At 46.7% G+C, this 64118-nt stretch overlaps 1 protein-coding gene and 1 non-coding gene across 3 annotated transcripts; both read left to right on the top strand.

Moving 5' to 3' along the window:
• The first annotated feature begins 28588 nt into the window (after positions 1 to 28588).
• On the top strand, positions 28589 to 28660 carry Trnar-ucu (transfer RNA arginine (anticodon UCU)). Its single transcript has one exon. It is a non-coding gene; the product is annotated as a tRNA-Arg (tRNA).
• A 6667-nt stretch (positions 28661 to 35327) lies between these two features.
• On the top strand, positions 35328 to 60651 carry LOC144165225 (sulfotransferase 1C2-like). Of its 2 annotated transcripts, none has more exons than XM_077695343.1 (3): positions 35328 to 35483; positions 47151 to 47582; positions 59533 to 60651. In XM_077695343.1, exons 2-3 carry the CDS (start codon positions 47160 to 47162, stop codon positions 60115 to 60117), a joined length of 1008 nt encoding a protein of 335 aa, XP_077551469.1. In that variant the 5' UTR covers positions 35328 to 35483; positions 47151 to 47159; the 3' UTR covers positions 60118 to 60651. The 2 variants fall into 2 exon arrangements, with proteins under 2 accessions (XP_077551469.1, XP_077551467.1); XM_077695341.1 differs by having other exon boundaries at positions 35329 to 35483; positions 47147 to 47582.
• The last annotated feature ends 3467 nt before the right edge of the window (positions 60652 to 64118 follow it).

Consider the following 64118-nt stretch of genomic DNA (forward strand, 5'->3'; position numbering starts at 1 on the left):
TGAAATATTTTTAGCAGTGTTGTTGAAAACCTGCAGCATACATTCATCTGAAAACCTCCCAGTCATGATTTTTAGATGAAACTTGCCCACAGGTTGTAAACCATGTTGAAGAGAATGTATTTTTAATCCCTGCCCGCATGCAAAGGGAACCACTTCCCTTTACGAGGAACCATTTACCACATCCGCATAAATATTTTGTGTCCTCCAACACCGCTAGGTTAGTTTTGTGTTTTCCATACTCCTCAACGCTTCCCGTACTGCGAAGTTGCCTTGAGAACCAAACGCTTTGTTCGTAACATGTATATTTCGTGTGTAACGATGTTGAATAAATTTTGCGGCTGTTCCACACCCCGTTGTTTACGAAAATATACAACTTGACTGCTCAGTTGCTGGAAATGAAGGATTGTCGTTTATACAGTTCATATTTATCGTGACAAATACCTTGTGACGATAAATACCTTGTGAATAACAGAAGGAAGTCTCATTATTGTTTCTCTTGCAAGCGTAGGGCGATCAATCACATCACTGTGAATTCCAATTGTATTAGCATTTTCTAAGAAATGCGTGCTGTTAAACTTCTGGGGCCTTGTGAGAATTATTTCGCGAACGTTTCTAGTTCAATGCCTTTCCTGCCACTGAGAAGATCAAAGGTTGTCGTCCCCTCCTGTAGCATTGTTTATGTTCACACTCTTGAGCATTTTTTCTACCTAATCTCTGACTAGTTTTGCAATTCCGTGAGAAAAGCGGGTCTTTTGAGTACCATCTAAACCTGCAACTCATGATCAAGGCCCCCCTAAATTTCCACTGGGCATCTATGTTGTTTGTAATTTTAACTCTAGCCAACCGAATGTGTTAATTTTTTTACCGGTATAGAATGTTTTCTGGTCGTTACAAGTGCCTTTCTTTTTAGCTTTTGTGACGCCTGTCCAACGTTGCAGGTAGCATTCCCGCTCTCTCCATTTCCTTTGATATTACTCCTGTAAATTTCAGCAGCTGCTCCCATTTCATTCACTCATAAGTTCTTGGCGATTGGTGATTACTGAACTTCCAATTACGTTTTCTGGTTTCATGAGATCGTTTGCCCGCATTTCACCAGTCTCGACAGGCAAGGATCAGTCACGTTACCAAACGTAATATGTTCTCTGGGGGTGTTAAACATACTATTTTCTACAACGGGGTGGCATTGTATTATTAAAGCGAAGCTTTTTACCTCTACCCTACAAGGGTTCTTTTGCGACCGTTGGTGTCAGCAGAAAACTCCCGCGAAAAAATAAAAACATTTACTGGAACCGCCAGGAATCCAACCTAGAACTAATAGAATAATAAAGCGAGAGCCCGCTGTCTTACCAATTAAGCTACGAGCCTCTTTTAAAGACGATAGTCTTTCTTGGGCTACTTAAACCCAGAAATTTTGGTCTGTCTGTATGTCTGTCTGTCTGTCCGTCTGTCTGGTTTTAGCCACCCGGTTCAGCCACCCGACTCGATTCAGCCACCCGGCCAAAGTAAAACAATGCCTGCGAAATAGTTTTATATAGTCACAGCTAAATCTACCCGCCTAAGTCCGGTGTAATGTTCATGCTTGTCAACATTGTTGAAGAAGAACAAGACATTACGCAAATATAAGACAACAAATTAATACAGAATTGATATTTGCAGTGTTCTTTTGTAAAAAATCATACATGCTTTACTTTGGCGAAACTAAATAATTTATCAACTGCAGAAAAATGATTCACTTCGGCGTCGCCTGCTGTCGCCCCCGCCACTGTAGCTTCTGGCGCCATTTTAAGAAATCAACCGGCATCAGTTACGAAAGGTTCCACTAGAGAGGTTGCACGTTCTGCTTTCAACGCACGTGGAGTAGGGAAACGCGGTTCTATAAACGTTGAAGTAGGGCGCCTGAATTGACGCGCGTCTTCGCCGTACGGCAGCGTTGGCATCGAGAAACCCGGTTTGGAGCAGTGGAACGCGGGAAATTTAAAATGATTTAAGCAAACCTTTGGTGTCTTTACCTTAGGAGGAGCGCGATGCAAGAGGAACAACATGAGAGGTTGGCGGGAAAGCGAAGGGAGGCATTTACTTGGCAAAAGTCGATGAAGACTATCGTCTCTTGACGACATTTGCAACGAAAGGAGCAGATACACGGCCAATTTTTTTTATTGCCATACTTTTACACAGCACTTGAACCAAAGAAAGAAAACCCAATAATGATAAAAACTGCTAGCCAAAACCCTGCTAGCAGAAAACGGCTAAAATTGCTTGAGGTCCGTCAGTCTCCATCACAGACAGCGACTCCGGACGGTCAGGTTGAGCCCTCCAGACTTCGATCATAATTCGCAAAGAATCAGCGAAATCCTCTTTCGAGCGTTTGGCATCAACGTCACGATGACAAATCGCCATACGCTACTTCCAAATGCCGTGGAGGACCAGGACCATGACGAGGTCATATGGTACCCAGTTGTCACTCTCAATGGGTATGAACCTGATCCCATGTGCGTCCAGAGTGAAGTCCTTTTTCAAGGTTCGCTGAAGCACGTCCCAGAAAAAACTACGTCCCTACACTCGAGGAACGCATGTTCTACGGTCTCGGGTTTTTTGCATGGAAGGTACAAAGCCTTCTCTTTCTGCCACATTTTCATTGGAAGCACGCTCACGTAAAGTTTAAAAACGAAAGACTTCACCCAAGGCGGCAGTACCATACGTTTTACTCGTTTTAGCACGTCCTGCCCAGGCCCTGCACGATACATTGTCCTGGGCAACGGCACAAGTAGCACAAAGTGAGCTAAATCACGGTACAACTTTTTCCGCCTAACGCTTGATAAGTACTCTAACTGAAACGTGCACGTCAAAACTGGGTCGTTTGAACCACTTCACTGAAGTAGCCCTTGATTGCTCCCACATAAATGCGTGCAGATGTAACAACAAATTCAGGCAATGCACTGGATAATTTCAGCTGACAAACAGTGCGCAAGAAAAGATAGTTCACATCACGAAAGAACAAAAAGCGATTGGCGACTTGCCGTAGAAACAAATGGGACAAAGAAAGGCCCCCCTCACGCACGCGCCGAAAGAGGTTTGTGCGGCTTGTTCTTACCCAGGCCGATTCTCAGATAAGCAATGCGAACAATGCAGGGCCTGTACATTCGCCCGCAAGACCTGTACATTCGCCCGCGAACAATGCAGCACCTGAAGCACATACCATATTTTGATTATTAGAAAGACGTTGCACACTGAAGCCCGGGCGAATATGGATAAGCTACGAGCCCACGCGGAGATAGTGAATACAGGTGGTGCACTCACCAAGCACATTTTCGGGTTTACGCCATGCATTCTCGCTGAATGCCACGCGATAGCGTCAGGCGACCTATTGCGCCGCTGTGCGGTCCGCCGACGGCACGTCTAGCGGCAATGTGTGCGCCTTGCGCATGTGCTAAGAGTTACAAACATTAAAGGAAGCTCACACGAACGCATGGCATCTCACGTCTAGTACGCCAATGTGCTAAACCCTGTGGGCTCCTGTGTTCATGTAAAAAATCACAGCTCCTTGTCGTCCGCCCTCATGCCAAACGACACATCTTGGAACACATTCAAATACTCCTTGATGGCCAGGCCATCACTCCAAGCCCAGCATCAAGATCCTTGGCCTACATCTCCAGGCCAACACCAAGAGTAGCGTATCCTTGCAGCACCTCAAACACAGCATCAATCATATCATACACATGATCAGGCGTGTTGCCACCAACAAGCGAGTCTTGAAGGAAACCGATACCTTTCCATTATTTCAAGCTTTTGTTCTCTAGAGAATCACTTACGTCAAACCCCTGTCTTCTTCTCGGCAACGAGGACATAAAGATTCTTTATATAACGATTAGAAAGGCGGTTGAGGAGGCCATTAGTCTTCCCATGAGTGCGTCCTCAGAAAGGCTGCTTCGCACGGAGCTCCACAACGCGGTGGAAGAGCTGACAGAGGGCCACTTTTCTAACCAGAAGCTTGGAATGAGCAGACCTGCTCTGGGTCGCCGCAACCTTCAGCAGATTGGCTGGGCAGCACAGAATGTCACTCCGCTAAATGTACTCCCTCACTCTTTGCGACAAGACCTCCCTTTGCTTATAAATATGAACCCATCAAACGACAAGGGTCGCCGACAAGCATGGGCTCAAGCACTCAGCAACACCCTCGGTGGGGATCATGCCGTTATCTACACAGACGCATCGCAACATCGAGGGCAACAATACACCATCGTTGTGGCTAATTCCAGAACCAACCTTCCTGCGTGTAACTCCCTCAAGACCCGAGACATGGCGGCGGCAGAACGTGAGCCATCGCCTTGTCTCTCACTCAACCAGCGGTTAGGAAGTAGTCAACGATTCCCAACAAGCCTACCGGAATTACCAATCGGATTTGGTGTCCCGATCTGCACTGCGTGGGATAAAAAACCACTTCCCGAACGGTTCCATTACGCTCATCTGGACACCCGCTCACGCTTCCATAAACGGCAACGAATACGCCCACCAACAAGCCTGCGCTTTTACCCCCCGTGCTGTGGATCTGCACGAGGACAATCACCCGCTCTTGCCGTTCAAGGAGATAACCCAGTATTACCGCCTTCAGAGACCCACCCTACCTTCGCCTTACCCAGACCTTTCCAGAGAACAACAAACTACCCTACGGCTCATAAAATCCGGCTCCCTCGCACACCCGACGCGTCTTGACTTAATACACCCAAATAGCTACGACGCTGAATGTATATTTTGCTCATAAGTAGGAACACTTCACCACTTAATGGGGGTGTGCGTCGTAACCCTTGAGCACCCTCCGCTCTTTCCGTCAACTGCCCAACAACAGCAATAGGAGATGCTGCTCTCCAACCGCTCTCTGCCTACCCTGCCTGAGCTGGTAGACAGAGCACAGGCGGGGCGGACTGCATATGGGCTCCAGTGAAGAAGGAATTGCAAAAAATGCTTACCACACTGGACAGAGCACAAACTTGGGCCTGAAAATTAACATGCGGAAAACTAAAGTAATGATCAATAACCTCGGGACAGCACAGCAGTTTGAGATAGGTGGCGAGGCAGTGGAAGTGGTAAGCGAATATATCTACTTAGGGCAAGTTGCGACCCCAGATCCCAACCATGAGGCAGATATAATTCTAAGGGTAAGAATGGGGTGGAGTGCATTCGGCAAGCATTCTCAGATAATGAATGGCTCCTACCATTGTCCCTGAAGAAGAAAGTGTATGACAGCTGCATCTTACCGGCACTAACCTATGGGGCAGAAACATCGAGGCTCAGTAAGAGGGTTCAACTTACATTCAGGACGACTCAGCGCGCAATGTAACGGAAGATGATAGGTGTAACATTAAGAGACAACAAGAGGGCGGAGTGGGTCAGAGAACAAACGCTTGTTAAGGATATATTTGTAGAAATTAAGACGAAATGGTCGTGGGCAGGGCATGTAACACGAAGGCAAGAAAACCGTTGGTCATTAAGGGTAACAGAGCGGATCCCTAGAGAAGGCAAGCGGGGCAGGTGGCGGCAGAACGTTAGATGAGTAGATGAGATCAAGAAGTTTGTGAGGATAAATTGGTCGCAGTTAGCACAGGACCGGGATAATTACAGAATGATGGGAGAGGCCTTTGCCCTGTAGTGGGCGTAGATAGGCTGGTGGTGATGATGTTAATGAAGGAACCACTCCCCTGGGCCGCACTGTGGGGCGCTCACAACTCTGAATAGAAGTATTTCCTCCTCGTCCTCCTCCTGCTCCGTCTCTTCAACCGATGTCGTCGCCTCCGCCCGCGGCGTCAGAGACGGCGATGTAAGATCGTCTAAAACCGGGTTCGAGCTTCCTTTAATTTTATAAAAAAAGTGTTTCCACTCATGTGCTACACCAATACAACTCAACCCAACACCGTTCATGCATCACGCATTGATTCAACCTTACCAAGAATATCTTTTTGAGGTAATAAGTGGTGTGGGTAAGTGCATTTCACTTCACTCTGGTTTGACTATTTGTCGAGCGACGTGAGTGAATTTAAGTGACGTCGCATGGGTAATCGTTGTGGGTGCTGTTTAGATTTGCTTTCCAACCACATTCACAGGGTGGATTGGAGCGAATTTTTTTAGGTGCACAGTCACTAAGGACTAATCACACAGCGAAGTGCAAATTTATAAACAACGCCTTCTACGCACTCAAGCTAGGCCATCCTGTGCTTCGTGGGCCATCCTCAAGATATACCATCCTCTGCGCACGAAGCAGAGGATGGCTTATGTTGAATGCGTAGAAGGCGTTGTTTATAGAATTGCACTTAGCTGCAAAAAAGTCTACGTTGGGCAGACCGGAGGATGTTTAAATGATAGCTAAAGGAACATGCCAACAAAGTTAAAAAGGCCCTCGAAAGAAACGTGCGCAACGGGTTACTAGCCCAGCACTGCTCCACATGCGGATTATAGAGGTTGAGCTGATCAACAGGTTGGGACTGGCATGCGTCAGCTCACCGTCTGTTGCACTGACTAAAAAGGAATTAAACCTCCTACACATGCGTCCCTGGTAAACGAGTAGTATAGTGTGGGTACTGCGCATACATATGTGTGTGTGTATGTCTTTCAATAAATTGTTGTTCCCAGCGCTCGTGGGCGCCTATATATCTTTATGTCCGTGTTTCAGCTGCGCTGTAGCCCCCTAAATGTTCTCCCAACAAGCCCAAATTGCCACTTTAGTGCATTTCGTTGTGTTTGTTATTACACGTGCTTGTACATATGTTATAAAATCAGTATCTATTAGGCTGCCTCTATGTTAAACCCTATATCGCTTTTATTTATGAACAGGCGGTCGCTCCCTGGACTTAAGAAACTTGAGGCCCTCATCTCGGGTGAAATTTGCAAGAATTTATTAAAACTGTAAAAAAATCACTCAAACAGCTGCTTACACAGAACTCGGTACAGTTATGCGACCGAAATTTTAAATGAAGGCCTCGTGCCTTTATGATCGACCCCTACATATGAGCGCCATAACGCAGGCCCTGGACTTGCACAGCTTGCGGGATTCCTGTGTTCCACAACTTCACGCCCCACCAAGGCTGCATGAAACTGTATGAACTGCATGAATTACGCAGTGCAACTCTTTTATGCGGATGTGTGGAAATTTGTCCAGCATAGTAAAGCATGTTATTGGGCTATTTGGTTCATCATATTCATACTTAAAACTACGCATTGCGGGGGAAAGAAGAAGAAAAGACAGGACGGGCGCAGCAGGGTCAGGATAGTCAAGATCCGCATTGAGATAAAAAATAAACATGTTTCAGCCGAAGCTCCGGCCTCGGCAGACGAGCGGGAAAAACCTAGTGTACTCTTGTTTTCGTCCAGCACGTTTTTTGACAAAGGTAATAAGCATGCCATTCAGCTGACCTGTCGGGACGTGTGTTTACGCCGCCCTTGTGTGCACAATAAATGGTTTCTCATGAGTCACCCGCTTCACACGATTGCAGCGGAAACTCTATCACGGCATGAGGACACACCAACAATGTCCCTTTGGTATGGGTGTATCTTCTGTCTTGTCACATAATCACACTGGCTGGAACTCCCGGGCCCGTGGATCTTTAGTGTGATTGGATATTGAGGCTCTATTAAAACTTACAACTCGGAGTTCTTTGGCATGGTTCCGTATTAATGCTCAATTGGAGTATGCACCGCGTTCCATCTTTTGTCTTGCTGGAAAACCGAGCTCCATTGGGTGTTTCGTCTCACTGGACATTTACTCTCGCTGAATATTTTATTTTGCCGTATTTCGACGCTGCTTAATGATCCCCACGTGGTCAAACTTAATCCGGAGCCTTCACTACGGCGCTGATCATTCACCTGGCGTAGCTTTAGCTCGTTCAACCCCGTAATTGGAATCTATTTGATCTTTTTCGGTTCGATCGCTTGCTCGGTTGCGGTTTTCTTCTTACGGCCCACGTACTAACTCGAAGCCTCTGGATGAAAAATTATGAGTAAAGTGCGGTGGTCGAAACCTTGGGCTAATGGCGAAAAAGGTGGGCATTGCATGCCGCTTAAAACGGGCGATGTCGGGGCAGAAGAACGCCGACTGGTAAAGGGTAAGAAACGGATAATTAATGCTTGGAATGACGCTCGGGGACGCTCCTACGAGCAACGTAACTGAGGTGAACGAAAATTCGGAGATGTTTTGCTCTGGATGGGATGTATTACCCTGGAACGCTAGACGAGCACGGAACCGCTGGGTCACCGAAGCTCAAGGAATGTAGGTGAGTAAGGGTGAGCATAACAAAGGGGTGGTTGCCTTCTACTTGGAAACGTGTTGGACATATGTTCTGCTTGCTGAAGGAGTAATTTCAGCAAATAAATTACAGACGTAGACATGAAGTTAATACCAAACTACGTTCAACTAAGAGCGTGAATGTTGAAATAGCCAGGGTGATTTGCTAAACCCTTCACTCATGGTGACCGAAAGGGAGCACAAAGACGCAAATACAAATGGCCGTGAAACCCGGGGACAGATGCGTACAACTGGACGCGTGCCACTCTATGCACACCGTCAGTACAGTACATAGAATGAGCGCGACGCCTTCCAAACGGCACTGATTCTATAAATTTTATTCGTGCGTGGTATGGGGCAATGCTTTCTCAAACACCTACATACACAGCAGCAGAGAAACGTGGGCGCGCACACAACACCGTCACATTCGTTCCCCAATTCAACACTAATACGTCCCATTTCATTGAACTACGCGTCCTGGAAATTTATTAGCCACAGCTATTACTATTGCGTGAAGGCCAGAACTTGAGCGAAAGCCCTACGATAACATTGTACTTGCACCCAAAGAGAAGCTTACACACTCCAGACTTCAGAACACGCGCTGAGAGACGTTCATCGCGGACGCTTCGAGCTCTCATTTATGCCTCTGTCTGTCTGTCTGTCTGTCTGTCTATCTGTCTGTCTGTCTGTCTGTCTGTCTGTCTGTCTGTCTGTCTGTCTGTCTGTCTGTCTGTCTGTCTGTCTCTTCTGGTGTTCCGGTGTGAATGTAGTGGAAATGATTGCACGTTTGCCCGTGTTCGCGTCCGTGCAGTTTTTATTTGATACGCACAGCGCCAACATTGCATCACAATGGGGGGGGCAACGAAGAACACAAACTCAAATGGCAACAAGTTCAGTGCAGCCACCGTGGAAGGTAGCATTATGCTGAATACAGTAACTCTAATAGAAACAATGCGCCTACGGCACATTTCAGAGGAACGTAATCCTGAAAACTAACTCCAGTTTCCTGGTGTCGTACGTGCAGGTGGAGGAGTAAAGCAGACGCAACTGGGCTTTGAGGACATTGGTGCTCCTAACTATGCACATTTCATAAAAAACGCCAAAGACAACATTAAAAAATGCATACTTAGATAAACATTATTGGTTTCTATGTGAACATGTGAACATGTGAGCGGTGAACAAAGTGATATATGCACAGCAGATCGTCGGAGACTGAAATGCCGCGGCGTTTGCTCTGCACGCTATAGCGGTCTTCTTTAAAGCAAAATGTATTTCGATGAAGAACACTTTTTCAATAAACAAGAAGAATCTGAGATACTGACTACAGATCAGCACCCTTTGCTAATCAAACAAGAATGCCAGTGCTGCGTACAAAATAACCAGGAGGCTCCCCTTCACTTAAAACACATCATAAGATACCCGGGCGCGGCTTGGCACTGGTTTAAAAACATAAGTAATGATATCAAAATACATACTTCGCGGCATTGACCCCTATGTCTGCGAGTGCATTGACACGAGGCAGAAATAAAATGGTTGCTTGAACAATAGAAAGTCTATCATCGAGGCTCCCCCTTCGCTTAAAACGCATAACTTCTCCAAAACATCAGCAAAGAAATCAAAAGACATGTTTGGCGGGGTTGCCCCCTTCGTCTAGGAGTACATCGACCTAATGCTGACATAAAATGGTTGCTTAAACAAAAGACATTCCATCAGTTGAAAAAGTAATGCTTGGGATAAAGCACGTAGACGGACGGGGCGTTGTTCGTCCAAAGAGGACCTCGCAGGCCGTGTTGTTTGTAACGGCAGCGACGGTAGATGTGGCCAGCTTCTTCGCAGTGGTAGAACATCAGAGTCAGTCTTTCCTGGCGTATGGCTCAGCACCACAGGTGGTTGGTGGGGCGACCGTGGGCGCCGTATTACGGTGCCTTCTGACGCCGAGATAGTGGTGAGCGGCGGAGAATAACAACAGCAGCGTAGGCCGTAGTTGGCGGCTCGCGGATTATTTTCATTGGCGCATACGTTTTCTGGTGTCTTTTGCACGCTTTCACGGATCAAGCCGCTTAGCGGAGCTACGTTGTGTCCCGGCGTTCGAAAACGTCTCCACATCTGTACGGCTTGACTACTGAGCGTATGGTCTGGCGTAATTGCAACTTCGATGTTGCAATGCCCCGTCACAAAAGCATTTACCACGAAATCGAACTGCCTGAGGTGAATTTCATTTGTATCTTGCCTTGCGGGCACATAAGACGTGAAATGGTCTACCGTCTTCGTAGGAAGGGGTTACAGACAAGGCAATCGAAGAGCTATTTATTACCCCTGCATCAAGAACCGCAGTTTCTCGTCTTCTGTCACTCATAGGTCAGCGCGGTGAACCAGTCTCTTCATTTCGTCAAAAAATGTGGTGACGGTTTCAACAGTATAATGCGTGCGAGTCTGTATTAAAACTCGGCACGTTCTTTCCTACGACGGGCGTAAATATTTTCAAGAGCTAACTGGTGAAAAGAGTCCAGGAATAGGGAGAGGTCTCGTGCTTCTCCAAACAAATGCGAGTTGGTCCTCTAATTAACAAGACTTGCATTAGGGTTTTCTTTTTGTTCAAGTACTTGAACATCCTAATGCGCTCTTGTTGCTTGGAATTGTGGTGATTCTTGGGGTTGCTGAAGAACCACAGGAGTTCTCGAAGTCGTGGTTACCGTGACTGAGTTTTTCCTCGCGCTGGGCGTGAGGTCTTCTTTGTTCTGTTTGCCTATAAACGGTTCGAACTCGGGTTGAAGAGCTTGCTGTGGGGGTTGGCAAGACTTGGGCTTGCTTGGCCATTTTGTAAGGGCTTAGCGTTCATATAACCAGCTGCGCCTCCAGATGTCACGCAAGGAAGAATGAAGGAAGCTTCCAGTAGAAATTAACCTTCACTGGAAGAAACTTGTTCTCCCTTACGGGAGGACGAAGGGCCTAAACAAAGGGACATGCACAGTTGAGCATCGACGAAATACATGCTTCGGTGTTTTTTCTGCACGCATTTAAATTGAGGTGTAATCTTTCCTTAAACAGTGATTTTGATCGAGTACATTTTCCAACAAAGAATAGCCTATGATATTGACTACAAAGCAACACACCTTCCCAATGAAACAACATTGTTGGTGCGGCATACAAAAAAAAACCGGAGGCGCGAGCTTAGGTTAACACAAGTTGGTCGTGGTTAAAACACAAGATAACGTTTTGCGGCCAGGCATAAGTAAACAAAGCAAAATATATGGTTCCCGGCTTTATATTCCAGTCGTCGTCATCATCTGTGGCTTCAACATTTACTGTAGCAAAGCGTCATCTACTTGGCCAAGTTATTGGGCTAGTGAGAAAGATGTTGGCAACTCCGTTCCGCACAACGGCATCAGTCTCTTTAAAACATATATATAATATTGAATGGCAGCCTTTTTTGATAAAGACAGAAACCAGTAACGCCCGCTTGTGTAGATTTCAGGGCTTGCTAAAGCTCATTAGCTGGCATACATTAGTGCGCTATCCACAACTACCATCCTCTGCAAAGCGGGGGTAAAAACAAGCGAAAGAGAGCAAATGCCATTGGCGAATTCTGTCCTACCGAGGTTATGTCCTCTTGTAGCGGTTATTCTGCCTTTGTCCGCACGTTAATTTTTGTCAAGCTTTGGAACCAAGGCTTAGTAGTGCTCAGCCAACTCAATAATCTTCCCAACGAGCTGCTTTCAGTACAAAGCGAGAACGTTTGTGCCATTTTCGGGCACTAGCTTTCCGCAGACTATGAAGAAGGTGGCGTCATTCTGCGGGGAAGCAAAATAGACTATGTCACGCGGTACAGCCAGAACTATCCGCTTGGTCTGGAGTGATTACGGAGTTGTCTATTCTCGGCGAAATGCCCGTACAATAATTTCCCAAGTAACCCTGACTTTATTTATTTATTTATTTATTTATTTATTTATTTATTTATTTATTTATTTATTTATTTATTTATTTATTTATTTATTTATTTATTTATTTATTTATTTATTTATTTATTTATTTGAAGTGCTCACCAACAGCACAGGGCCTTCTCGGGTGATGCACCGCACCTATAGGTACAAAGAATACGAACAGGCAACCTACATAGATGCATGGGTACAAGGAATACAAACAGTAGAAATATGGGCAGCGTATAAATCAAAAATTTGGTAAATGTGGAAGTGCCGATAGATATATACAAAAGTGTAGTGTTATCGAAGGAGACACAAACATTTTTGAACGGTAAAGGCTCGGAGGACGTGTCAGGAGTATGCACAGGAGACCGCGTTCGAACATGGGCAAGGTAGCGCTGTATGTGAGGACACACGAGAGCAGGGAGAGAAGTGCAGGAGCGACCTCTCCACATCATGCGTATTCAAAATATCATACATTTCAGAGAGCGCTTAAACAGTACCAAATCGCTGCAAAAAACGTCTATAGGAGATAGAAACAGACGGTTATATGTGAGCTGGCACCGGCTGGCTGGTGCCAAACTCATTGATCTCTCTACATCAAAGCATCCATGCGGCCGTAGTGGTCTGCTTGGCACTCGCAGATGGACAGAGCTTACGAGGCAAGGGCCGTCGAACTTCGAGTGAATACAATTAAACAGAAAAGCCAGGTCGCGCCTGGAGCGCCTCGCTGATAGCTCATCTAAATTCAAGATCTTCAGAAGCCCACCGTGCTCATATCGGCTCATAGGTGAGTGGCGAGAAAATACGGTTCTAGTAAAGCGCTTCTGAATCCTTTCTAGTCGACGGGAGGACGAAGGGCTTAAACAATTCCAAATTGCACTAGCAAAGTCGAGCTTGGGCAAAATGAGAGTGCGATACAGTGAAACAAAGCATGATCGGTCGGTGAAATCCCTGGTCGCGCGGGAAATTACGCCAAGCGTACGGAGACAGGAGTTGGTCAGATAGTTCACATGCGCGTTAAAAAGCAGTTTCGCATCCATCGTTACGCCCAAATCGCGCACTACGGTAGCGCGTTTTACAGGTTCACCGAGCAGCAAGTACGTAAAAGTGAGCGGGGAAGACTTGCGAGTGTATGATATTACGATGGTTTTCGAGAGGTTAAGTTTTAAATAGTTGCAGTCGCACCATGCAGAAACTGCGTTGATGTCATTTTGCAGCAGTACACGATCGTAAGGTGAAGAAATAGTGCGATAGAGCTTCATATCATCGGCATACTGGGAGAGCGAACAGTGCTTTATAGCGGGGTGTATGTCATTAACAAAAATGTTAAAAAGGAGAAGGCCCAGTGTCGAGCCTTGAGGTACCCCTGAGGTCATCGGGAAGGGCCGGGAAGTACCGCCTTCGTAACTAACACAATTGGACCTGCCTTTTAAGTAGCTGCCGAACCACTGGCAGAACTCAAGGGAAAGACCGTATGCGGACAATTTGCGAAGTAGTAGATCGTGATTAACAATGTCGAAGGCCTTGCTACAGTCAAAATATACTGTGTCTACCTGTTGGCGAGACAGTACTGGAGGGCCGATGTCGTTTAGAAAACAGGCAAGATTTGAATCTACCGACCTTCCGGGCATGAAGCCGTGTTGGTTGGAATGAATTAGTGGATGCATAGCTGATAAAAGGTAACGATGCAAGACCTTTTCGAAGACTTTGGAAAATGAAAACAGAAGAGAGATTGGCCTATAGTTTGCTGGGATTGTGGCCCTTCCGGATTTGTGCAAAGGGAAGATGGAACCAATTTTCCAGTCAGTCGGAAAATGTTGCTCAACCAGTGACATACGTATGATGTGACAGAGCAAAGGGGCAAAAACAGCGCAACAACCCTTCACGATGAAGCAAGGGATGCTGTCACAACCTGCCGACTTTTTCGATGGAAGTTTGCGGATGGCGGACACAACATCGTTTTCGGTAACGTTGGGGATTGGCAATACAGGGCCGTGAGAATCGAAATCCAGTTCGCTGCCGCTGTCGTGAGAGGTCGAGTATGTCGAAGAAAAATGGCGTGCGAAAAGTTCACACACGCCTTCAGGGTCAGACACAATCTTGTCACCATCCTGAAGTGTTATGCTTGCGCGTGCATGACGTGTGCGGAATTTGACGTACCGCCAAAACTCCCGAGGGAGTGGGTAAGAGATGTTTCCGAGTAGTCTGTAAACATCTTTTTATCCCGGGCAAGGAGCTTTTTCACTGAGGAGCGCCATTCTCTGAAGCTAGTGAGAGCAGACGGGTCATTGTGGGCCTTAAACAAGCGGTGAAATTGACGTTTTCTTCGAAGCGCGCCTCGCAGCTCATGGCTAAACCAGAATGGAAATTTAGAGGAGCGAATTCGCTGCTTTGGATGTGTTGGTCCATGAAGTAATGAACAGTTTGGGTTAGCTCCTGGACGGTCACGTCCACACAGGGCGCGTTGTATACAGAGGTCCAGTCTGCGTTGTCGAGCGAATGGTAGAGAGATGTGTAATCTCAGCGAGCAAAGTCGTGTCTGGGAGTTAAAACGCTGTTGTCGTGCGCCATGCATATGTGGGCTGAGGCTCCGAAAGGAGGGTGCCACGCGTCAACGGCCACAATAGCTTCGGGGAACTGATCGACAACAACAGAGTTAAGGTTTGTGAAAACAGTGTCTAGTAAGTTTCCAGCAGGGTTTGGGTTCAAGACGGCAGGCTGGATGTTATTGAAAGAAAAGAAGTTAAACAAATGAGCTGCTTTGGACTCTCCGCTGGTATTTTGTGCGGCGTCCCACCAAGAGCCCGGGCAATTAAAGTCGCCAAACAGAAGAATGTTATAGCTTTCAGGTTTAAGTACCTCTGTTAAACCCTGTAGGGCTGAAGCAAACAAAGAATTTTCAAGAGCGGGATGTAAATAGTACACGCCAATAAGAAAATTTTTCGCACCTTTAACTTTCACCTCGATCCATAGGCATTCGCTGTAGAGCTCAAGATCGGACCGTCTGACCGCACGGAAAGGTTTCTTCAAGGCGATGAGGACACCACCGCCATACTTTTGCCATGTCGCAGCATAATTTCGGTCATTGCGAAAAACGGTGTATTCGTCTGTAAAATAGTCGGTAGACACAATGTGGTGAGGCAGCCAAGTCTCTGTGATACAGTAGGCATCATAATTATTCAAGACGACGTTATCAAAGAAGGGCTTAGATTTTGTGCGGAGCCCTCGAACATTCTGGTAGTAGAGTGAGAAGCTCATACTGAATTGATGTTGTTAAAGCTAAGCGCACGGTCCTCTCTCAGAAACCCTCTAAAAGGGCGGAACAAGCATCCGTTAGGCCAAACTGCAGCATCGTTGAGTGCAGCAAAAGAATCGGCACTGGTGCTGATGTGGAAGGATGTGTAGCTGGGATACTTGCTCTTTAGACGCGTGCACACAGCGCTTTCGTCGGTCAAGGCATTACCATCGGTTAAGGCATTACCATCAACACTGGCTCTCAAATGGCGTGTTCAACGTACATTGCGGGAAGAATATCCGAAACTGCAATGCAAGTTCTAACCCAGCATACTCCCAAAAAAGTCTATCAATAATTTGCACGCCTTCCCATTCGATACCCCACGCCAATTAAGCAGCCCTTGCGGACGCCCGAGGTCTTGCAATCGGAGCATCGCTGGAGGTTGACAGCCGAGTACACCACTCTCTCACTAAATTCAGCGACATTATAAAACATTACAGGCTATCCTGGCGCACTTACCCTCCAGGAGCTAAGCCGCTGTCAAAACAAAAAGAAGTCACCCTCCCTCAACTCCAGGCAAACACGTTCCCACAACCTACGAGACTACACAGCCCCCACGCACCAGTGCGTGGGTGGCGATCAACGCGTTACATATATGACATGTTCTTGGAGTGCCAGAATTAATCAGACTTGAATCTAATTCGAAGTCCTACCTTTGAGCACTGGTAGACTGAACTTGCGAGCTCTCACACGGATTGGCATTTATAACTGCCCGAAAGGGCGAAGACGGGTGGTAGAACCGACGGAGTCCGCGACTGAGGAACCCGCCCACTTACCGGCGCTTCGGTTGAATAAAGTTCTTTTATCCTCCGCTTCTTAATGGAACATTCACTTTTATAAAGTGACGTTGGGACGTAGCCTATCCCCGGGTTTAGCAAATGTTTCCATGCAGCTGGTTAATTTGTCTACGGCGTTCTTTTTATTTTCGAGGCACGCTGTGGTGCGCGCGGATTGAAATATGTATGCGCATCAAACGTTTCCACGAACGGCTTGACTAAATTCCGAAGTAAAGGTTACGCGGCTTAGTAGACTCCTCTTGTCAATGAAGACGTAGCTTTCAGGGCTCCGTCCAACGCTGGTACTTCTTAATGAATTCCACAACGTCGTATTCTCGCTGAATGATCTGGCTTAAAAGAAGTTGAACAGTGAATTTAAGAAGGCCTACATGCTTTGTGCACGCGGCAATTCTGTTAAGCACGACCATGTACGAGGTTATCCTTTTAATTTGAACACTTTGGCAAGACGAATTTAGCAATTCCTATTTAAGCATAAATGCGTATAAAACAAAACTTTAGCGAAAACGTTCGTCGGGTATCTTGCTGCTGAGTCGTATTAGAGATTTCATTTTTCCTTTGCGATCGAAGTAGAATCGAAGCAATTGAAATAGAACAAAATTATGGTCATAGCGAGGTTTTATTTTTATGTTGGAGTTATCAACTTACCACTCCCTCCTTAAACCTGATAGTCACCTATTTGGTACAAGCTTATAACTACTGCGCTACCTGTGCATTCCGGAGAACCAACTACAGGCCCAGAGCCATTTCAGTAGCAGCCATGACAGTGGCAACGTAGAACAGTGCAAGTAAAAACACAAATATTTAGAAATCGAATTTTGAGATAGACATAGATAGCCATTAAAGCACGAGTATGGTGCGTGCTAAGCTGTACTCAGCAGTCCCGATTTGTGTAGGCACTGAAGTTCACCATCAGCGCTTTCGCGAAGGGACGCTCGCCCGAATTTGTGACCGAAGTTTGCTGCCTTCGCTTATGTAGACTAAACTGGGCAAGCAGTGGGGTCTGGACAGAGCGTTCCAGGAAGCACCAAAGCACCCAATGCAGCTTGAACTCACCCGGCGATGAATTTGTGTTACTGTCCCGTTAGTGTCAACCAGCCAGAAAAGTAAAAAAGGTCAATGCTAAACACAAAACAATGGCACAGCACAGGGCAAGAATTGTAAAAAATGGTCGAGAAAACAAGTCTTTTTTTAGAAAAGGCCACGAAATAAAAATTAACAAAAACAGCTGAATTTTCGAGTATTCCCTTCTACAAAAGGTAGTTTATTTCATAACTTCGACGATTGAAGTCGCAGGAAGAAATGCTGTTCAAAGAAAAATGGCACCAGCTTGCACTGGGGCTGCAAGGCACGAGAAAGAGCAGAGCTGGCGTCCCCTCTCTCTTCGTAGGAGATCGAGCTGTTGCACTTCACATGAATTTTCCAACTTGCCTCTCCAAAGTTGGTATGGCCGCATGCCCGCATCGTCTTCCCCGCAGCCTTTCACATCTCTCCCGACGTGTACCGCGTTTGCAACCGCTAGAACCGGTGCAAACCGGCGTCGCAAACTCGGCGTCTGTAGCGCGAGCTTTTCTGTGCTCTCTCCTCAAGAAGCTAAAGCAAGTGAACTGGCAATGAGAACAGAGCGCGAGAGATCACGCCACGAACGCTGGGCAAGTGTTCTTGAACGTCGAGCTTGCCGAAGTCGGGCGCACCTCATGAGGCGCCTGATCACGTGCGCTCCGCTGGTCTGCGTTCTCTAGTAACGCTCCACTGCGGAAGTAAAAGCTTAAACAGCTCGGGTATCAAACGCATTATCCCTTACAACAGTTTTTCTCCACAGATTATCTTTTAGGCACATGTAATTGATATTTTTCACAGGCAGTGCCTTAGAGGTGTAACTCACATTCGTTGGCGTAAACACTCAGTTATTGAAACTCGATTATTTACACTCAGTTATGTGTACTTATTTACACTATGGAAGGGGAATTTTAGACGGCGCTACTTTCGGTTCAGCGAAATTCGGCGCTGTAGTATTTATTTCCCTGTAGAACATCAGGCTTTAGGAAATAACTGTTTTCAATACATTTGAAGTCTGATCCCTTGGTATTGTTCATTGTTATAGTGTTTCATCGCTTCTCGGGTAGACAAGTTTTCTCATTCTCCTATTTCGCAGTTCTAAAAGAAGTTGCGAATACAGCAACGTTCCCTCTATGCTACTCAACAAAACAATCGCGTGAAATGTCGCGATATTCCTTCCACTTACTTAGAAAAGTCGCCTCAGTTCGGCCCGCAGAGTCAAGGCCACGCGGTGAACGAACTACGTCTCAGCTTCTTTATGTTCCATCTGTTGTGCTTGATGTGAGGTATTCCCCTTTCGATTTCTTTTGGGGTTTAACGCACCACCTTGACTATGATACATGCCGTAGTGGGGGGCTCCAGATTATTCTTGACGACATGGGGGTGTTCACGCACGTCCAAATTTAACACACGGGTTTTTTCGCTTTTCACCTTCATTGAACCGTGAATTGAACCCGCCAAGATCAATTTCACGACCTTGGGTTTAGCCACAAAACGCCTCAGTCACTGTGCTACCATGATGGGTTGCAACTCCAATTCCATGCAAGGTCATGAGGAACAAAAACGTGTCAAAGCTTTTGTTATATAGAGCAAAAATATAACATTTACTGCGCTTTTTACTGTAGAAAGGTAAGTAGGTTAGTATTGTTTATCTCCGTTAATGATGTGTACTATGCTCTTCCGTCACTTCAGAACGTCTACAAAGGAGAGATATAAAACTTTTCTCTATATTGATTATTCATTTCATGTTATTTTAAAACAGCTGAGGCTTCTCACGAGGCTATGTAGCTTCACCTACTACTGCTTTCACTGCTTCAACAGGGCTATGTCCTTGACAGTGAAACGTTCTGTAGATCATAACCCCTCAAAAATAGCCTTCCACACTTTTTTTAACATTTCTATAAACGCTGAACGTTTTGAAGACATAGTCAACAAACACAACCAGTACCAGGACAACAAACTACCTCAGCCAAAAATTACAGCTTTGTGCCCATCACGTAACTTAAAAACTTGCTCAAAAGGTTTTCTCTCTTTCCCTGTGATGTCCTTTTCTAAGCGCTTAAATTACGCCATTACAGCAAAGCAATATTTTCCGTGATCCAAGTAAAACCATAATAATACCGCAGTGCCATTACAGCAATGCGGGATCCCGCTTTGCTGTAATGCCCGCCGGGTGGGATCCCACCCTTGGTATCCCACGCGGCGGGCATGTTTTCATCACTTTCTTTCTGTTTCATGAAATTCTTCATGTGTTTCTATGACCTACCGCATTACCCCCTTTGCTTTCCGAGGTTTTCTTGACTGGCAATCCTTATTCTGTCTTAATTCACTGAGCCCCTCATTTCCCATTTGTGATTCGCTATTGGCCGCGAGGCCCACCACTGGAGGGGCCGGCGCTGCGATCGTTTTGACGTCACTTGTAGGATAACCGTTCCTATCTTGCTGCGCAGTTAGCTTGCAGCGCGTGACACTTCGCTTAGGAAGCGCATTCTAAAAGTATTTTCGTGTTAATTTCCTTCGTTTGAAGTTAATTCTCAGTGCGTCAAGCGCAGGTCGGCCTCATAGGGACTTTATAACCGTATCAACTGTGGTAGATTATCCGCAAACACCATGAGCGTGGTGGTGTATTACGTATGCGGCCGAAGCGTAAGCAGCGGCTTGTTTCCCCGATCAACAATGTGGACTACGACGATCGCCGAGTGAAGTTTCTAGATTTCCCTTGTTTGCAAGAAATGTATAAAGCAGGAAATCGTGAAGCGTTAACTGCTCGCAGAAGCACACACACCCGCCGTGCCTGCCCGCACGGCCGACGGTGCGGCTCGAACCGGCGGAGGTCGCGGCAGCAACAACTTGTCGCCGCTTTTTAAAATCGCACAAGTCGTGGAAAATAAGTTCCAGATTGGTGAAAGTGAGTGTTAGTATGATGAAAAATTATGATAGGTAGTGTCATCAGCTGTGGTTTTCAAAGCGATGCTCATGTATCTGCCGCGATTTACGCTGACCGGCCGCGTAGGTCGGTCCCGGCAGCGCCGGCCCGTTCACGCACGGTGCGGCGAGCGGTCGAAGGATGGCTATGCTTGCGCGCAAGAATCGGCCGAGGCCGTGCAGGTATCTTGATCGTCGATCGCTTCAACGGAAATCACCGCGCTTACAGAGTTCCCAGCATGGTGAAACGTTCTGTTAGGGACTATCACTCGCAACTCTAACGGCGATGAAATATCTGCTGCGACGCCAAGCCTAAAGTTCCCAACATCCGATACGTGCATCCGAAGCCGGCTGCGAGCTGTTGGGGAAGGCCCTCCCGTCGCGCACGCGCGGGTTGCATTTGGGTTCCTCTAGCTCCTTGGGGGCCCCCAACGCTCGGTTCTCCTATTCTAAATCTCCCATTACCCGAAATCATTAACGACGTGTTTCGCCTCGTACGCAGCCTCGCCTTCTGTGAGCAGTCGTGAGTTTCGAAATTGATGCTTGAGAAAGGCCGGCTCACTGTAAAGATACAAAACACGCGGCAATTATAACTGACCATGCCGAGCACCTAATGAAAACTAAATATAGCCTTGTACAAACCCGCTCGAAGGCGCTAAAAACTCGCGTTCATACCGTTCATACATTGCGGACAAGTTGTCGCCGAAAGTAAACACCATCCGTGCAGAATACAGGCTACGGCAGTGATCGTTAATCAAATCCGAGCATGACTATAAGAACATCGTAGGGGAAATAGGCACTGATTAAGCCAAACTGCAGACCATAAGTAACAAAAGCTTGATCAGGGCTAGTTGGTTGAACATACTGAATAAATTTGAGGCGCTAAACAACGGGGACCAAAGAAACCCGTAGACACAGCGCCTTGTCTGTGTCTACGTGTTTCTTTGGTCCCCGTTGTTTAGCGCCTCAAATTTATTCAGTATGCAGACCATAACAATACTTTTAAGCATGCGCGGCGAAGCAATCTGATCACCGTTCTCACGTAGTCATTCATTTACCAGGCAATACCAGCAGAGATCATAAGTGAGCGACGCGTTTCCGTCGCTGTTACAAGGTGTTTGCTTGCACACACATGTCCCGTCACAAGTATTTTATAATGAATTTACAGCGTACTTTTCAGGGCATCAGCTGCATCGTCCTTGGCGTTAGCTGGCTGCGTATGTAAGAGCTGTGGGTCGCGATGGTAGCAACTACCTAAACGCGGCGGTATCGCCGGGAACAAGCGAGTCGCTTATTGCTGGCCTGGATTATTTGGTTTACAGACAACTTTTTTGGTAATTTGCATCAAATCCGCAAGGAGGGGGCGAGACGGTGGCCACAAGAAGAAAACACGCTTCCGCATACGCACGGGAAATGTGTTGTAGCAGACGACAACACGATTCGGCGTCCTACAAGTGACGTCACTCGTAGGTGGCGCCACGGTATGTCCTCGAGGCCAATATGTATATAAATACATATATATATTAAGAGACGTCGACCAGGGGTCCTGGTGAAGCGTTTATTGCAAGGCAACGGTGCAACCGGCTTTGGTGTGAGACCAGCTAAGATGGAGCCCGAAACCAACGCGCCCGTCGGCGAGATGATGATGGTAATGGGAGTGTTCCTGGATGGTGCAGGTTGTGGTGAGATTGACCACTGCAGGACACGATATCCGATAAGACTGGGAGACTGTGCTCACACTATTTCCCCCTGGGGGTGCGAGGCGGCCACCTGGCCGAAAGTCAAGGAGATGGAGAACGGTAGACGAACGGCTTCATACGTGACACGTGCACAATCTCCACGCCACGGCACTGGCGGTCGGTGACAGCACAAGTAGGAGCTACTAAATAGTTCACTGGAGAGGTACGCTGAAGAACTTTGTAGGGGCCAATAAAGCGGGGCATAAACTTTTCGCACAGTCATGGCGCACGGAGAGGCGTCGAAAGCAGCACTTCATCTCCCGTATGAAAGGAGACATCTCGGTGAGCTCCGTCATAGCGAGATTTTCGGTTATTCTGGCAGGACTCAGTGCTTAATCGGGCGAGGTTCCGACAATGCACTAGCCGGGAAACAAAATGATCCAGTGCGTTGTCTGTTGTAGACAACGGGCAGGAAAAGAAAGATGAGTCCAGAACAGAAGGGGGGTGGCGGCCATAAACAAGAAAAAACGGCGAAACTCCGGTGGTACTTTGAACGGCGGTATTGTAGGCGTAGGTTACGAAGGGAAGGATAACGTCCCAATTCTTGTGGTCGGGGTTGATGTAGCAGGAAATCATATCGGAGAGGGTACGGTGGAATCGTTCTGTCAATCCATTCGCCTGAGGGTGATAGCTTGAAGTTGTTTTATGGGCAGTACCGGCCGATCGAAGGACTTCCTCAAGGACTGCCGAAAGGAATTTTCTGCCACGATCACTTAAAAGAGTGCGAGGAGGTCCATGGCGCAAAAAGATAGCTTGAAGGAAAAAATCTGCCACCTCGGAAGCGCAACCCGTACGGAGTGGGGCAGTTTCCGCATACCTGGTCAAATGGTCTACAGCGGTCACGATCCACCGATGACCAGTCGGCGTCAGAGGAAGAGGTCCATACAAGTCGATGCCAACACTGTCAAATGGAGCAGGAGGACAAGGAAGAGGTTGTAGCATCCCTGCAGAGGCCGAGGTTGGGCGTTTACGAAACTGGCACCAAGGGCATGACGCAACATATTTAGCGACGCTGGCCGAAAGGCGCGGCCAAAAGAACCGGCTTTTAATTCGGTCGTAAGTCTTGTGGAAAGCAAGATGTCCAGCTGTGGGGTCGTCATGGAAAACTTCTAAGATCTGGTTCCGAAGGCAGCGAGGGATTACTGGAACCCATCTGTCGCCGGTGGGGTGATAGTTGAGGCGGTAAAGAGCTCCACCATTCAGAAGACAAAATTTGTTTAGTCGTCGGCGGGAACGCCCGTTGGTTGGTGATTCTGAACCTTCCAGTTGGTCGATGAGTGGTCGGCAGAACGTGTCGTCGCGTTGTATAGATACAAGGTTAGAAGGGAGAGTTTGTCCGGCGATGTCCAGAGGTGCCATTGGCAATGCTGTTGCGGAATCGGAAGAGGCTAAGGTATCTGTTGGGGATGACTCTGGACAATGGGACAGAGCGTCAGCATCCTTGTGGGTTCTGCCGGACTTGTAAGTGACAGAGAAGTCGTACTTCTGCAAACGCAGAATCCAGCGACCAAGACGTCCCGATACATTTTTAAGCGACGATAACCAGCAAAGGGCGTGATGGTCTGTTACGACCGAGAAATGCCGCCCGTACAAGTACGGTCGAAATGTTTGCACAGCCCGGACAACGGCAAGGCACTCTTTTTCTGTTATAGTATAGTTCTTTTCAGCAGGGGACAAAGTGCGGCTCGCGTAGGCGACAACAAGTTCCGAGGAGGCATCGGTACGTTGAGAAGGACAGCACCAAGACCATGCCCACTGGCGTCGGTATGAAGAATGGTGGGGGCGGCCTCGTCAAAATGACATAGTACAGGTCCAGAGGTGAGTGCTTCTTTTAGGGTTTTGAAAGCTGTTTCACAGTCTTCAGTCCAGAGAAATGAGGTCCCGGATGAGAGCAGCTTGTTAAGTGGAGAAGCGATTGTTGCAAAATTACAAATGAATCGTCGAAAGTAGGAAGCCAATCCGATAAAACTGCGGAGTTCTTTTTGACTAAGAGTCCGGGAAAAATTAAGAACTGCATTGATCTTATCAGGGTCGGGACGGATTCCGTCCTTGCTCACAACATGGCCCAAGACTTTGATGGAAGTACTGGCGAAGTGACATTTTTTTTGTGTTGAGCTGGAGATTGGCTTGGGCTAGACAGGTCAGCACTTCGTCCAAACGTTGAAGATGTTCAGTGAAAGTGGCAGAAAAAATAACAATGCCATCACGATAACAAAGACAGGTCTTCCATTTGAAGCCACGAAGGACGGTATCAATCATGCGCTCAAAGGTAGCTGGAGCGTTGCATAAACCGAACGGCATCACGTTAAACTCGTAGAGTCCGTCCGGTGTGGCAATAGCTGTTTTTTCTTTATCGGCTTCATTCATGGGTATCTGCCTGTGATGAGTGGCTCGGAGGGGGCACGGTGAAAGTAGTGAAAGAAGATTTCACATCGCGGGAGACACCAAGTGGCCGCTGGGAAAAAGACGCCACGAAGAAGAAGAAGACGAGGGCGTGGTGCGAGCAAGCGCTGCGAACCCGGGAAGTGCAGGGCGACCGAGACAGGGCACGGTTGGACTAAGCATTCCCACGTCAGACGTCGGGTCGACGTGCCGTCCGCTACGAGACCGTCGCCATCGGTGACCAGGCGAGCTTCCGTCTGGGTGCGGCTCGGGCACGAGTGATCGCAAGGCTTTGCCGCGTCGTCATGTTCCGGCTCGAGCCAGGGTTCCTGCTGCTGCGAGGCCGACGTTCGTGGTGCGTCAGCGGCTCCATGCTCCTGCTCGGACCGCCCTGTTGCTAAGTCCTGGCCACCACTTCCGGGCCTGGTGTGCTTGGTCGCGGAGTTGTTCCGGAGCGTCCCACACCAGCTCGTTGGTGACCTGTCCGTGAAGCGGCCGGCCAAGTTTGCGAGCCTCACCCTCGACGACCACTGCGCCCCAAAGAGACATACCTGTGAGCCGTGCTCAACGCAACTGTTTTGCGGGTCTAGCGACAGCCACTGTCGTGGAAAGCTAACCGAACCCGTTTTGCGAACATTTCTTTTTTTTGAGTGACCTTCATCTCCTTGAGTGGCTAAATATGTTGTAAATACATTCCGTCCTGTGTGTGCGTCCGGCATTCTTCTCATTGGGTTCTGCACGATCCTAGCGTAACACTGCCAATATCCCGACCGAAGGTCAAGACTCGAAAAGTACTTTGCGCCATGTAACGTGTCGAGGGCGCCATCGATTCGGGGCATAGGGTAAACATCTTTCCTAGTTATTTTGTTAAGAGCCCGATAGTCAACGCAGAAGCGCACTCAACCGTCTTTCTGCGGACCAAAACAACCGGCGATGACCAAGAGCTTTCTGAAGGACGAACGATGTCGCGCCGAAGCATGTCGTCAACGCTCTCTTGGATGATTTTGCGCTCCGACGATGAAACCCGATGTGGGCGGCGGCGGATAATACACGAACCATCAGTGTCTATGCGGTGGGATGCCGCTGATGTGCGTCGAAGCTGAGTGGAATGCGAGTCGAATAACGTCTTGTGCTTATTGAGTAGGCCCAAGAGTTGTTCCTTCTTTTCAACAGAGAGTTCAGGGCTGATAGTGGACGTGAGGCACGAGGACGTAAGTTCTGGAACACAGGTGCGCTGAACAGGCGCAACAGAGCAAAGGGGAAAAGGATCAACTTCGTCTTGGGAAACAGACGCAACAGTAGTGCCTTGAGGAAGCAGAATTGACTGAGAAGTAGTGTTCCTGGCGGCAATGAGAGCTGATCCACCTGAAAAGCGAATTACACATGGAGGTATTATGACGCCTTTGCAAGCGAAGGTACCAGCGGGTACAGCAATCACATCTCCGTCGGGATTACTGGCACAAGTAACAGAAAAGACAGTTTCTTGCCCGGGAGAGAGAACACAATCGGCGGTTGCGACCAACCGCGGGGCTGGGGCGTCTGATAAAGTGGCAAGGTCGGTGTCGGAAAGGTGAATAAGGGGTTGACGGCAGGAAATCACTGCAGACGATGATGAGAGAAAGTCCCACCCCAAAATGATTTGATGAGCACAAGGCGACAACACTGCGAACTGAATATGATGAAGAACTCCACTGATGAGAACACGTGCCGTGCAATGTCCAGACGGCTTAATCATGGTTTCGTTAGCACCACGTAGGAGTGGACCGACATAAGGAGTGCGCACTTTTCGGAGACGAGAACACAAATCTGCGTTGATAATCGAAATGCTGGCACCAGTATCTACAAGGACGTCTACTCGAATGCCTTCAACAAATACAGTCAACGTGTTCGATGGTTGAGCAGGAGGATTTGTAATTTTTCCAAGTGACGCAGTTTCCCCTCAAAAACTGCTCCTTCTAGTTTTCTGGGTTGTTTTCATGGAGTCGAGAAGCCGGGTGAAGGGGCGATGCAGATCGACGGTGAGGAGAAGGCGAACGGCGTCTGAAGGAGGTCGAGTTGCGCTGTTGGTCCAACGAGTCCGGCAGTGGGGAAAAGGAGCGACGTGGAGCATACGGGAAAGACTGCTGGTAAGGGTCGTAAAATTGGCGTCGGTCGTTGCGAGAAAAATCAAGGTAGGCGCGGCGTTCATCCTGCTGGCGTCTCCGACAAAAGCGAGATATATGACCTCGAATGCCACAGTAATAACACGAGGGACGAGGCTGACACCAGGCCGAGAGGTAGAGGGACTGTGGAGGAGCTGTAGACAATGGAGCCACGTGTGGATGGTAAGGTTGCGGGAGGGATGGAGCAAGAGGAACCGCAGGAGCACTGGGCGGGGGCGGAGGGACGGCGGCAGGCGGCGGGGCTGTGGCAATGTCTCGCTTTGGGGGAAGGCCGCACGTGACAGAGGCGAGCTCTTCGCGAATTACCCCACGCAACCCAGGAACGGATGACTGAGGGTGAAAAACCTAATACTCAGATGACGGCTGTCCGTAAAGTTCCTCACGGATGATGGACCGTATAAGCGCCCGTAGGTGGCAGTCATGGTGGGTGGTAGTGTCCAACTTTGTCTGTTGCAAACGCAACGACTGTAGATCGTCAAGGCGCTGACAGGTTGTGATGATCTGACGAACACTGGAGGGGTTTTGCACGGCCAGCGCGTTGAACGCAAGTGCGTTAATTCCTTTGAGGATGTGGCGAACAAGGTCTTCCTCCGCCATGTCTGTGTTGGCGCGTCGACAGAGGGCCAAAACGTCCTCAATGTATGACGTATATGACTCGCCTGGTTGTTGAATGCGGTCTTGCAATTTCTTTTTGGCCGCTTCTGAACGTCTGGAGGCAGTCCCGAAAATATGACGCAGTTCAGATGTAAAGCGATCCCAGTCCGTCAAATCTGCTTTGTTGTTGTAAAACCAAGTTTCTGCCACCTGGGGCAGAGATCACGACACGTTCTGGAGCTTGAAGGAGTCCTCCCATCGATTGAAGGCACTCACACGGTTGTAGGTGTCAAGCCAGTCTTCTACGTCGTCTCCGGGGAGTCCAGTGAAAAACGGGGGGTCACGCTGCCGGCATGTGACAGTCCAGCAAGAGGTTGGAGTGCTAGCCGTCGTCGCATGAGCCGTAGTCATTGTGGCAAGTCGCCGACCCGAACTGAGCTCCAGGAAAGTGCCGGAAGGGGTCGAGGTACGAGCGAACGGTGTTGCCAACCTCCACCACTTGAGAGACGTCCACCAGGGGTCCTGGTGAAGCGTTTATTGCAAGGCAACGGTGCAACCGGCTTTGGTGTGAGACAAGCCAAGATGGAGCCCGAAACGAACGCGCCCGTCGGCGAGATGATGATGGTAATGGGAGTTTTCCTGGATGGTGCAGGTTGTGGTGAGATTGACCACTGCAGGACACGATATCCGATAAGACTGAGAGACTGTGCTCACACTATATATATATATATATATATATATACAAAGTAAGAAACCTCGGTAACAGCAACAGCGGAGGGTTTATTTCGACGTTTCGACTTCGAGACAAGCCTTCTACAGGAATGACCGAAGCCATCATTCCTGTAGAAGACTTGTCTCGAAGTCGAAACGTCGAAATAAACCCTCCGCTGTTGCTGTTACCGAGGTTTCTTACTTTGTGTTCACCACGCCTTCGGCCCCATCGCCAGCATGCCAGTTATATATATATATATATATATATATATATATATATATATATATATATATATAGTAAGGACATGAGGGGCTCGTTGAGGAAATACAGAATGATAGGTCGGCAGTCTACAACGCCAAAGAAGGCATAGGGGTGTGGTTAGGCCTAACCACACCCCTAAGCCTAACCACACCCCTATGCCTCCTTTGGCGTTGTAGACTGCCGACCTATCATTCTGTATTTCCTCAACGAGCCCCTCATGTCCTTACTGTATTATTCTGCGAAAGCCTAGCGAGGGTCTCGGTTCTGGCAGCCTTGATGCCTAGGTAGCATAAGAGGGCTTCCCGCCAGTTACCCACTCATGACAGGCTGTAGACAATCGAGTCACGCCCCGGGGGTTGAAAAGAAGGTCCCCTTCTCCCCGTGAAGTCAGAGTGGCGCTGGCTACCACCCTCAAGCGTCAGATACACTTCTAGCAAATATAAATAGCCCAGAAAGTGAAGGAGAACACAGTCGCCCAGATAGCCGAGTTGGTAAGGCATTCGAGATCTAATCGAAAGGCGTGGGTTCGGTCCCCACTCTGGGCGCGTGTTTTTCTTTCTTTCTTTTTCCGTATATTTAAAAAAAATGTGACCTTTATTAACCGTAGTAAAAAAAATTAAAAAAAATAAATAAAAGAAGCCTAACCACACCCCTATGCCTCCTTTGGCGTTGTAGACTGCCGACCTATCATTCGGTATATATATATATAAGAGAAGAAAAACTTCGAACAACGTAAAAGCACGATTATGGCCTACGTTTCAGCAAAGAGAACTTGCTTTCCTCAGGGCAATCTCTCGCCTGGCAGGCAGGGTTTATATAGGGGTAGGACCCCAGGTGAAAGGAGAGGGAAAGATGGAAGGGAAATTGAGCAAGCTGATTGGTTTCGGAGTTTGTCGGGGGAGAGATTGAGGGGCCAAGAAGGTTGTCTAGTTTAAGCCGCGAAGTAGGTCACACGGGAGTCAGCTGGTGGCTGATATTCCTGGAATTTTTGGACAGAAAAGATGAGATGGTGCTTATTGACCCGCCGCAGGGTAAAGGGAAAGGATCTCAGAACCGCCGGAAGCAGACCAGGCGGTGAGGGTGGGGTCCTTATCAGAAACTATCTGCAAGCCTCAGGTCAAAAGAAAAGAATGAGACGGGAGAAAACTAACTAGGTCAAGAAAAAAGAAAAAAAGGAGAAAAAAAACAGGGAGGGAAACCACATAAACCCACACACAAAAAAAAAGCAATGACCGGGCAACTGAAATGGCACGTGTCACCCACGGCAACATTCCAGGAACACGCCTGTCCTGAAACTCAAAAACGAAAAGATAAAGTTAGAGTGACGTACGGGGCACAAGTCCACGTGGAGTAAAAAAAATAAAATAAAAAATGAGAAATTAAATAAATAAAATTGAATTCCAAAAGCAAGGTTGGAGGCATGAGGGCGAGTATCAGGCTAGACGCTAAGGAATGAAAAAAAAGAAAAAGAAATTAGGTGACCAGGTACAGAGCAGAGTGAACGGTCATAGTCTTTGGATGAGGTATATGCACGAAAATGCCTAATGCTGTATTCCCGGTTAATATCGCAAGGATTCCAAGTTGCCCTTAGACGCATTAATTCCAGCAGGTTCCATGGAGTTGAATTTGTGAATTAAGTAGGATTCTCGGTATTTCCTGTCCCAAGGAGACTTAAAATTTGACTGAAGTATATATAACTTAAGGTCATCAAAATTGTGGCCTGGTTGGTTGAAATGCTGCGCTACAGCTATGGAGGATTTGCTAAGGTGACCATTAAGCCGTAGGCTCATAGGTTGGCTCGTTTCGCCTATATACTGTTTGTGGCACATTGAGCATTCCAACATATACACAATGTTGGATGAAGTGCACGTAAAACTTGAATTAATCTTGTGCACATAATTACTGGCTGTGCTTTTTACAACGCAGTCTGTTTGCAGGTGCCTACAAGTCTTGCATCTGGGGCGGCAGCAGCTGGCTATGACTGGTTGCTTTGAAGGCCCTGTTTTAGCATGCACTAAAATATCTTTTAGATTCCTGTTTCTCCGGTAGGTAACCCTTGGTGCTTCCGGGAAAGTCTTTTTAAGTCGGTCGTTACTGGCTAAAATGGGGTAGTACTTCCGCAGTATATTGTTTACGTTTGGGAGGGCGTTTGAAAATTTAGTTATTAGGGCAGGTGGCCTGGCGCTTTCGTTTTGCCGCTGTTTCTTGAGAACGTCATCCCTTTTGAGATTAGACACACGTTGGTACGCCTGATCGAGCGAGCTTTTGGGGTGGTTCCTGTTCATAAGGGTGGCCTTGAGTTCGTCTAGGTGCTCTACGTAGTCACTGTCATCACTGTATACTCTTCTAAGCCTGGTGGCTTGTCCTACAAAGATCCCTTGTTTGCAGTGTCTGGGGTGATGGCTTTTATAATCTAGGTACTGCTGCCTGTCTGTTGGCTTTCTAAAAAGCGTGGTTTTAAGTTTACCGTTGTCTAGAATGACGGCAGTATCTAGGAAGTTCACTTCTTTTTCAGAATACTGGCAGGAGAATTTGATAGTCGGATGCGAAGAATTGAGATGGGATATAAACGTTTCTAGAGTCGCGCGACCATGTTCCCAAATCATAAAGATGTCGTCTATGTAGCGGAGGTAAACCTGAGGTTTATGCGGAAAAGAGCTTAATAGGGTAGCTTCAAGTTGCCCCATGAAAATGTTGGCATAGGTCGGTGCGAATGGAGTACCCATGCTAGTTCCAAAAACTTGCAAAAAGTAAGAAGAGTCAAATTCAAAATAATTGAGAGTTAGAACTAGTTTTAACAAAGTTATGTACACTTCTGATGCATGTTGGTGCGGGTTCACTGTTAGAGATTTTGAAATCGCTTCAATTCCTTCGGCGAACGGAATGTTTGTATACAATGCAGCAACGTCAAGAGTAACAAGGAGGGTTCCGCTGGGTAGGCGCCCGCCCATATTTATCTCTTCTATTATGCGGAGGAAGTGGGGGGTGTCCTGAACGAATGAAAGAAGAAGAGCCGGAATGTCGGATAGGTGATGATTCATAAACAGAGATAGTGCTTCGGTTGGGGTATTGTTATTCGAAACTATGGGTCTGCCAGGAATGTCGGCAGTGAACAATACTTCTACGGGGACTTTATGGACTTTTGGGAGGAGGTAAAAACGTCCTGCATGCTTATTATTCCCATTTTCCCATAGGAAATACAAAGATGAAGCTTATAGGCAGCTCAATAACCCTTGCCACTACAAGCCCTTAGATAACGATCCGAGCCAGGAATACAGCCTAAAAATCCTTCAGACCATCACAGATCTACGATCTAGAGAATTATTAACGACTACTGACTTAAATTTCATGAAACCGAATAATAAGCATGCAGGACGTTTTTACCTTCTCCCAAAAGTCCATAAAGTCCCCGTAGAATTATTGTTCACTGCCGACATTCCTGGCAGACCCATAGTTTCGAATAACAATACCCCAACCGAAGCACTATCTCTGTTTCTGAATCATCACCTATCCGACATTCCGGCTCTTCTTCCTTCATTCGTTCAGGACACCCCCCACTTCCTCCGCATAATAAAAGAGATAAATATGGGCGGGCGCCTACCCTGCGGAACCCTCGTTGTTACTCTTGACGTTGCTGCATTGTATACAAACATTCCGTTCGCCGAAGGAATTGAAGCGATTTCAAAATCTCTAACAGTGAACCCGCACCAACATGCACCAGAAGTGTACATAACTTTGTTAAAACTAGTTCTAACTCTCAATTATTTTGAATTTGACTCTTCTTACTTTTTGCAAGTTTTTGGAACTAGCATGGGTACTCCATTCGCACCGACCTATGCCAACATTTTCATGGGGCAACTTGAAGCTACCCTATTAAGCTCTTTTCCGCATAAACCTCAGGTTTACCTCCGCTACATAGACGACATCTTTATGATTTGGGAACATGGTCGCGCGACTCTAGAAACGTTTATATCCCATCTCAATTCTTCGCATCCGACTATCAAATTCTCCTGCCAGTATTCTGAAAAAGAAGTGAACTTCCTAGATACTGCCGTCATTCTAGACAACGGTAAACTTAAAACCACGCTTTTTAGAAAGCCAACAGACAGGCAGCAGTACCTAGATTATAAAAGTCATCACCCCAGACACTGCAAACAAGGGATCTTTGTAGGACAAGCCACCAGGCTTACAAGAGTATGCAGTGATGACAGTGACTACATAGAACACCTAGACGAACTCAAGGCCACCCTTATGAACACGAACCACCCCAAAAGCTCGCTCGATCAGGCGTACCAACGTGTGTCTAATCTTAAAAGGGATGGCGTTCTCAAGAAACAGCAGCAAAACGAAAGCGCCAGGCCACCTGCCCTAATAACTAAATTTTCAAACGCCCTCCCAAACGTAAACAATATACTGCGGAAGTACTACCCCATTTTAGCCAGTAACGACCGACTTAAAACGACTTTCCCAGAAGCACCAAGGGTTACCTACCGGAGAAACAGGAATCTAAAAGATATTTTAGTGCATGCTAAAACAGGGCCTTCAAAGCAACCAGTCATAGCCAGCTGCTCCCGCCCCAGATGCAAGACTTGTAGGCAACTGCAAACAGACTGCGTTGTAAAAAGCACAGCCAGTAATTATGTGCACAAGATTAATTCAAGTTTTACGTGCACTTCATCCAACATTGTGTATATGTTGGAATGCTCAATGTGCCACAAACAGTATATAGGCGAAACAAGCCAACCTATGAGCCTACGGCTTAATGGTCACCGGGCAGATACTCTTAGCAAATCCTCCATAGCTGTAGCGCAGCATTTCAACCAACCAGGCCACAATTTTGATAACCTTAAGTTATATATACTTCAGTCAAATTTTAAGTCTCCTTGGGACAGGAAATACCGAGAATCCTACTTAATTCACAAATTCAACTCCATGGAACCTGCTGGAATTAATGCGTCTAAGGGCAACTTGGAATCCTTGCGATATTAACCGGGAATACAGCATTAGGCATTTTCGTGCATATACCTCATCCAAAGACTATGACCGTTCACTCTGCTCTGTACCTGGTCACCTAATTTCTTTTTCTTTTTTTTCATTCCTTAGCGTCTAGCCTAATACTCGCCCTCATGCCTCCAACCTTTCTTTTGGAATTCAATTTTATTTATTTAATTTCTCATTTTTTATTTTATTTTTTTTTACTCCACGTGGACTTGTGCCCCGTACGTCACTCTAACTTTATCTTTTCGTTTTTGAGTTTCAGGACAGGCCTGTTCCTGGAATGTTGCCGTGGGTGACACGTGCCATTTCAGTTGCCCGGTCATTGCTTTTTCTTTTGTGCATGGGTTTATGTGGTTTCCCTCCCTGTTTTTTTTCTCCTTTTTTCTTTTTTCTTGACTTAGTTAGTTTTCTCCAGTCTCATTCTTTTCTTTTGACCTGAGGCTTGCAGATAGTTTCTGATAAGGACCCCACCCTCACCGCCTGGTCTGCTTCCGGCGGTTCTGAGATCCTTTCCCTATACCCTGCGGCGGGTCAATAAGCACCATCTCATCCTTTCTGTCCAAAAATTCCAGGAATATCAGCCACCAGCTGACTTCCGTGTGACCTACTTCGCGGCTTAAACTAGACAACCTTCTTGGCCCCTCAATCTCTCCCCCGACACACTCCGAAACCAATCAGCTTGCTCAATTTCCCTTCCATCTTTCCCTCTCCTTTCACCTGGGGTCCTACCCCTATATAAACCCTGCCTGCCAGGCGAGAGATTGCCCTGAGGAAAGCAAGTTCTCTTTGCTGAAACGTAGGCCACAATCGTGCTTTTACCTTGTTCGAAGTTTTTCTTCTCTTGTGTTCTCTACCATCTTCAATGTTCTACTACTCCCTATATATATATATATATATATATATATATATATATATAAAGATTGTTCTGTATTTCCTTTTCTAAATGTTGAGATTTAAAATAAATTAGGTTACATCATGATGATTAGGTACAAAGCTTCTTGGCCTATCCCCCGCATGGGTATGGGCCATGGTCTGAGCCAACCAACCACCCAACCACCCGCTCCGTGCTGGTTATAATTATACCTTTCACAATACTTGCAGACGCGATGGACAGAGTAAAAGCGTTTATCTAAACTGTCGCAGAGTCCCTTTAAGAGTCGGTTGCATTGTTATTGAAGCGCACTAGTTCCCAACGCGCTGTAGCGCAGCTTGAATTCACAAGGAGAAAAAAGCACAGTGGCAGTTCTATTGTTCAGAATGGCACACAGAAACACCAATGCTTATTATGAAGTTTTGAGCACGCGTGTCTACAAAAAAACACATGCTTTAGTATTATGAAGCCCCAAATTGTCACGAGAAAAGTGAGTACTAAAGATATCATCTAGGATAACGAAGTCATAGAGAGCAATGGGGAGGCGCGCTCTAGGCAGGCCGTGACAGTTTTATTTATTGCCGTCTCTCTGCATTACTTTGAGCAATGGCTGATGGCAGTGATGAGAGCAGACGCCGAAGCGGTGTGAAATCACTGAGTCGGCAGCTACGGGAACTACCGGAACAACTACGGGAAGTCGCTATTCCATGACGGTATTTTTTTCTCCTGTTTTCCTCCCTACCAAATTGCTCTCACCACAACGGCGTTCGCCACCGGCTCGCTGTATCTGAATCTCAGATCACTAAGGAGCGACTGTATTGATGTCGCAAGCTATAGAAGGTCCAAAACAGCAAGGCAGATGACAAGTGCCCGGAACTATAAATACAACCGAACCCCATAAACAATAGCAATGGAGTACAATGCATTGCCGATGAGGGTGAATGACTTCGAAATGTGAACATAAAGCAGGTAAAAATAGCCGATAATATGCAGTAAGAAAGAGCAGAGGGTGTACAAAAATGTGCTGAACTAGTGACAAAAAGAGTTTCGGAGTAAGTCGTTAGTGAGTCACACCTCAAATTCACGTCAACAAAACCATGATAATCCGTAAATTAACAACGGTTACATGAAAACATATTTCAACAGGAATGAGGACAAAGATATTTCCCCTTTCGCACAGAAAAAAAAAACAATGATACCGCCATTCCCAGAAGGCTAAAAATAGCTTGGTATTCGAAACAGGCACACGTCAAAACGGAGACACGAATAGAGAAAACAAAGCGCCCGACTAAGCACGCCAAAATGAAAGAAAACGTCAGAGTGTATGGAGCACGGACAATGGCACTTTTTTAGCATACTTTTAACGGTACATTGAAGGCTGGGCGGAAACAGCGCCCTCAACGCAGCTGTAACAAAGTCGAGCGCCACAGCAAACGCTCAAGAAGCCTTAAGCACAGACCGACGATTCCAGATTACAACACGACACTGCAGGCTCTTAGGTGAGTCAGTGCAATACGAATGCTGTTCTATCATCAAATATTCCTGTTGGAATTCACTCCATACTCATTAGTTACAACACGTCTTGAGCAAAAAGTTTATTCTTGAAGACCATCATAGAAAACTCTTTGAAAACCGCTGCGTAACCCGATGTGTGCTGCGTGAGCACTCGACAGGGATCTTACTGCTTTCTGGGTGCATGCTTTTATGTTTCAAACGCAGTCGAGTGTGAAAGCTTCGTAATGTAAACTATATTCGATTGAACCAATGCAGGTATTTCAGGCCGTTTTTTTTTAAGCCGCAGACTGGTCCTAGCTGTCCAAGAGTGCCCCACTATACGGAGAAACGGCGACGCAGAAACACTCTATAATTGATACTATATAGCATTTGACCACTATAATGAACATGTGGAGTGGGAAGTTTGTGGTTTGGCTCCTTTACGTGTACTCCCCTTTACAGATTAAAATGTGCCGAAATTCAGAGAGGGTTCTACTCCTCTGCTAGAATGCAATATCTCCATTGTGGTTTTTCTTGCCAGATTTGGCTATTAGTAGCCATTAGCCTTCGCTTGTTTTATCAAGCTATACTTAGTATTTTATATGCGGATGTATTTCTCGCAAGAATGCACTGAGCGGATTGGTTGATTCATTTATTGGGAGGTTTAACGTGCCGAAGCTACACTTCGGTTACGAGGCTCGCCATAGTGCAGGGCTTCATATTCATTTTAACGAGAAGGGGGTTTTTAACGTCAGTCTAAACCTCAACAAACGAGCGGTTTCGCTTTTCACCTCCGTCGGAAACGCAGCCACCACTGCCGGGGTTGAACCCGCGTCCTTGGACTCAGCGGCACAACGCCTTAGCCACTGAGCCACCAGGGTGGGAGAACTCATTGGGTTGTTTTATTTACAATGAACTAAATTCACGCTGTCGTAAACAATAAATATGTTGACTTCGTCCTTCGTGCATTTTGCGCGAATACAAAGTGTACAAAATAGTTCGTGCCGGTCGCGAGATTTTCATTCTTGATTCAATATTTTTCCAGGTTTCCTATATTTGGTCTGCTTTTTTTATTATTTTTAATTCTCTGAAATGGCTTCGGCCTATTCACTCCGTTGACGTAATTACGATGGTGAACAGCCTCGACATCACGAATTGTGCATCTTTGGGCGAATGCACGATGATTAATGGTTGGTCCGTTTGCGGAATATTTTCATTCATCTGTTGATTTTTTCGAGGACTTGTTTTTTGCTCGTTTTGAGAGGGCCAGATACAAAAATTATTTTGATTTTGTTAGCGTCTTCTTGCAGTTTGCTAAGTTCTTTTTCTTTTTGTATTTTCTTTCTGTTTAAATGTTCCTTCGACCAACCATCTTTATTTGCGCCATTCTATCCAGTAAATGTGTGAACGTTGCCTATTACGCAGTTCTGTGCAAAATGTGATCGTTATTCAGTGGCTCCATTTTTGCGATACGTTTATTCGTCCTTATAATTTTTGAGATGCTTTTCATATTTTTCTATTTCTTGAGAATGGTGGTATAAGATACACATCGTCACGCCATGATAGGACGACGGAGGCGCTGTACACCAACATTTACGAAGACGGCGAAGCTTGGCGGGGCACGTTCACCGGCTCGGTCTGACGCATGGCCGCTTGTATAAGCTGTAAATACATCCTTGCATCCTCCCTGGTTCGTCTCATTTGTTCTGGCACCACGGGACAGTAGTATTGATTTTGTTTTTTCCCTCTCTAGTATTTCCTCCCGTTTTGGTTTTGTTTATCTCGACTAATTATCTCCTTACAACTGATTCTACTGACATACAAGACCTTCTCACGAACGCAAGCTGCGTATGGGCATTATTCAGAAGTAAACGATGATTATTGCTGGCTACGAGTCCCCAATTGCAATCAAGGCACAAGCAGAGAAAAATACAGAAGGTCGCCCAGAAGGGAAAAGCCTCGTCTGTCAGGCTTAAACATTCCACGCTGATGCGGCGCTCTTGTTGCCCGGTCCCCGCATACAAAGCCTTTAAAATGTCTCGCCTAACCTCGGTGCTGCTACGTCTTTTGAGTGCAGTATATCTGAACTGTGGGGGGCAGCCGCATGTAATGCAGTTCATTGGCACAAGGGCACCATCAAAATATGTAAGGGAAGTGCAATGTTCTCTGGCCCTGCCTCTAATGCATATCGCTGTTTCGCCGAAACCTTCCCCTAAAACATTGGAATCTCATATACCAGGCTAGTGGTGCAGGTTATATAATTAGGGACCAGGCGCGTAGTGAACATCCCTTTTTGTTTACTGTTGTACGCAACACGCGTGCAAAATTCAGAAGTCAACCTCATTAAGTGCAGAGCACTTTAGGGGCTCGCTTTGTCGCACAGCTCGCTTGCTGGACCCAAGAAGAGCCACACGGCGTACTGTCGTAGCCGCTGTAGTTGCGGCGTAACCCAGAGGCTTCGAAACCCAAACGGTTTATGTAGTCGTAAGCGTTCGAAAGTCCTGAACCGCTGCCGCTTGTCATACATTTCCCCGTTGTTTATCGCAAAGAAAACTGTTGGTACATTTGAGGCAAAATATACGTAATTAACCGGCAGCGCCCGCGTTCATTAAGTTAGGAACGCTCCTTGGGTTGGTTGCTACGATACTAAGCGAAAAAAAGTGGCAGTGCAACGCCGGCACGTGTTGGAAGAAAAGCAAGCATAAACAGAACAGAACAGGACTTTCGCTGGCGCAGCTTGAGGCATGGGGCGCACGAGCACTGCGAAGGCGGGAAATTTGAAATGCGTTGGGTGGTAGCAGTGAGCGGAAGACGGCGCTACAGCCCATTATGGCGAATCACTGCTCTGCACTTCCGACAACTTTCGCGTTGAGTGGAACGGCTTTAATTTTTGAGGGGTACTTCGTTTACACTGCCGATACTCTATGTAATTACGTCATCACTCTTAGTTTCTTCTCGTCGTTCACTTGTATCGGTGGTACCCCAGAATTGTCAGAACCTAGCTTCCTCAACAAGTGACTGTACTCAGAATTGAGCCTGGGTAGCAGTGCCTTCTTCGTGTGGTTTTGTGTTGAACTAAACTGAAATAAGCATAGGGAACAGTTTTTCTCCAGAGCATCAGAAAGACAAAATGGCGCAAGCCCCCCCTTAGCAGTCTTCGATTGAGAACATCCATTCGGAAGGCGTTCTTTTTTGTACGTAGCAAATACATCCACCACATGTGGCCCCCAGCGCACAATGGCAACAGGAAATCAAGAAACTGAATGTTACTCGTGCAAGAAAGGGCGAGCATAAAACGCAGTGCGGTAGAACATTCGTAAAACAACAAAAAATAGACGTTGCGACAGAAGTAAGGTTGACATTCGAAAAAAGGATTAAAAAAACACAGTCATCTACCTATCTAAAACCTTTCAGTACCCAGTCGTTTAAGCCACTTCTTAAGCAATATATCAAATTTAGCAATAAAGACGGGACGGAAACTTGGGGCGACTGAAATGACAATGCCCTTACTTGTGCCCATACAATTCTACAAACGTTCGGAGATGGGACAGGCTAACGATCCAAATAACGCACCTCTGTTAAACCCGCTCATGTTCTGAAAACCCATATAGTTCCAGATCCTTCGGTAACGTCGCGAACAGCACAAAGGAGGTCGTTTTGGGGTACTGAATAACAAAGGGTGTCTATATTAAGCGAGCTGCTGCATTCACACTTGGCGGGCCTTTTCTGAGAGCTTCAGTAACATGCGCGTGACTCTAGTTGTGACAGGGTTTTGTTTATTGACAAATTCAGTTCTAAACTCAGCACCGTCCTGTCCACTCTGAACCTGTGCCTTCGTCTTTTTAGCTGGTTTTCTTGTGTTCTAGATTTTGGCCCGCGTAAAAGGTTCCAGGTTGTCAAAGTTATTCGAGAGCTCTTCACTACGGCGCATCTCATTGCATATGTAGCGTCGGCGCGTTAAACCCCACAATAAATAAATAAATGAATAAATAAATAAATAAATAAATAAATAAATAAATAAAAATAAATAAATAAATAAATAAATAAATAAATAAATAAATAAATAAATAAATAAAAATAAATAAATAAATAAATAAATAAATAAATAAATAAATAAATAAATAAACCAGTCAATCAATAATTCGCCTGTTTTTTATTCATTGTGAACCGATAGGCATTTATCATATTATGCTTGTCAAGTTTGCTCAAATATTTCCATGTGAGGTAATATAACAATTACATGTGAGCGTCGCTAACCACACTTTAGTGCAGATACAGGTCGTTACTCGAGTACTCTGCTTTCACCATTTTGGTATTCATGTTTCGATTAATTTTGCCGGTACTTTTCTTTTGGTATACATTTTCTAATTGTGGTGTTCAGAAAACAAGTCATCGATTCAGTGAGTTTAGTTGAGTACTTTCGGATTTTTGTGTTTGCTTTTTAATTCCATTGGGTCAATTTCAAAGGTTGACGCTCTAATAAGGGGGCTCTCGGCAAACAACCCTTACCCATTAAAACTGCACTCATCTGTTGTAGTTCTTTCGCTGATTATCGAATGGTACAGGGTTCTGGTTGCTTCTGTCGTCAAAAGCCCATAACTCACTAAAACTCGCCAACTGCGCTGCGCAAGTCGATGATGCTATTTTTGTCCTATAAAGCGAAGACGTTATGCGCAGCATCCCAGAAAACACGTGAAAGTCCCAATTGTCCGCCCAGGATGGGAAATTTAGTTGTTTTTTTTTTAACGGCCGACCGGTCGTATAGTGTGGCGCCTGGAAGCAAGCCACTCTGCAGAAAAGTATTTTAGCATTGAAAGACTTGGCTTTTTTCACATGAGGGGACGGGTACCCACGGTTACCAGCTTCTAATTTAAAAATAATTGACGCTGTTGGGTGCACCTCTTGATGATATACTGGGTGTATCTCTGCACGGCCTTCAGAGCTCCCCGGAAAATGAAAAAAATTCAATTAAATGAATATGACGTGGGTTCGGAAACGTCGGGATGCGTAGGCACTGAAAACCCAGACCGCCGAAATAAAGATACAACACGTGCAAAAGCATCACAGAAGAGAAACTCGTTATTCTTGTTTGCAGCTCCTTCTGCGCCTGGGCACAAGAAACGGAAGGAATGTGAGGTGTTTAGCCAAAACATGAAGAAAAAGACCACATACGTCAGAGACAGAAACACTTGTCAAGAGGAAGAAGCAACACCATATTTACAGCATTCTTTTGGGCAGTCGCCGGAACCATGCTGCCGCGCTTTTTTAAAACCAGCATTTTCTCACTGGCCTAACACAACATGAGCGCGCTGACGTTTACTCCGCATCCAAATGATGATTTGCTCTTTCATTCCGCAGTCTCGTTGACTGTTTTCTCTACGCAACCGAGACGTTGGTATGCCCTAACAACCCTGGCATCCGCAACATTTCGAATGAGCTGCCAAAGTCCTAGGGCTGCAAGTATGCGGGAACGCATAGAGGTTGGTTTTTTTATACAGCTGCATTTCTGCCCAAGTGAACTCTTCGCACAAGCCAGGGGAGCAAGATAAGTTGCACGTGCAAAGGCTTGAGCAACATTTACTAAATCTCGCACAGAGCTTTTTGCGTCGTGGTTCTGGCAACTTTGTTCTCTTTGTACAGTGCTTTATTCTATTTTGCGAATGAAAATACTACACTCACGTGAGGCTTGGCTGCTGTTTTGTTTAGCTGGTGAAGAGAGAGAAAATAAACATCTTTAATTTGGAGCTTAATGGTGCACATTTCACGGCTGCATGTTATTGCGACCAGCCGTCGTTTTCCTGGCGAGCTTTGGGTTGTTCTTTCGCTTCGCTGTCGACAAGCACTACTCAGCTGTAAACACTCTAAATCGTGAAAGAAACCCAGCACATCGTAAACTCGTCCGAACGCGACAAGCGCGATATTGTAAAGGCATGCAGCATAACATAAGGCCAATGCGCTTTGTGCATTAGCACGCTTTACTTATGGTGAGAAAAGTGTACATTTGCTGTTTTGTTTAAAGTTGCACTTAAGCACTAGGAGAGGTTTACACTCCAAAGAATGTAGTTCTTACCGTTTCAAAAAGTATACTTATAAAGTTCATCGGTCTTTGTGTCATGCACTTTCTATTTCTGTTCTGACTTGACCCTCTCTTCCCTATCTTCAGAGTCTTTTCTTTTGTTCTCACCCACACTCGGGGCTCCTACAGAAATTATTACCTGCTACTTCGCGTTCATTCATTCATATCGTGTCTTCTCTTCATCAGACCGTGTTTTGCACCTTCTACGCGCTGCACCGTATCCAAACCCAAGTATATAATGTACAAACCACCCAAAGAAAGTTTTTAATAAATTCAAGAGAAGACATGTGACTTCAGTTGCCTGACGTAATACGCCTACAAGGCTTAATTAACTGGAGATTATCAATCTAGCGAGAGTATGTTCATAACTTAACATCAGGAATACAGCGAATGCGGGATGTTTTCGAGCTAAAATACTTTAATCCTAAAAATGTTTTTTGAAACGAAGTTCCTACCATCGCCGCCTAGACGCAACCAAAGAATATAACCAGCACTTAAACGAGCAATGAAAACTGATACCTCAACATTTGATGCCCCTGCCGCAATGGTTGGGCCTTTCCTAATATGCTGCATTACGCTGGGAGGCGGGGTCCTGAACAGTGTGCCGGCGGCACCCCTTTGTAGCTCAAGTCACTCAAAGGGAAATAGATACGATAGCTGAAAATTCTCCAGCAAACCGTGTTGCCGCGAAAATCGTACCGTGCGGCCTTGCTGCGGCGGCGACAGAGTGACCCAAAATGACACCTCTAACGTATACGTGACCCCACTCTGTATTGTGGAGTCACGTGAGCATCAGGGCATCCTACATAGCCACGCCCTTCTGCCAAACGGGTGCAGTCTAGTTCCAAAGAATACACATAATTGTTCACCAGAAATAACACAAAAATTATCAAGGCTTTTTTTACTCACATTAGAGCTCACCCCGTATCAACCACCGCCCTCTCGCTTTAGTCTAGAAGAAACACGTATTTGAGGGTAACGGTCGCCTAACGGGCTTTAATAATCACTTGTAGATCAATAAACTACATTACTTTGCGATTCCTGCGCTGGGGCGGTATAATGACGTTTGCCCGTTTTGAAAACGCCCGTTTCGGGTCAGTTGCATCGTTACGTACTTTCGGTTGTAGGCGGGCTTTGCGGTGACTTTCGCGCAACTGTTTTTGCAAACACATTTTAACGACAAAGCCTATTTTGAACTGTTTTTTATGTGTTTATTTGAACGTAACTTGAGAACCTAAACACCATGAGATTTTTCTATAATGAAGTTGAAAGTTCTCACAACAGAAAGACGAATGTCGAAACAGCTGCAGCTAGCTATTTCTCGTGGCAGCAAAACATAAGCAATGCTAAGGCTGCTCAGCATTTCTCGCTTTGACCGCCATTTTTATGGCCGTGGCAATGACCGCGTATCAAGTACATAACCCTGTGTAACGTATTTCGGAATCGACGCACTTGAGGCATGCTGCCACGAGCATGTCTCAAAGCGTCGAATGGTTTGTTACGGCGTTAGCATTTCTGGGGTTCGCTCCGAGTGAAAAAGGTGTGAGTTGTCGAAATTTTCGTTTCTTAAGTAAGTGCCTTTTCAGCGTCATGTCTATGAAATATAAGCTTTCGCGGGTATTCGTCAAGTCGAAACAAAAGCTCATTAATGTTATGCGATGCGCTTAGGCAATTTTGTTCGTCTACTCGAGAGTTATCAAGCTCGCAGGGGGTCGTTTATTTCAATGCGTGATGGCGACGGCGTGGATGCACCGCCTCACGGAGGGCTGCCACAGCGATATCGTTCATTTGCTCCCGACCACTGACTGAAAGCCAACCGGTAGTGTAGAAACGAGCAGCGCATATAACGTAGTCCTCAACACTGAAGCCGCGCAGCCGCCGGAGTTTCGAGAACGTGTTGTAGATGAGTGAGATCCAAGTAAGCCTTTACTCTTCTGCTGTAGCAAGGTATCATTGATATGCACTTTTCTAGCTTGATTTATGCAGCCGGTAAAGCAGGCTAAATTGTTTCTCATTTTTACAGTTCCAGTCCAATATCAGAAATACTGAAATTAAGTGAACACAAGTTTTATTGAGCTATTTGCATCAGATTATTACGGTACATAAAATAAATTTAGAACGGCATGCCTGATAATCATACGGAGTTTTTGGCACGTTAACCCCACGAAAGAGCAACGGATAATCAGTCGCCTGTACGAAAATTGCGCATTACACCAGCTTGGATTTCTTTCTGACCTCTCGTGTTTTCTTTGCCTGTTCGTGCGGTTTTTTTTTTTTAGTACTGCCGCATTCTCATTGAGATATAATAATGCAATATACGGGCGGCTATGCCGCTATTGTGAGCGGCGCACGGAAAGGAGAAATGGAAGTTATCCATCACCTCATCCATAGGTTGCTCGTAAGCGATCTGGCTCGCAGAGTGCCCCTGAAAGCATGTTTCTGTGGCGCCAACCAGAATAAACACGTTGGTAGTAGGGTGCAGCAGGTTTCCACGAGGCTTGCAGTCTACAAAAGCCCATTCGGGCTTTTCTGAGGCTGTCGTCTGTGAGACAAGCCCCAGCTTACATTGTGAGCAAACCATGTGCCTCAGAAGCTTCCTGCACGAATCCCCGGTCACATAATAAACAATACAATCTTCCACACTCGCACTTGTGAACACATGACGAAACGTCTCTTCACAGTCTACGTCTGCGTCAACCACATCATTAGGATTTTGCTTCGCCTTCACAAGTTTAGTTTCTTGCTCACAATCAACATGAAAAGGCGATGAGAAATCCCAGAGTGCCAGAAATTGAGGCTCATTGGCGTCCTGGAGCTCGCAATTCCGAAATTTGGGCGGCTTGATTAGGCTGTAAATGGACAGCATGTTGTAAAGGTGTAAGAAGTAGGGCATCGACGGATCCTCGTTCTGAACAGCTGCCGGGGAAATTATTCTGAAAAATATCTAGAGTACATCCTGCTTAGAATTGGCTGCAAGCACGTACTTAAAACCCCAATTCTCCCAAGAAGACATATTTAAAGGTAAATTGCAGACAGGGGCCGAAAACAGAGCAAGCTTTTTCTGACTTGACTTGTAACCGGTATTAGAACGCGGTACAAAGTACTTCCAATTGCCAAAAGACATGTATGCACTGGCCGGTCGAAAGCACCACACCTGAGAATGCACCACGACGGGCTGGAACGCGCGGGAGGAGAAACGTGCGGTGTCCATGGCCCGCAGCACGCCTCCGCCCTCTCCCTGAAGGCCGCTACTCCGGCCGTTAACTCGATGCGCCCTCTCCTTCGGGAGAGCTGCGCGTTCAGCCACCTCAACTAACACCATGCTGCCCTGTTTGATGGGGTTTCCGCCTTGGCACTTTTTAACAAAAAAGTGTTTTATGCCCGGGTACAGCAAGACTTCACTCGCGTCATATCCGTCACGGAAGTGACGTCGCCAGAAAAAGTGCTTTTGACGCTGCGGCGCGAGGATTCGAGCCCATGCGCTCTCGAGCCCTCGAGCCGCAACGGGAGGTACGTGGCGCTCAACCGACGGCGCTATGAGCAGAGACGTGAGAAGATCTATGAACGCGCCTTTTTCCTGCTTTATGACTCATTCAGATGGTGCTGCCGTCCAGGAGAGGTGAAGCGAAGTAGCGCATCATGACGCCAACGAGCGCCGACAGTTGGCGTCTTGATGTCAGCGCCTTCGTGTACGGGGGACGCGCGTGAAATGAGGCACCCTCCGCGCTGGCGTTTTTCCCATGACCGTTGCATTTCAAGCTGCTGTTTATGTGCATGTTATTTTTGGTTATGTTGTCCTGGAATAAACTGTTTTTTTTTGTTTCTTGCGTGATGGCACACTTCGCCTGGCCGGGCCATGCTCGCGAACCCTTCGCACATAAAGAGGTTCCTTTTAACATTCAACATCTCCTGTGAAGGGCCCTTTCAATTTCGTGTTTTACCGATTGCTGGTTTATCGTGTCGTTGTTACTTGGGGAAGGCAGTTCAAATCGGGTTGCTTTGTAGTACATTAGGATTTCGGGATGTACGGACATTACGGGACAGAAAAGTCTGTTTGGAGGCTTGCATATCTAAAAAGGAAGGCGCGAGCCAAGGCGTTATCCTTTTGATTTTCCTTCTAGAATTTCAGTGCTCGACCCGATCTTTCTGACGTACGGAGGACATGGATTGCAGCACCGCTGGCAGATGGCGTGTAGGGACGGAAGCATGCTAGTAAGACCAAGAGAGCCGGAAAAAAGCGACGATAGCAGCGCTGACCCCCACCCTAAAGTTCGTGCGGTGAAAAACCGAATAAATACTACCTATTACATAGTTGCATACATTCATTAGAAGACAGCATTGTCAGTACATGGTAAAGACAAGGATATCACCAGATCTCTGGAGTTCTCGATGAATATGCAATTTTAATTGAGAACAGGGACAGAAGGCTTTATAGAACTTGCTGTCCAAGATGGAGTGTGAAAAATTATCACAAGTGCCCTTTGTCGCGAGCATTACAGGTTCAGATTCAACATCCGCTTTAATTAAAAAATTAAAGGCAACTTCATTCCCCAAAGGTGGATGGACAACGAGGCTGCAAATTGAGACTGAGCGCATACACTTGAAGTATTGGGAGGAAACATGCTGAAGACGATCAAAATATTGCCGCCAAAAGCTGCCGAAAAATGCCGGTTAAGGGCAAGCATATCCTGACGTCCTTGCCTGCGGAGGGCCCCGGCGGTTGCAAAATGGACGGCAGAACTGATCCCACACTCGCCCATACTATCCGAAGTGTCTATCCCTAAAGTCTTTTGAATTTCGCCGCGAATTCCTTTGAAGTTGAGTGCTTTGGTAGCATGTTACTTTAGTTCTTTCTCTGCGGCTTTCGCTTGGCGAACTGTCATACTGTCATACGGCTGGCTGGCTTACGGCTGGTTACGGCTGGCGCTTACGCCTGGCTTCTTCCGTAAGACCTCCGGTATCGTTTATATTTTTTATCGCACGACGTTTCTGACATTCCTGCGCGTGAACTCACCGTTCCGCGCGCCGAAAGCGGATTGGCGTCAAAAGCAGGTGATGTACGTTACAGAAACAATACCAACTGTGTGTTTCAACCATTTCAGTTGACACCCATACGTCACTATGGCTGGCTGAATGCTGACAGCTGCAAATACCTACCGAGCACTGATACGTGACCCCACAACAAAGCCCGCTTGGACGTGCATATTTGCACAGCGGACATGAAAATTCCTCTTGACTGTAGCCAAACCCGCCTTTGCTGAAAAAAAAAAACGTACTTCGCCGGCGGCCTGTAAGTACATGCCTGGATTCAGGGGTCTGCAGGCCTTCTTTAACAGAAATACTTCCCTGACTGGACAATGCAGCGATTGAAGCATTGACTAACACGTGCGTATACTAACCCAAGAAGGTTTTGGTGAATGGCGTTGTTTCGAAAACCTGAAGCACGAAATGGGATAATAAACGAACTGACTAAATCACTGTCACATTGTTGAAACACATTAAAGGATAAACGCTTTTTCGTACGGCCTCTTTTGCACTACCTCTCCTCTGTGGTACTATTTCATATTATATATGTTTACTTTTTCTTTGCAGCCAGTAAGAAATCATGCCTGTAGAGAAGAAAACCATGATCATGGACTCCGGGCGGCCAAAGCCGTTCTACCAGATAATAGACGGCGTGCCCCGGTGTCCATTCACCACTTCGGAGCTGCTGCAGCAGGGGCTGCAATACGTGGCTGAGAAGGGCGACCTGCTCCAGGCCTCCTACCCCAAGTGCGGTGCTCACTGGGTCCAGTACATCACCCAGCTCATCCTCAAAGAGGGCGAGCCCATCAGTTCCCACCATGAATTCATGGCAAACTGTCTCTTCATCGAGTACGTCAAAAAAGGCGACGACTACTGGTCGGGGAGCTCTGTCCGTACTTTGCTGACGCATCTGCCCCTGCGCCGAGAGAAGATGAATCCCGAAGCGAAATACGTCTACGTGGCCCGGAACCCCTGGGACTGCTGCGTTTCACTTTATTACCACGTAAGCAAAAACCGTCATGAATTATTTTGTAAGCGGTAAATATGCTGCGACTGCACAAAATGCTGCGACAAAATATTGTTGCAGAACGAGGGTGTAGTAACGCAGAGAATTCAACAGCAGTGTCATATACTCCCTCATTGTTGTTTAAAAGGACAAGAGTTTATTTCCACTTCATTTTCATAACAATCAGAACTTGTAATGCCTTATAGTCTGTCATGAAAATGAGTGAATTGCAGCCACCTGAATAAAATATCAACGCAACCATGATTTCTAGGATAGTCGCGGCCACGCACACTCATGCACAAGCTCAATATGCAAAGTGTTGCTCTGCTCAATCAAGCCCTTTTTACTGCTGACATCACTTACCTCACCGGGGTGGTTACGCAATGCATTACAGGTTCTCGTGAAGGGGCCAAGAAGACAAACACAACTTTGTTCAATTTGAAGAAATTAGCTTTTGGTAATTCACTCAGCTCCGTTCCAGCTACGAATAGCGTTCTATAAAGAAAACTATCCAAGAAATATTGAAAACATAAAGTTTCCCTACAGTCAGGTATAATGGACACGAACGACACAGGCCGGCACTACAAAATGAGTGTTCGCGGGGTAACTTCTCATTAGTATTAAACTATCAAGCAAAACTGGAGGCCCTACTACAAATTCTGTGACGTCATAGAGGAAACGCCGGAAAGATTCTGGGGATCCGTCCCTGCCTCACAGGTTATTTTTGATGCCCAGATTAGTTTCGACAATACCAATAAAAGCAAACGGAACTGGTGATTGGTCATCAGCACAAAGTATGCCTTCTTAGTGTTCCAAAGGTGGGTTTTAACTTCATGTATTCATTATAAATAGAACAAAAATGACATTAACCCCTGCTCGATAGCTGTGCCCGTCCAAATACCAGTGATAACGGTGCGAAAAACGAAGGACAAGAGCAATTCTAATCGGGTATTTACAATACTTTATTTAGGAGCGTATACACCTCAGCACAAAAAAGGGACTGTTCCTAATTGGCAATATCGTCTACATAGGAGTTAATAACAATTAAGAAACCTTAAGTAATGAAGTATTATCCGAACGGACAAACGTGAGGATCTCCGTTTAACAGTGTCTGTGGTGCCACTTGGATGTTTTCTTGTTTTTGGCATTACAAGTGCGAGGGATGATCATTGTTAATACTAACTGACAGAGGCCTCCCCACGCCACACTTTGCATTGGTTCGACAGCTGGAGCGTCTTATGATTTGCACTGTGAAAGACGGATAGCGCGGGGCAGTTGGTACATATTGCTTAAACAGAAAACAGCGCTAAACACGGGGCAAAAGTGGAGACTCAGCGCTGACTGCCAACTAACGTTTTACTGAAACGAAAGCGGGTTTTTAAACACGTTTTTTGGAAAGAACATGTACAAAAAATAGATATAACAGTACTACTGATAATGAAGAACCAGGAGAACCTAGTCATAGTGAAGAACCAGGAGAACCTATGGTCTCCTGGATTTGGCTACACTTTCGGCACCAGTTTAGGCGGTGCAGCACTGTCGCACTCGATTTGTCAGTGCAGCTAGCGCCATTTGCACTTCGCCCTCGATTTGACGCTGTGTTGCACGAGGTCCTCTACACTTCTGCACTACCCTCTGTACGAGTTCTCGTCTCGTGCAAGGTGCAGCGTGCTTTGGCGCGTTTTTTTGGTGCGCCTCGTAGCAGACGGCTCCAGCATGATACTTGTGTCCGTAAACGGGGTAAAAACGACCGCTTTTTCAGTTTTAGACTAGAATAGTCGTTACGTGAACAAGATAGTGCATTTGTGTACGAAATACAAGGTGAGTGCAGCGTGACGCCATATGGAAAAAAAGCGAGCGCGCAAACACGGACTGAAGCAGACGACGTTTGTGCACTTTTGCCCTCTATTCGGCCGCTGCACGGAAAGCGCAAGTGTACGGTTGCACTCACACTGAAAGAGCTGGCGCTGCACTTGCACGACACTTTTGTGAACTAGTGCACAAAGCACAGCCAAATCGAGGAGACCTCTAATCTCCTTGTCCATTAATTCCAGCGGAGGACTGCTGATGCAATCTTTCCCCTTTTTGTGGATGACTAGTGCCTCGAATATTTCTCGCGCACGTTGCTCTCGACATCGCCTTAAAATGACAACTTTTTCAGACTGGCGTGCACCCGTTACACTTCGAACAGTGTGCAGCAAGGTTGCTTCCCGTGCCCTGTTTTAGGCAGTAGGCATGCTCCCTTAGGCGATCATTAATGCACCATCCTGTCTGGCCAATATAGGACCGGCCGCATGACAGTTATATTTCATATACCACACCAACACTGCATTGACGTAACGTTTGGCATGCTAAATGTTGCAACTGGCTTTTCTTTCTCTGCTATTCACGGCACGGCACAGACTACCAAGCTTATTTAGTGCAGAAAAAACCACTCGTACCCCCACTCGGGCGGCCGCTCTCTTAATCCTGAGCAACACCTGATGAGCATACGGGATAACAACGGTTCAGTGACGGGGTTCCCCAGGTTGGAATTTGCTCCCAGAACTCTTGCGGTTTTCCACCAGTAGCATTTCTGCGAGGCTACTAAGCAGTCCATCAGGGTATCCATCTGAACGTATCCTCTGAACTTGGTTCTGAGGCCTTTGATCAGTCTAGTGTTTCATGACCGAAAAAACGCATTTTTCATTGCAGAGAGAGCAACGCCCCTTTTTACAGCTGTTGAGTGTACATAGGTAACGGGGAAAATGCTTTTAACAGGCCGTGGGGAGTATTCCCAGCAAACATGATCAGCTTTAAAGTTAAGCATGCGATCAAGGAACCTCAACTGAGAGTCGGGCATGAGTTCTTGGGTCTACTGACCAAGTGTGTTGCTAAAAACGGAAAAAATGGCATTGGTACGCTTGTGATACTGCTCAGATGGGGACTCAAAAAACACGAGGAAATATTCGACATAGCGAAAAACGCGGACAACATTGCAGCATTGCAAATTCACATCCAAGGTGCGGTCCAAGGTGGCCAACAAAATGTCACTTGGAACTGGTGCAATGCAGGAACCTATACAACAGTTTTTTGTACATAGTGATCACCGTGCAGTTACACCAGCGTAGAATTCAGGTAGACCCTTAGCAGATCGAGAAACCTACTTATTGTTGCACCGCTAGAATTCTGAAAAGGTACAGGCCCGTACCTGTCAATGGCCTCTTCGACGGCATAGATAAGGCCTTGCTAAGGCTGTGAGTAGTAGAGGTCCTTTATGTAAACTGACATCGCTGTCACTTTTTGCGTGTCCAGCGACTCCAGGAATATGGCGACTTCACTTGCGGAACTTATGTGGTAGGGGTCGTCGAGGGGTAGCCGGGACAGGGATGTGTGAAGGAATGCTCCTAATTGTCGAAGCCAGGTCCCTCTTTCCGCTACGATAGCACGGAGCGGGCAGCCTTCTTTGTCCTTTCGCTCATTATTTTCTTCGCTGCAAAAACCCACAGAGAAGGCAGCCCTCTCCGGGCTGTCGTAACTGAAAGAGGAACCTGGCAGCGACAATTAGAAGCATTCCTTCAGACCCCTACCTCATAAGGTCCGCAGGTGAAGTGGCCACTTTCCTGGAGTATTTGGACGTGCAGACAGTTACAGCGATGTCAGTTCACATGAAGGAGCTCTACTACTCATTGCCTCAACAAGACCTTATCGATGCCGTCGAAGAGGCCATTGATAGGTACCGGCCTGTGCCTTTTCAGAACTTTTGCGCTACGACCATAAGTAGGTTTCTCGATCTACTAAGGGTCTACCTGAATTCTTCGCTGGTGGAACGGCACGGTGATCACTATGTGCAAAAACCTTGTGTTGTATAGGTTCCTGAGTTGTACCAGTTCCAAGTGACATTTTGTTGGCCACCTTCGACCGCCCCTAGGATGTGAACCTGCAATGCTGCATTGTTGTCCGTGTTTTCGCTATGTCGAATATTTCCTCGTGCTCATCTGAGCAGTATCACAAGCGTTCAAATGACTTTTTTTTCTGTTTTTAGCACCACACTTGGTCAGTAGACCCAAGAACTCATGTCCGACTCTCATTTGAGATTCCTTGATCGCATGCTTAAATTTCAAGCTGATCACTGCTTCTGGGAATAGTCCCCACGCCCTGTTAAAAGCATGCTGCCCTTTAGCTCTGCACATTCAAAAGCTGTAAAAAGGGGCATTGCTCTCTCAACAATAAAAAATGCGTTTTTGGGTCATGAACCACTACATTGAGCACAGCCTTCAGAACCAAGTTCAGAGGATGCGTTCAGCTGGATAACCTGACGGGCTGCTTAGTAGCCTCGCAGAATCGCTACTGGTTGAAAACGGCAAGAGTGCTGGGAGCAAATCCCAACCTGGGGAACCTCGTCGCGGAACCGCTGTTATCCCGCATGCTCATCAGGTGTCGCACATGATTAAGAGAGCGGCTGCCCGAGTGGGGCTACGAGTGGTTTTTTCTGCACCAAAAAGCTTGGTAGTCTGTGCCGTACCGTGAATAACAGGGAAAGAAAAGCTAGTTGCAACTTTAAGCATGTCAAACGTTACGTCAACTGCAGCGTTGGTGCGGTATATGAAATCAAACTGTCATGTAGCCGGTTCTATATTGGCCAGACAGCACGGTGCACCAATGATCGCCTAAGGGAGCACGCGTACTCCAAAAACAGGGCACGGGCAGCAGCCTTGCTGCGCACTGTTCGAAGTGTAACGGGTGCACGCCAGTCTTCGGAAAAGTCGTCATTCTACGGCGATACCAAGAGCAACGCACGCGAGAGATAATCGAAGCACTAGTCATCCACCAAAAGGAAACGATTGCATCAGCAGTCCCTCGTTGGAATTAATGGCTCAAGATGAGTAGGTACTGTTATGTCTATTTTTTGTATATCCTTTTTTCTAAAAAAACGCTTTATAAATCCCCTTTTTTTTAAGGAAACTTTCATTGGCAGCCAGCGCTGTGTGTGTCTAGTCTCCCTTTTGTCCTGTGTTTAGCTCTGTTTTCTCTTTACGCATTACTTATTATTATTTGCGCGGATAAAAATTGACAAAAGAAGAATATAAACTCTTGCCTGTCACCGCCCCCCCCTCACACACACAGACTCGCACAAAAGACAATGTATTGAGGGGAAACAGGAATACCAAAACGCTGACAACTTGGAAAAGTTTGGCGAGTTCATGGTCATAATGAGTAGATGCAGCGCAAATGCCAAGCGAGACCAGAAAGGCGATGTGGCAAATTTATGTGAGAACAATTCACCCTATCTACCTAACCACCTCAAACAAAGCAAACACAGCAAACATAATATCAAACATACAATGTTCACCTCAAGGCCGTTCGCACACCCATCACAATTCATACTCAATACAAGGTTCCACCTTTTTATTATGCAACGCACAATGACGCGGTACGTTGAAAATTGGTTTAATCTCTTTTATTTTATTTTTTATTTATTATTACTGTCAACCCTCACCTGAGGGTCATTACAGAGAGGGAAGCGTACGATATCGAAAGGAAATACAGACAATGATACTTTCAGCAACATGGAACAAAAAAAATATAGCATATTCATTGCTCGGTGAAGTAAACATCAACAGCACACTCAAATTGCTTAACGTCAGAACTTTCAACAACATGTCGTGGCAATTTGTTCCATGCTTCTATAACATCAGGAAAAAAAAGAATTGCGAAAGAAGTCCGTGCGACCACTGAAGGGGCGAACTGCCGCGTCATGGTTGATTCGGCTGCTGAGCTTATTCGGAGGGTGTACGTAAATTCTTCTATCTATTTTCATTGTACCTTGCAATATCAGAAAAAATACTTTTAAGCGCTGCTTTTGTCATCTGGTGTTTAGAGATCCCAAACCGCTTAGTTTTAACATCTCGGTAACCGAATCCGTCCTTTTATACTTCAAACATATAAATCGTACGGAAAGTCTCTGAATTCGCTCCAGTTTACCTATTAAATCCTTTTGGTGGGGGCTCCAGGCAGCGCAAGCATATTCTGAAACAGGGCGCACAAATGTTTTATATGCAAGCAGCTTAACGTCTTTCGTGGTATTCGGTAATTTAGCAAGCAAGAAACACAGTTTTCTTCAGGAGGCACAGCATACTTTCTCGACATGCGCACGCCATTTCAAGTCATTCGTAATATGCACTCCCAAATATTTAAATGCACACACCTGCGGTAAATAATTAGGTCCAATGCTGTCGGTAAATGGTATAACGTGTTTCTTGTTAGTTATGTGCGTATATGTTGTCTTACAATAATTTATTTTCATCTCCCATTTATCGCACCATGTTTGAAAATCATCAAGGCAATCATTAATTACATTTTGGTCATTCGCACACGTCACTAGGGCATAGATTGTACAATCATCAGCAAACAATTTAATTTTTACAGGAGGGTTAACAACGTCAAAAACATCATTTATATACACCAAGAACAGCAATGGGCCCAACACGCAACCTTGTGGCACACCGGAATGAACATCAAAAGATTCAGACTCAATCCATCAATACGCACCAACTGCTTGCGCTTCGTTACGTATGCCTGAATACACTTTAAGATATTTTCCTTTACGCCTGTTTGTTTGAGCTTGAAGACCGATTTATGGTGCGAGACCTTATCGAAGGCTTTTGCAAAGTCTATGCATATCACGTCGACTTGTCCCTTGTTATCTACAGCAGAGGTGAAATCGTGGAGAGTTTCAACCAGTTGGGGTGACGTGGAAAGCCCATTCCTGAACCCGTGCTGTTGCCTACGTATCAGCTCATTTGTCTCCAAGAAAATAGCCATGTTTTTGGCAGTGACGTGTTCAAAAACCTTACAGCCAACACACGTCAGAGACATTGACCTGTAGTTGGTAAAAAGCATCCTATCGCCACCTTTAAATACCGGTTTCACAATGGCGCTCAGCCAGTCTCTTGGAAGCGAATGTGTCAAAAGTGATTTCTCGAAGATAATGGTAAATAAAACGACATCCACTCCGCATACCGCCTCAAAAACACAGTTGGTATTCCATCCGGTCCATTAGCCTTCTTTTCGTTGAAATTAAGTAGCTGCTGAAACACGCCCGCTTCATCAAATGAAACTGGATCCATGGCGCATGTGCAAGTATGGGCCATTTCCTTATCTTCATCCGTGAATGCCATCTTTGTAAGTAGATATTGGAAAAAGCGACTAAAACCAACAGCTATCTTTTGTTTCTGAGTTACAACATCAGAGCCAGCCGCGATATGTTTAATCGCTTCTTTCCGGTCGCTCAAGTACAGCCAACATATTCTAGGCGAAGTGCGCAAGAAACCAGAAAGCGTTTCATTGAAGAACCTTTTTTTACGTAGCGATTTGGATTTTTAACGCTGCTCGTAGTTGTGAAATCTGCTCAGAGTGGCCTTGTCTTTTGCGTAATCTCTTTATTTTGCGTTTAGTGTGGGTAATATCTCTAGTGATCCAGGGATTAGACTTTTTTGGTTTTTTTAATCGAAAGGGAACAAACCTGTCTATACAGCTGTTTATTGTTGATTTAAATTTCTGCCACAGACAATCAAATGGCTCGCTTTCAGAGGCTTGCTTGAAATCATCAAAAACAGTTTCCAAAAAATCTAAAATTGACGCGTCATCTGCCCGGCCGTAGTCACAGACAAGCACCCGTACCAGGTTTTGTACCACATAGAATCTCAACCGAAATCAGTTTGCGGTCAGATATGCCTTCTTCGACCGTGACACTGAAATCCTCCATAGTGCCCGAAAGGAATACCAGGTCCAGCAGTGACTGAGAACCCGATGTTACTGTAGTGTCGTGTTGAACAATTTCGGTTAGGTTAGGTTGATCATTATTTCAAATAACTTTTCGCTACAGGGAGCATCTTTGTTACCGGTCGATAAAGAAATCCAGTCGATGTTTGGTAGGTTAAAGACTCCGGCCAGCACTTATTCCGCTGCCTCATTTACATTTGAGCTCAAAAAATCCTGAAGGTTTTCCAGGAACTCGAGCGAAGTGGCAGGTGGTCTGTATACGGCTCCGATAAGGTAAATGGCGTTCGCGTACGTACTTTTACACCATACAGATTCTGATAAATTGCATTTAATTGAAACTGCCGAGATACATTTTGTACGACTATTGCAACGCCCCCACCACGGGAATTTCTGTCACAGCAAAACATTCTGTACCCAGGAGGAACAGCCATATCATTCGAAATATCGTTATTTAGCAATGTCTCTGTTACGATCACCCCATGGGGAGATCGCGACAATAAATGTTCGAGTTCGGTTACCTTATTAACAAGACTGCGAGCATTGAGCAGGAGAATCACTAGCTATGCATGTGATTGTACAGCCACGGCCCCTTCTACCGGGGCGCCGCTAACGCTCTCAGAGCTACGCATTGCTGCTGACAGTCCTTTAGCATACCGCTCTTTACGACATGGTTGGCGTTTATCTCGGTTGTGGTCCCAAGTATATAAGCTGTCGCCTATCTTCAATTTGTCATGAACTAGCGATACCTCCTTTCCGCTGGCCCTGTCCGCAGCTGCGCTGTTCCACAACTCTTTACGCACCTCGACCGTCTCCTTAGAATAATCGTTGCTCACGCTAATAGAACTTCCCTTTAGTTTGCTGCAGTTTCGGAGTATATTCTCTTTTTCTTTGCAATCGTAGAACCTCATTATGACTGGTATAATATGCCCCGGCCGTTGCTTGCCTAATCGATGAATTCTTTCTATTGTTTGAACTTGCACGTTCAGTTTCTTTTCAAATATATTGTCCACTACAGAAACTTTTAATTCTGACTCCGACGTACTGATGTCGCATTGGCGCCCAGAAAACGTGCGGCAAACGTAAGAATGCGCAAAAAACAAATGATGCGGTAACTACGCAGGGCGTCCTGGGCTTGTTCCCGCGTCGTAAGCTTCTTGCTGTCTGTGTAACACAGGGAACCAAACTGCTCGACCACGGCCGGCAGCAGACAGGTCCCGTTGAGCCATGAGACATGTACATTTTCATCTCCCACCAACACAACGGTATGACATCCGTGAAGGCATGAAGCCTAGATTTCAGCCGCTCCTCCTCCCCCCCTCCGGTGGGGCCCCACCCGCCCACGTAAAAACCGACAACCTGTGTGATATGCGCGTGGTTAGATGTGAAAGTCACTGGTCGAAATGTCGCTCCGAAAACCCTTCGAGCTGAAAAAAAAAATTGGCTCAGCTTGCAGTAGTGGTTCAAGGCTAGAGATACAGCACAGCTGGGTAAACAGCTCAGCAGTGACCTCAGGCTTACAACTTTGCGTAAGGTGTTTTTAATTGTTTTAATCGAATGCTTGGTGAAGAGGTGGAGGCAGTCAAGGTATCCTAAGTGATGCCAAATTATGCCATCTTTCGCCAAGTGATGCCAAGTGACTCCAAGTAATGCCAAGTGATGCGAGGTAATACCAAGTCCGACCACCGTAATCACATAGTCGTGACGAAACACAACCAAATTTATTAAACGCCACGATCCCGCTTTACATGGAACGTAGGAGCGCATGTGCAGTGGCTTTCACATCTCTGCCAAAGTGGAACGCGTTAGCATGCTCTAGATCCGGCCGTCAAGGCCAAATCCATCGCTACGAATAACCCAAAAGAAATGCGGTGCGCGTGGAGTGCGATGATAGCTCAATCGGATAGACGCCGGCTTGAGGACCCGAGAGACCCATGTTCGATCCCCACCAAGGCACGCGTATTTTTCTTTCCAACAGGAGGTTTTCTGTTCGCGGTGGACAAGTTGCGGTCAAGTTATACAGCTCCGCCGTTACGAATACAAAGGGATCATGTTCCTCTTCATTGGGGAGACATTCGAATCTACTCGATGGTGTGTAACTGGAGTGGGGAGCGGCTTCGTGCTGTTTTTGCGCCCATTGGCATTCCTGTGCGTGCCGACGCTTCTCCAAAATCCCAGCTCTTTTTACTCAGAGCGAACGACACGCGTTAACGGTGATAAGGGTGATAACTGCTAATAGCGACGTTAGCGCTGTTATCAACTGAACGAGCAACTTGTGACAGAGGCATGGGTTATGGCGAGTGGGTATAAACATTGTGAAAGGGGCGCAAGTGGTGGCGAGGGGAAGTGGGGAAGCGGTGCCGAGTAAAGCGGCTTCACCGGAATGAAAACCGGAAAGGTGGTAACCAGCTTGGCTGTACAACATTTGTTACCTTACGAACCTCGTTGTCATTGTCTCTGAACTTTTCATTCGAGAACATGTCTGTTGGACCAATGTAAGCCGACTCCCACATTATCGGGACGCCATACAGGACGCGCTGAATGCATGCGGCATACCCGGTAAATAAACAAGGGCGCAAGCGGCAGAACCGCGGCATATAGTGAACCTTGTCAATTCGCCTACTTAGCCGTTGTCCGCACCAAAAAAGCATTTCGTGTTAGGCGAATGAATGAAATCAGTGAGTTAAAAACAGCTTTTTCAATGTGGGAACAAATGCGAGATAGAAATAAACGGCAAAACAACTTCGGCTTCAATTACCCACAATTACCCACTGCGCACTGCTTTGTAACCAACACCTCAACTTGTTGTAACTCAACTTGTAACTCAACTCAACTCAACTTGTTGTAACCAACAACTCAACTTGTAACCAACAACTCAACCCAACAACTCAACAACTCAACAACTCAACTTGATAAATAGCATGAATAAATGGTAAATATTTTATTATGTTACAATACCATGCTACAAACCCACTGGAAAACGCCTAACAGTCGGCTACAACACGACGGTAGAGTTTCAAATAGAAAACAGTCACAGCAGCAGCTTTCCTAGCTAAAGCCAAGTAAACAAGGCCACGTAAATATTGGGCGCGTCCTTGTGTACGGACCCGTGCGACCACGTGCTCTTTTCGTTATTGCGAAAAAATGTCTAACAAATATCATACTCGGTTGTGGCTAATATTTATCTAATGGAGAGGACCCTAGTTGCAATGAATACATCTTCAAAGACTAAAATAAATACGCTGCGATGTAGCCACTGAATAACAGCATGATGCTCGTTTGCCTTGTCTAAGGGCATCATATTTTTGATAAAATAGCACTAGTCACTGGTCACCATCATTAATACTAGTATACAATCGAGCCGGCCGGGTACAGGAATGCAGAATACCTACAATGTTGATAATCACTTCATGCTTGTTATGTAGAAGTGAGCATTATATCTAAAGAACGTTTTGCTTATTAATAAATCCGGCGAATACCGTACACGTCTAATACGTGGTTGTAAAGTACTTCTCATGCTTTTTCAAGCGTAACACTTTCTCGGTTCTTGATACCTTCGTAAATACCGAATGATGTAACGAATATTCAAACCTCCTCTTTAGCACCAAAGTGGCATGGGGCGTATAAAAATTTCTATGTACGTTATTAGTGTCACATGTCTTCTCTGGTCAGGCGTCCTAACTTGGGAAAGCCTACACGAGCTTAGTGCTCCGAAGATATATATGCCAATATCAGTTACGTTATCAATATCTGTGACTAGGCTTTCTAACCAAACTATGAAGATTGGATTTTGTATGTCGTTATGGACTGCTTCGCGCACAACCCAGAGCCTAGCCAAAACAAACCGGTAACATAGCTGTAAGTGTACGTCCCTTCTCTGTCAACTACGCTTTACATTTTGCTTTGTTGTGCTTCTACGTATTCAGAAGGGGTCTTCTTGGATATTGAAAATGCATCGAGACGGTTCAATACATTCGATTTTTGTTAAGAATTTGTGCTATTACACATGCGGATATTACGACAGACCATGTTTATCTAAAGACTGTAGTCACCCTGACGCGTTTTATTTTGAACTGCAGGTTTTTAGGCCTACAGCTACGGGTTGCTTGGGGCAACCGTGTACGTAAAGTTTAAAACAAGTGGTATCAGTCAGGATAACACGTGCTACTTGCAAACCTCTTTGCAGGTAAAAGAAATGAGCATCTTCCGGTTTGAAGACGGAACTTTCGACGACTTCCTCGAGGTTTTCTTAGATGGAGACATGGGATACGGCGACTACTTCGAGCACCTGAAGACCGGCTACGCCCTCAGAAATGAGCCCAATGTGTTCTTCCTCACGTACGAAGAACTCCAAAAGGACCCACGGGGAACCGTGATACGGTTGGCTCGCTTTCTGGGGGAACGTTACGGCAACATGCTAGGCGACGGTAGCGAAGACAGCCGTAAGCGTCTCGACCTTATCCTTGAAAGAAGCACCGCGGAAAACATGAGGAAGGTGATGGTATTTAACTTCAGCGAGCACTGTGACCCAGAAATGAACGACCGACTGAAAAAACTGGACGTTTCTTGTAACGGAGAAAACGGAGGCGTGACCAAGACCCATTCCTTCGTAAGGAAAGGCAAGGTGGGGGGCTGGAAGGACCACTTCTCGCCCCAGCAGCTGCGTCGCATGGAAGCCGTTATCGCCCAGAAGGAGAAAGGGTCCGACTTTATGCAGCTGTGGGCCCAAATACGGGAGGAAACGCTGCACGCCTCCCAGAAGTCTGAGTAGCGTTGAGCACTTTTTAAATACCGTACTTTGGCTCAGAATGATAGTTAACGGAGGTAGCTGCGCTAATATAGTTGTTGTAGGGGATAATAAATGAAGGAACTCATTGACGGAACTCGATACCGTCGAGTGCTAGTTTATTACATGTAGTTTCGGCATACGAAAGTAGCCTTGTGACGACCAAAGAAAACAGCGGATGTTTTATTGACAAATCTTTGAACAAATCCTACAATGATGAGCATGCAGCATATAGAAATAGCGGTCGACTTTCAAGCGGAGCAAAGGAGGGCGTAGGCCCAGCCTTCCGAAAAGTTCCAAAGAGAATCAAGCCGGCGAGAATCAAGACTGGCGGCGAATGAGCTGCTCTGACTGTGGGTCGCTTCACAAGAGACGCCGCTGGTTCTCAGCTTCCGAGAGCTTGAAGATCGCACCCTCGGCGTCTGAACGAAGAAACGAACGAAATCAGGCAGAATCGCTGTAATTGCGATTTGTGCGGTATATGTCAGCTGTAATAAAATCTCCGTTTGGTCTTCACCATCCATGCACCTTCCATTTCAGTTCTTCCCGGATTGCTAACATATTTGAATAAAATAGTTATGAGAGCGCTTATCCTATCAGACAGCAGTCTGATCGGATAACTGATAACGATGCAGTGTCTCCTTGGCTACACTTGTAACCTGCGTGTGCGTTCAAGCTCGAGCATTTATGCAACTAAAGTGACTATTTGGGCGTGTTGTTTTCTTACGAATAACAGGAAAAAAAGCACAGCTGACGTGGGTGGAGGGATGACTAGGCACACCCGAACGCTCGTCTGCAAAGCCTTAGCGTTGTTTCCATCTCCTAATAGGGTGTAAGTTTAGGCGCTTTGCTGTTACATGCTGTACTTCACTTGCACAAAAAAGACGAAGACTGAGGAGAGACGACACAACACACAGCGCGCTTTCAACAAACTTCATCAAGAGGATATCACAATTTGTGACTGCGTCTCTGCTGCGCTCTCATCCGATATTCATTCGTACATTCGTACAATTCTCGTTGTATTAGGCAAGCAATATTTGCGCTTTTTAAGCATTGGCGCTTCCACCTCAATGTGCTCGCCAATACCTTCGGGGTAGACGTTCCCAGGAGGTCCCCGAACAGCAGGCATCTCGACTAGTGATAAGAGGAGCTTCCCGTACTATCCACTAGGGTGCCCGAGCTAACAAGACCAGTGTTTGAAAATGGTCCGAAATTCAAAAGGGGAAAGTCGGAAACATCTAGCGCAACATAATGCGGACAGCCGCAACATAGATCAATATTGTGTAATGCTTACAGCGCGAACAATTAGACGAAGGACGAAGAGAGTGGCACACGGACAAGCGCTGACTTCCCACTGAAAAGTTATTCCTGAAAACACAAAATGTATATAAGTATTGCCAGCTTGCGCAAAACTACCTGTGAACCACACAGGCACTGCGCATAACAAAGGTACGCACAGTACCTGCACAAAAACAGCAAACATATATGGCGTGATTTAGAACGTGGGGAGTACCGCCGCAGAGAACAGATAATTACCCGAGTTCTTTCCCTGAAACACCCGCCGCGGTGGCTCAGAGGCTAAGGCGTTGCGCTGCTGAGCAAGAGGTCGCGTGCTCGATTCCTTGCCGCGGCGGCCGTTTATCTGATGGAGGCGAAAAGCAAAAACGCCCGTGTGTACGAGATTTCAGCACACGTTAAAGATCCCCAGGTGGTCAAAATTAATCCGGAGCCCTCCACTACGGCGCGCCTCATCGCCAGCGTTGCGTCGGCGCGTTAAACCCTAAAATCAATCAATCTTTCCCTGAAACACTAAGGTACGGCATACTGCCGCATGCGTCGCCAAGACGTGCCATTTCGGCGTCTTCGACAATCTCTATTGTTAGTTGATTGTTGATCGCACACTCATTGTACAGCGGGGCACAGTTCTTACGTAGGCCACAACCCTTGCAATGGGCGCTCAAGTGTCCGGTGTGGGCACTCTATACATTCTTAAGGTGTTCACGTAGGCGGACGTTTAGGCACCTCGAAGGTACCTTCAAGCCATGGAGGAAGGAAAAGTTTAGGAGGGAGCATCACATGAGAATCGTGGAGCCTGCAGTCATAAAAAATAAAAAGGAAAAAATTACGCCCACCTCCCCTCGCGGGAACCATGGTGTGATGCGACGCTGAAGGGGTTTCCATTGTGCGTTTCCGTTGGGTTGATTACTCGAATTGCGTGAGCAATCGTCGGGTAATGCGAGAGAGAGAGAGAGAGAGAGAGAAAGAGATAGAGCAAGCGTAGCGCGGACGACCGTCGACTGAGAGACCGGCCGGAGCGCGGCACTCCGCTTATATGCGCAGCGCGCCCGAAGGAGAGGAGACCGCGGAGAGAGAGGGCGCTGCACATGCGCTCAGCGCGCTTGCGCCGCGCGCAGCGCCGCCCACCGGCGGAGCGAGAGTGCGCTGCGCCACGCGCCCGCAGATGTTGGGCGAGAGTGTTCCCTATCGGAGAGAGGAGAGGGGGTGAACGGAGGAGAGACGCAGCTGTGCGGACGCGTAAGCCGACGACGGCGGACGCAGGACAGCGCCACCGGCAAGAGTTGCTCCTCTCAGCGTCGCATCTAAAACTTATGGGAGCTACACCATCACGTGACAGGCAAGCGGTAGTTCTTCGCGCTTCATGTGGCCCTTCGCCAACGCTGCGTGCGTGCGTCTATCCGTTCGGTTGCCGGGCCGTCCGCGTATTCGAGTTTAAGCGACGAGTCGTTGCGCGCCGCTTGCCTGCAACCCTAAACGCGCCGCGGGCTGATTGTGCGGGCAAAGTGGTCGGACGGGAGAGACGGAGACATCCTTATTTATTCAGCTTTCGGATTCGTCCAAGTTCACGCCGCAGTCGAAGTATTGTGTGCCGCCGCCGTGCAAATGTGAGATGACAGACTACGGAATCCTTGCCTTATCTTTTATTTCACAAAACACACCACACTCTCTTGGTTCCGGTCATTTTTACTTTTCAACTCCCACGCGTATAATATAGCATTCGTTTTTCCCATATACCTATCGCACGGATTGAGCAGCCCTCGGACAACCAGCCCGCGTACTGCTGCGTCGTGACGCGGGAAATGATCCGTTGTTCCCGAGCCCGCACCCCACATCAGTGCTTCTGCACATTTTCTTTTCTGTTGCAATGAGGGAGACAGCAACGTACCATAAACGTCATCCCGACAATTGTACGTGCCACCATGCCGGAGCACCGATAAGGTGGACGTGTATGCAAATGCGCGGGCGAGCAAAACCAAACCTTTTCGCACCGCCTCTCAGCTGATAGGACACTCGTTACAGCGCTATGATGTAAAGGGAAGGTGGCGCGATAACTCCCAGCAGAATGCCAAACGCAATCGTCAAAGCACACCAGGCAAACACCACGCACCCGTAGGCCGGCGTTTACGGCGGCGCGTTCGGGCAAAGCCGGTCGTTGTTCGAGCGATAAACATCAGAAGATTTATTCGGCTCGCAGCTCATGAAGGTGCTTCCTGAGCATGGGGTCCACGTCTCGTGTCGCTTTGAACAGTGACACTACTGTCGCGAAGCCCCTGTTCCGTTTGTTCTTTTTTCAATTTTTAGCATCCCTCTTCGGCCACCGAGGCCCAGCTTTTCTAAGAAACGCAGGCCGGGTGTGTGTTGGCCCGTCGGCCGACCCGGGAGACGCGGCTCTCAGAGGGACCCTCCGCGCCATCTCCGCGCATCTTGTATTACCGCAGGCACTGGCGTCTCCGACCCCCCGTTGCGCGCCTACGCGGGCCGCTGTGTTCTTCCGACGACCTTCCCTTTTCCCCTGTTTACTTTAGTGCGTTTTGTCTAACTACTTGCTCTACGCCCGTAATTCTCCAAGCGCGCGTTTTCGAGTCGAAACCTTGTGTCTGTGTTTTTGGTCCTTTTCACTTTGGCGGGGACATGTCTGATTGGAGCTTAGAAGCGTCTTCCTGATTGGCTGCGGGTGTGCCTAAGAC

The sequence above is a fragment of the Haemaphysalis longicornis genome, unplaced genomic scaffold, assembly GCF_048455015.1.
Source record: "Haemaphysalis longicornis isolate Haplotype H1 unplaced genomic scaffold, Haemaphysalis longicornis Haplotype H1 scaffold_14, whole genome shotgun sequence".
Classification (NCBI taxonomy): domain Eukaryota; kingdom Metazoa; phylum Arthropoda; class Arachnida; order Ixodida; family Ixodidae; genus Haemaphysalis; species Haemaphysalis longicornis.

What these genes read in the sequence shown, in the direction of transcription:
- LOC144165225 (XM_077695343.1), top strand. Translation starts at nt 47,160, where the DNA reads ATGCCTGTAGAGAAGAAAACCATGATCATGGACTCCGGGCGGCCAAAG. An exon ending in GCGTTTCACTTTATTACCAC is followed by an intron (nt 47,583 to 59,532) that starts GTAAGCAAAAAC and finishes ACCTCTTTGCAG; the next exon opens with GTAAAAGAAATGAGCATCTT.